Raw genomic sequence first — 63570 nt, 5'->3', positions numbered from 1 at the left:
TGTTGGAGCAATATTAGGAAATATGAAAATATTACAAGGATTTTAATGATAATAATCATAATGAAAATCACAACACAAATTGTATACAAAATTTAATATAAACAATAGAGAAAGTAAGAAATATTGAGAAACTTGGAGATTAAGGCTTGCATAAATGAAATGTTCTAAAGACATAATTTCGCCCCTACTCTTCTTTTTGTATTTCGGTAGGCTTCTGTCTCTTAGGATTCAACAATCTATAATCCGAAGTTGAAGCACTTCAATCTTCAGACTATGGCAACTTTATATATTTCGTATTCTCTAGATACAACTCGAAATTTGTCAAACGAAGAATGAGAGAAACAAAGTGGGAAACCCTATTTCTCAAGAGTAAGAATTTACTCTAATTTTCTACTTCTTTTTATTATTTATTAGACATGTGAGATGCTTGAGTTCCACCAAACAAATGTCATATGCAACTCATGAATTTGAATTCAACTGTAACATTTGACTCTTATTTTTCATTCATAAAAAAAATTAAATATTATAAATTAATATTATAATATATAATTTCCACAATCCCCACATGAATGGAAAATTAGAAGAATTTGAGAGTACAGACGGATAAGAGATGCATCGAAAGAGGTGTCTTTTGGACTTGAACCTACCCTAGTGAATACTTATGGGATTTACTTAGTGAGGCAGTGGATGTGGAAGATCATGAACTGTCCTAATATATTACGGTTCATATGGTTGTGTTCATTTTGGTCTTAAACAAATCTCATATTCATGAGAGCTTTAGTGAATTTAGCCATCTCATTCTCATAGAACCAACTCCACTTGAACTCTTACATAGGTGACCACTAATTAAGAATACTCTACAATATTCCTCTTATTTACAAGATATCACTGTCATTAAGTATAAATATACACCCTAAAACTTCTGTTGACAGCACACTTCTTCCTTTGTAAGAATGAGGTATATAGTGTGTAACTTCTTTGAATTATGCCCAACCAGTTTGCCTATTGAACTTAGACCATGGGATCTTCAATTAACTAAGTTACGTTTCCGCTCGGCTAATTCATTACTTATGTTGACTTTAGCCTTATTCATTTCGATGATCAACTTACTCTCTAGTCTAACCTTTAATAATTAGATCCACTACTAGGTTGACTATCTTTAATGGTGTGCACAATCCACCTTATGAAATTTTATTTCATATGAGAGTAGTTGTTTTCTAATGTTAAGTCCTTGAAATTAGGCCTAACACTTCTTGACATGACCCGATAACCCGACACGACACGACACGAAATTAATAGGTGTTCGGGTCGACACGATAACGAATCGGGTCATTATCGGGTTCCCTGATAAGCACCTATTAAGATAACAGGTTGGTTCGGGTATACACGTGGGTAACACGATACACGATAAGCAAAATATTAATTTAATAATTTTACAACCCTAAAAATATACTATAATAATTATATATATTAATTTAACAATTTTATACCCGTAAAAAACTATAATTATATATATATATTAAATTAAATATTAAAAATCGGTGACCATTGGATCGGCTTAAATATACATATCATTCAATTTCTTAAGTGACATATCCCTACCAAAATCAAGGCGTGTTGGCCGTCACATGAGGGTGACGTAGCCATGTGCGCAGTGCGGAAATGATATTGAGAAAAAGAAATGTGAGTAACTAAGAACCAAGCTAGCTAATTTACACTAAGCAAATATACGTGCAAATCTCGATATTTAAGTATGATACACCATAATCAGAGCATAGGTAGCCTCAGTGCAGTCCTGCAAGACAAGTACTAATTATACAATACCAGAGGTGGTCCTACATTAGTGATAATCTGTTAGAAACGTCGTCAATTCATCGTAAACCACCAACAAGCACTCCTACCTAAAACCTAAAGGGGCGCAAAACAGAAAATGTGAGTGGGCAAAAACAAAGTTTTTCAAAACCATTTCAATTATCAATGGTAGTAACCCTTCGCCGTAAAACCTGTATAATTTTTCAGAAATTAGAATATATATCTATATCACAGCCATACTCAGAATAGAAAAATTCATAGGTATACCATGCCAAAAATCTCAGTATAATGAATTAGGTAAACTAGGTGAAGTAAGTTAATGACAAGTAACATATCAGCCGGAGTTACCTAATATGACCTGTATGGCTGAGTCTATAGCTCATCCATCCAGTCGGAGTCACCTAATGTGACCTGTACGACTCAACCAATAGCTCAACAAGTATGCCTGCACACGAGTCGGAACCACCTAAAGTGGTCTGTACGACAGGACTGGGTGTAAATAAATACGCTCAAGTGCTACGATCACGTGAAGATTGTGCAAATGATCGCGGGTCACCTACGAGTCGGAACCACCTATAGTGGTCTGTACGATAGGACTGTGCACCTAACTTGGATCCAAGGTGAGCATGTGGTGTGGGAGGTGAACATCACGTGAAGGACTGTGCCCTGAGCACGGGCGGGAGCACTAACACCGGGGTTCAGGTTATGAGCTATAGATACATCTCAGCATAATTATGCAACTTGCATCCATAATCTATAAACTCACCTAGAACTTACCTGAGCGTCCGCAGCGTCAAACATAAATATGTGCAACTACTAAATGCATATTCTAAATATAAAACATTTGGCATGGCATTTTAAAACACAAGTCCATTTAAACACGTTTTCTTGGAAAATACCAAGCATATATATATATATATATATATATATATATATATATATATATATACACAATGAAAACCAAAAGCCCACGCACTGATATGTGGAAGGGTCGTAGCCCCCGAGTCTCGCTTGATTGCGCTCGTCCTCTGGAAAAGTCTCACCTATATGCGAAACAACTATTTTAATGTTATTTTTAAGCACATATACAAAACTAGGTAATAACTTCCCATACGTTGCTCAATGAGGGTGTTTAAATATACCAACATGATATGGTTAACCCCACGAACATCCCCATATTTCAGAAAAAAATTTCCGATGTCCCACGCGTCGGCCAAGGCACGGCCACAAGCAGGCATGTGCCTGGCACGCTGGACAGAATCCCTAACGGCGTTAGGGAATATTTCGTTAAATAATGGAATATACTGTTAAATATACCTGACGTCGTTAGCATATTCTGTTAACTTTGACAGAATATTCTCTTCCTTCTTCCTTGGTTCACCGGAGTCTGACGCCGGCCACCGGTTATAGATTCTGGGAAAATTTCAAACCTTAATATCTCATCCATTTCTCAACCAAAATTCATGAAATTTGTACCAAAATGCAGCTTAGGACCAAAAGAACACATCTTTACCACTTTTAGGACCTAAAACCAACGGAAATTTGTGAAAACCGGCCAAACCCTGCAACTCGATAAACCCAAGTGTTCCTACATCAAAACTATTCTAAAATTGATCCAAAGTGCTAGAAAAGCAAGAATAGAACTTCTTAAGTCTCAAAACTACTTGAAACCTTCGTGATCACGGCCGAGAAATTTTCACCCTTCACCAGAGATCGGAGAACTCAAGTTCTACAAGTCTTTACATCCAATCAAAACTATATCCTAACTTCTGAGCTTGCAAGGAGCATGAAAATGACTTCTACAACTTCGATCCATGAGTGATGAAGTTGGTCGAAAGGTTGTTCGTACAGTTGTACGGAAATGGAAGACAAATCCGAGAGGAGGAGAGAGAAAAAAAGGTCAACGGGTGTGTGTGTGGGGGGTCCAGGTTGGCAACCAAACAAAACAAACAAAAATCTTAACTTCCAATTGGGTCCAAATATTTAGGAAGGAAAAGAATTGGTCCCAAACCTTAAGCTCATTCACACAACACACTCAATGTTCAAGGGAATAAAAGTCATTTCCACGCTATCAAGGACAAAATATATTATAATTCGAGACGGGTTGTCACAGCCTACCCCCCTTAAGAAAATTTCGTCCCCGAAATTTCGTACTATAACATAACAATCCACTAATAATCATAAACAAGCGTGGATACAAATCCCTCATACAGTCCTCCGTCTCCCAAGTAGCTTCCTCCACCGAGTGATTTCTCCACAAAACTTTCACTAAGTGCACGGTTTTATTCCTTGAAACCTTGTCTTTCCAATCCAAAATCATCATTGGCTCCACGTCATAAGTCAAATCTAGATTAATTTCCAGTGGTTGAAAAGGTATCACATGTGATGGATTTGAGACATAATGACGAAGCATGGAAACATGAAAAACATCATGTACTTTAGATAACTCTGGAGGCAACCCAAGCCTGTAAGCAACTTCACCGACTCGCTCGGTGCTCTGATACCGTTTGATGTACCTAGGACTTAGCTTACCTTTTTCCCCGAATCGTACTACACCTTTCCATGGTGATAACTTCAAAAATACCCAATCACCAACTTTATACACCCGGTCAATGGCATGCTTATATGCTAGACTTTTTTGTCAATCCTGGGTCGTTTTCAGGTTAGACTTAATTACCTGAATATTCTGAGTAGTCTCATCTACAATCTCAGGGCCCACCAATACTCTTTCACCAACCTCCGACCAGCACAATGGCGTACGACAAGACTTACCATAAAGTGCCTCAAAATATGACATACCAATGCTTGAATTGTAGTTGTTATTGTAGACAAACTCCATCAAATATAACCGTTGATGCTAGGCGTCACCAAACTGTAATACGGAAGATCTTAACATATCCTCCAACGTCTGAATGGTCTTCTCAGATTGACCGTCTGTTTGAGGATGATATGCCGTACTGTAAAGTAACCTGAAACCCAGAGCCTACTGAAATGCCACCCAGAACTTAGAAGTGAACCTAGGATCCCAATTCGAAATGATACTAACCAGAACCCCATGGTATTTAACAATCTTCGATATAAACAATTCAGCTAATCGGCTGAAAGAATATTTCTCCTTTACTGGAATAAAATGCGTTGATTTAGTAAGCCGATCCATAATCACCCAAATACCACCATAACCATTTCATGTACGAGGAAGTTTATACACGAAATTCATGGTAATATTTTCCCATTTCCACTATGGAACGGGAAGTGGCTGCATCAATCCAAATGGCTTTTTCCTCTCAGCCTTGACTTGCTGGCAAATGGCACACTTACTCACATATTCATCAATTTGTCTTTTCATGCCAGGCCAGTAATAAAATGGTTGAATGGTATGATACATTTGAGTACCTCTAGGATGCATTGCTTATGCCAATAAATGAGCTTCATCAAGAATTTCTTTCTTTAATTTAACATTATTTGGCACGTACATTCGTCTCTCTTGCATAAGTATACCATCAGACTCCCGAACTCTAAGATCTTTCTTTTTCCCCTGTGAAATAGCTTGAATTAACTCCTGGGTTTCTTCATCATTCATCTGAGCCTCGAGCACACGATCAATTAAAATTGGTCTAACCTGGAAACTAGCAAGCAAAGCTTCATCCCGATCTTCCACCCCTAACTTTACTCCAGTGGATCTCAAATTTGCAAGAAGAGGGATACGACAAGTGTATAAAGCATTAATTCGGCCTTGTGACTTCCTATTAAGTACGTCTACCACCATATTTGCACGACTAGGGTGATACTCAATCGTGCAATCATAATCACTGAGCAACTCTATCCACCTTCGCTGTCGAAGATTTAGATCCCTCTGGGTGAACAGATATTGAAGACTTTTATGATACATAAAAATCTTACATTTTTCTCCATAAAGATAATGTCTCCAAATCTTCAAGGCAAAAATAATGGCTGCTAATTCAAGATCATGAGTAGGATAATTCATCTCATGAGGCTTCAACTGTCATGAAGCATAAGCAATCACCTTATCATGCTGCATCAACACACAACCCAAACCATTTAAGGAAGCATCACTGTAGATTTCGAAATTAACACTATTATCTAGGAGCGCCAAAACAGGTGCATGAGTGAGACAATACTTCAACTGTTCGAAACTCTACTCACAATTATCATCCCACTCATATTTAACATCTTTTCTTGTCAACCTTGTTAGTGGTAATGCAATAACTGAAAAATCTTTAACAAACCGTCGATACTAACCTACTAGACCAAGGAAACTCTGTACCTCCGTGACGGTTTGTGGCTGCTCTCAATTCTCAATGGCTGCTACCTTTTGAGGGTCCACTTGAATACCTTGGGCGGATATAACATGTCCCAAAAATGCCACTTGATTTAACCAAAATTGGCATTTGCTAAACTTAGCATACAATTGATGTTCCCTCAATTTCTTCAACACCAAAGTAAGATGTCGAACATGCTATGCTTTAAACTTAGAAGTACACTAGAATATCATCAATAAAGACAATGATAAACCTATCTAAATATGGCTGGAATACTCGATTCATCAAACCCATAAAAGTTGCAGGTGCATTAGTTAATCCGAATGGCATTACAAGAAACTCATAATGATCGTATCGAGTCCTAAAAGCTGTTTTAGGAACATCCTCACTTTTAATCTTTAATTGATAGTAACCAGACCTCAAATCAATCTTCGAAAACACACAGGCGCCCCGAAGCTGAAGAAATAAATCATCTATACGTGGCAATGGATAACGGTTTTTAATTGTTACCTTATTCAACTACCGATAATCAATACATAACCTCAAAGTCCCATCTTTCTTTCGCACAAATAAAACTGGAGCTCCCCAGGGTGAAATACTAGTCTGAATAAAACCCTTATAAACTAATTCTTGCAACTAAATTTTTAATTCCCTCAATTTAGCAGGAGCCATTCGATAAGGAGTTAAAGATATAGTATCTGCACCAGGAAGTAAATCAATAGTGAACTCCACGTCTCAATTTGGCGACAATCCAGGTAAATCATCAGGGAATACATCAGGAAAATGCTTGACTACTCGTACATCCTCCACACTGTTAGGAACATTATCATTCAGCACCACATGAGCCAAATATCCCTAACAACCTTTTGTTAACAACCTTTTAGCCCTTATGGTAGAAATAACACCATACCTCACCCCACCACGATCGCCCACAAACGTAACCTCAGGTAACCCAGGACGATGAAACGTGACTATCTTCCCATAACAATCTATATTGGCACGATTGTAATGTAACCAATATGTGCCCAAAATAACATCAAAATCAACAATATCTAACGGGATAAAGTCAGCTGGCATAACAACATCCTCTACTAACACGGGACATCCTGGATATACACAACTAACAAAACATCTTTCCCTTCTAGGCATTGCAAACTCTAAATCATACCCAAGAGGTGTAAGATGAGGTTGTGTCATCTGAGCAAATTTATGAGAAATAACAGAATACGTAGCACCACAATCAATTAATACTCTAGCAAAATGACCAAGAATATTCAACATACCTATGATCAAATCAGGATTATTCTGAGCATCCTGCAATGTAATGTGGTGAATACGTAGCACCACATCCTTACCACTTTTAGGATCTAAAACCAACGGAATCTCGTCGGAAAAATTCGTGAAAACCGACCAAACCCTGCAACTTGATAAACCCAAGTGTTCCTACATCAAAACTATTCTAAAATTGATCCAAAGTGCTAGAAAAGCAAGAATAGAACCTTCTTAAGTTTCAAAACTACCTGAAACCTTTGCGATCACGTCCGAGAAATTTTCGCCCTTCACCGGAGATCGGATAACTCGAGTTCTACAAGTCCTCAAGTCCAACCAAAACTACAGCTCGACTTCTAAGCTTGCGAGGAGCATGAAAACAACTTCCACAACTTCGATCCGTGAGTGATGAAGTTGGTTGAGAGGTTGTTTGTACAGTTGTACGGAAATGGAAGAAAAATCCGAGAGGAGGTGAGAGAGAAAAAGGGTCAACGGGTGTGTGTGTGTGTGTGTGGTCTGAGTTGGCAACCAAACAAAACAAACAAAAATCTTAACTTCCAATTGGGTCCAAATATTTAGGAAGGAAAGGAAGTGGTCCCAAACCCTAAGCTCATTCACATAACACACTCAACGTTCAAGGGCATAAAAGTCATTTCCACACTATCGAGGACAAAATATATTATAATTCGGGATGGGTTGTCACATTAAGTGTTATACGTACGAAATAAATAAATTTAAATCTACTTAATAACTATATATATATATATATGTACCATTGAACTTGATGGGATACGAATTCTACGAAACTAATTTCAACGATCTAACCATTAAACTTGTTTGTATATGTTTCAAGATCGCATCAACAAAAAATCGTAAAAAACAAATATTCAGAGATCAAGTAACGGGACAAAACTTTTCGACGGTTATCAACGAAAAATCACGATTTAACGGTTATTTTAACTCCGATTTTGATGATTTTTTTTTACAGCTACACTCTTTGACTCTATATGAATATGATGAATGAACTCGATCTTCAATTTAAAATATTTACGTTAGTGGATACCACAAAATCTTATGTTATACTTAATGAAAGTATGAATAAACTCTTAAGTGTTAGTGAATCTATCATTTTGATGGGATACGCATTCTATGAAACTAATTTCAACGATCAAACCGTCAAACTTGTTTGTATATGCTTCTAGGTTGCATACGCTAAAAATTGCAAAAAACAAACATTCAGAGATCAAGTAACGGGACAAAATTTTTCGATGGTTATCAATGAAAAATCACGATTTAATGGTTATTTTAACTCCGATTTTGATGATTTTATTACAGCTACACTCATTGACTCTATATGAATACAATAAATAAATTTGATCTTCAATTTAAAATATTTACACTAGTGGATACCACAAAGTCTTATGTCATGATGATCGATGAAAATTGAGGATTTTGTAAAAGGAATAACATGCCAGTTTTGAGCTACATTGGCAAGGTTTAAACTTTTGAGAAAGGCTTCACAACCTTGAAAACAAAAACTCTTTCATTTTGCATATCCTTGCACATTTAATATTTTGTAATAGACTAATAGTGTATGGATGTTTGTTTATTAGGCTCTTATTTTCGAGTGTAGATGTAGTACTTAAACGACAAATGTGTTTTAATGTTTTGAAGTAATATTTATGTGGCAATGTGTGATATGTGCAAATTTAAGAAAAAAATAAATATTTTTCTTAACGGGTCATAACAGGTGTGACACGACACGACCCGACCCGTTAAGATAACAGGTGTTACACGAACACGACAGACACGACCCGTTTGCCAGGCCTACTTGAAACATATGTTAAGACTTACACAATAATTTGCTAACACTAGGAAGTAGACTTCCCCCACATTTAAGGTATTTATAAGATGGTCTCTAACCTTGACATACCTTAAACAATTACTCATTATAAGAGATGACTTCTTGGTTATCTCATTCAAATAATAATTACTTTTCCATTCTTCTTAAGTAAAACTCATATATCAAAAGATAGATAAGCTATCCCTACATTTTTCCATAATTGTGGTTGTTTTTAACTTTATTGTTAAGTTGATCATGATTTATACTTTAGGAAGTAGGAAACAATAGAGATAGACTTTATCTATCATCTTAGGCCTTCCTGCCTCACTAGCCATTATGGGAAAAAAAAAAAAAAACACTTCTTGGCTTTCATCCTTTACTTACTATGACTTACATGCATGACCCAATGGCCATGCCCATTCATATGCTTATTTAATCAACACCATCGTGTCTAATTCAACTGTGTATGCCTATTCAATAAGCATCAATTCCAATGTCTCGATCCTCATTCCTTTTTATGAAAGACCCCCACAATTTCAGTGTATAATTTATCTCAAAGGAATTGGTTTTTGGTTTTATCCATGACTAACATGAACAAATAATGCAAGACTTTCACCATGACTAATACGAGTAGATGCAAGACTATTTTGAATTTCATAATACTACTTGGCTTCTTTTACTCGTATTTCTAGTCTCAAGATGTAGTCTGCATATTTTATATTAGTGCCACAAGTTCTGGTATGCAAATGTTCCTTCTAATGCCCTGCAACAACTTTTGGCGAAAGGAGCATAGACATTTAACATTTTGTGCTTTAATTTTAGCGACCGTCATCACCTTATTGTGATAGCTATTAACAAATATACACAATTACTACAATCATGCTATGTCCTGAAAATGTTTAAACACATTCTCATTACCAACTATATATTTGTTGGTGTCTTCACAGTCTGCACATGCTTTGGGACATGACCGAACTCAAAACGATATTTATGCAGTTATCTAGACCGAATACACCACCACCATAGTATCTTTCCCAATTAAATGGTGTGTAGCAGTTAATTTGATAACTAATTGCAATTTTACGTCAAAAAGGTGTGTGAAAGAAAAAAATGGCATCTAAGTCGCAGATTCAATGACTATTGCGAATACCAAATGAGATCCAAGTGTAATACACTGTTATCTTAAACAATTGCAAGAGATTCTAGAAAATACATACATCCCAAAAAATCACATAGACACACACACACTCACACACACACACACACACACACACATGTTGTAATATTGTGAAAACGAATATCCTATGTCGAATGAAACGAGAACACATGTACAAAGTAGATTTGTATTGATTTGAATTTATAGATTACAATCTCTATTTCAACTTTTCCTTTGATTCAGTCTTCAAATTTGATGTAGATGATTGATTGTTGATCTAAGGGTCGTGATGACTTGATCTTGGACGAACGATTGAACGATTGCTTCAAGTTTTGAGCTTAAAAACAATGCGTGGATGGTCTTCACCTCAAGGTGCGGCAAAGATGATGTTGAGGGGGGACTTTGTTGATTCAAGGGTCTTGTCGACTTGATCTTGAAATGAAAGTCGTTACAAGTTTTGAGCTTGCAACAAAGTCTTGAAGGAATCGGCACGAGTGCTTGTTGATTCTGCAAGGGAGTGCTTCGGCTTTGGTTGAAAGAAAGCTTCGGATTTGGTTGAATGTTCTTTGAAGAGAGCTTTGGCAGCGTATTAGTCTTCAAGGATTTGGCAGAGGTTGGCCCTTCAATGCATAAATTGTCGACCTTGAATGTAGAAATTGTCGACACTTCGACAATTAAGCTTGTTTGAAGACCTTGTATTTATAGACTTATCAAAGCTTGCATGTGGATAGATTTTGCTTGATTTGTGTCTTGATTGTCCATGGGAGAATTTAGGTATGTTTTGTGTCTTAATTTCAGCCATTTTCCTTTGCTTGGCCAAATTATAGAGCTTTGTTGCCTATTTTGTGAGCAATCTCTTGCTTGTTTCATGAATATACTTTAGTTTTCCTTCCGGTTTTGAGAGCAATTTGGTCCCCTTGCCGATTTTAAGGAGAGATCCCCCTCTTTGCCGAAATTTCGGGAAGTTTTATTCTTCATTTGCTTGATTTGTGCCACATATCATTGATGACTTGTCCATTTGTGATGAGTCATACACCACGTCAAACTTTGTAATGCATCATTTGTATGCAACAAAATTTACATGACTACAAATGCCCCTACTTCAAGGCGCGTTGTAGGCATGTGCTTGCAAGATGTAGGAAACGTGTTTTGAAGTCCTGCAATGTGAATGTTCTAACTCAAGGGTTGTTAAGACTTAATCTTGAATTAGTTTGCTTCTTCAAGGGTTGTGGAGGCGTATTTATTGAATTGAGATGATGAATTTCATCAAGGGCCATTGAGGCGTTTTCTTGAACGAAACATTTCTTCAACGACTGTTAAGGCTTGGTCTTGAATAAATGAAAACTTTCTTCAAGGGCCATAGAGGCTTGATCTTGAATGAAAAAATTTGAAAATAGATAAATCGACACATACTTATTGTGCGTATTGATTTTCCATAATTTTGACAAAATACGTTTGGTGTATTTTGAATTTTTTTCCTTGTGTTTGTAGGAAACAAATGTTTTTCCTTCTTTAGGTAGGAATCTCCTTCAATTTTGGTAATGAGGGTGACTTCCTTCAAAGTGTTAGAAAGCTTTAGTGATTTCCTTCAAGGTTTTGGAAAGATTTAATGCCTGTCCTTGGGTAAGTAGGATGTGCATTTTTATCTTTCCCTTTTCTTTTCCATGGCAACGAGGGAGTGTATTTTCCTTTTCCCTTTACTTTTCCATGCCAAGGAGGCAGTGTATTTTCCTTTCCCTTATTGATTTCCATGTCAAGGAGGGGTATTTTTCCCTTCCCCTTTTGATTTCCATGGCAAGGAAGGAACTTTCCCTTTGTTTTGGGAAACTTGAAGACTTTGTCTTTACCTTGGAGGGGTTTCCTTCTTTGAATTTTGGCAAAAGGGCTATTTCCTTTGATGTTTTGGAAATTTTGAAGCCCTTTCCTTTTTTTTTTTTTTTTTTTTTTTTGATTTCCTTTTTTTTTCTTTGCTGATTTTTGGTGCAAAAAACAGCATGCTTTTCTCCTTGTTGGCTGAAACTTACCTTGCCATTTTTGCTTGGAATTTGCTTCCTTCTTTTGGTTGGAATGTGCTTCCTTGTTTTGATTTTCCTTTTGCTATTTGGGTATGTATTTCACTTATAACATTCGGAAGCAATTGACCCTTATTTATAGGACAATTGGGTGTGTATTTTTTTCACAATTCACATCCTTGCCGTGCACAGCCATTGTGTTAGCTGTCGTGCCCTTTTTGCTGCTGCTGCCATGTGTGCTGCTTGCTTTAAGCTTGTTGCAGTGCGTCACTTTTTACCATGTGGTGTTGTGCAAAAGACTATAGCGGGGTTTCATTGTGTAGTGCCTTTTGGTCACCGTTTTCCTTTGGTGGTGACGTTGTCATGTAGTGCAAGAAACTACTTGCGTAATGCGATTGCGTAGCATTTTGGTTTTCTTTGCTACTGTAGCGTGCTTTGAAGGATCGTCTTGTAGCTGCCCTCTTTACCATGCTGCTCAAGCTTTTTGTGGCTAATTTCTTTTCGTTGTTGTGACTTTGTCATCGTCATCCTTCAACGCTCATGAGGTTTATCTCGCATGTCTTTTGCTTTATTGAAGCAAATTTTTTTTTTCTTGTTGCCCCACTCTTATGCTTATGTTGTCTTTTCTTCTTTTTTTTTTTTCATTGCAGCCATGGTATTTTTCAAGTGCTTTAAGAGCAGTACCATCATTATTCTTGTAAGGGAAGGCGATTCGCAAGATAGGGGAACAACGTTGAAACTTTGTGCACCATTGACTGGCCCTAAGGTGCTTGTTCTTCCAGCAAAAGATAACTCGATGCATATCAAGTCATGGCCTTCTGAAGTATCTTGGGAGGTGATAGATTTTGGTCAACTAAATATAAAGAAGAAAGCATGTACATCAAGAATTCTTATCTTGAACCCTTTGCACCATGTTCATGACAATTCCTTGGGCTTTGTTTAAGCTTCTCGGTGATCGTATCCGTAATGGAGCTGTGACTTGGAATAACACTTTGCCGACTACTGGAGAAGCTGTATTTGTTGAGTTTTATTGGGATTGGCTTAAAGATGTCTTGAGTAGATCTAAAGATGTGTTTACCAACATGGGCCTTTATCACGCTGTGTACGCATCTTTGTTTATTTATGATCTTAATCCTTCTGTCCTTCATGCCTTCTTTGAGCATTGGTGTTCAGTGACCAACACATTTCATACGTCACAAGGGGAGATGTCGATTTCACTTTGGGATCTCCACAAGATAGGAGGCTTGCAGATCTAGGGTAAGTTTTACGATGAGGTTGTTCCTAGCGTGGAGGAATTTTCTTATTGCAATAGCCGAGAATTGCCTGCTAGTTGCCGCTATTTATTTTAGAAGTATCCCAAGCCTTCCTAGGAAGCTCAGGGTAAGTCAGGTGTGAAGATTTCTTCATGGATCCGATTTTGGTATTGGGATGCCATGAAGTACAATAAGTCTTTGAAGAAAAGTGGCTACAACAAGACCATTAAGCCAAAGAGAGACTTAAACCCGTCAGGTGCCATTGGTTTAGCTAGGCGTCGTACCCCTGCCGAGTTGAAAGCGTTTGAGGATCTTGATGTAGCATTAGAGCACGTGGAAGAATCTTAACCATTTTCTTAGCTTGTTGGCTTTGTAAATTTGTTTTCCCCAAAAACGACGTCAACTTTATTTACCCTAGAGTCTTCAAAGTGGCTAGCAAGATGGCCGCATGTGAATGTTTCAGCCTTGCTATTCCGGTCTTAGCCAATATATATGATGGCTTGAGTGTTGTTTTAAACTCGACAAGCACCGAAGATCGTGCTGTGGTACTTCCCTACCACTATGTGTACTATTAGTTGGGTGAGTACTTTGGCACTCATTTTTCTTCATCGACTTTAGACAAGTTAGAGCATTTGATGACAAAGTACTCTGGTGTGCTTTCTACAAAGAGCCTTGATGATTTGCAGGCACAAGCATTGTTTAGAAGTTGTGACGGTTTGAAGATGGACCATCTGGCGAGAGTTGGCTCAGCGCGGCGATATCTATAGATGATTCACACCTTCGTTTCCCAGACTTGTCTTATCTTACAATTCTTCGCTCGGGTTATATTTCTTTGCAGCGATGAGGCCGATGTATTGTTTAGCCGTATAGTCCTTACTGTTTTAGTAGGCAGTTTGGTTTTGTCCAACATATGCCAGGCAAGTTGAAGGAAAACACATAGTCGGAATCCTTGCAAGCCATGTATATGTATTGAGAGTCTTGTACCAGTGCATGCACAAATGCTTCTATTACCCTGCCAGCTAAGGATGAGTTCAAGAGCAATCCAGTGACCCGTGCCTATGTAGGTTAGCGATCAAAGGTACACCATGAAGATTTGGGGACGGCAGGTGGCACAAATTCTTCTCGTTCATGCAATGATGCGCTGACAGAAGGTTGTTCTGCGGTTCCTACGCAGTTGGCACCTTTTAATTGTGCAAGTGCACCTCATTTACAAGATAGACCTGTGACTTTTGCTCTTCCACGCTCGTGTTTGTCTTTTCATCACTCGGATGCTTTTGAAAAGGCGGGTGATGAAGTTGACTCGCATGAAGATGAACTTGTTTTATGGCAACATCAACAAGTTTTGAAAAAATGATTGTTTAAAGGTGCTCTGGATGATAGCGACGTCAATTTTCATCATAAAAAGAAGAAAGTGTTTAGGCCTCCTTAGTTTGATGGTCGTGTGTCCTTTGAGAAAGATGTATGTATTTTCTTTTTTCTTTTTTAGTGATTTCTTATGATTTTGTTGGTTTAGGTTTTATTTCTAACATCTTTCTTTGTCATCTTTAGGCTGGGCCTTCTTGTTCTTTTAACTTGGCGAACATAGGCGTTCATTCCTTTATGAAGATGTTATTTGGAGACAATCTACCTACAAACGAGGAGATTGGAGATCCGCCCGATGTAGAGCTTGTTCCAAATCCGCCAAGTTTCCCAAGTTTACCATGTGCAGGTGAAGGTATGCAAGAGCCCGTCATGCGTTCAACACCTTTGCCAACTAGCTCTGAGATCTTTCTGAGAGGGGCGAACCTTAGTGTCACTAAGCAGCTTATCCATTGCATCAAACTTCGTGCGGCCATGGATATTAAGAGCCACATTAAGAACAAGATTTCAAAGTGCCCATTGGAAGACCTTGCGTTGCTCAAGAATGACTTGTCGAAGCTTGTTTCTATGATTGACAACCTTAACGTTGATTTCTTATTCTTAAGAGTTAAGATTGTAGAACTTTTGGCCGCCTCAACTAAGTATTGTTCCTTGCATGTTATTTGCTCAAAGAAGTTGAGCCTAGAGGTTAAAGCTCAATAACTTGCGGCAATAGACTTATCAATTGCCCAAGTTCGGTATTCTCAGCAAGTTATTTTAGAAAGTTATCAAGTCACATGGACTTCTTTAGCTTCCATCCAGATATGTCTAGAAGCGTTGGCACATGAGCGAGAGCATTTGGAAACTGAAGCATCATGACTTTAAGGTGTTATCTCAGAGCAGGAAGGTACACTTTCTCATCATCAAGAAGTGATTTCACACATAGAGCGAGAGAATGGCGCGGCCATAGAAGTGCCCACCTTGTTTCCCACCGATGTAGAGACTTTGAAGACTTTGGAAAGCTTGCTTGAAGATCGTCGCCGTAGTTTTAGGGACATAGCTTTCAAGTAGTGTCTTCCATTTTTGTACTTGAAGCCTTCTTTGTTTTTACTCATTTTGTAATAAGGCTTTGTCGCCAAATTCTTCCTTTAAAGAAATAAAGTATTCATATTCTTGAATTTTCTATTTATTCTTCAAAATGTTTGTGTGTTTGTTGATGATGTGACTGTACTTAAAGTTCTTTGAGGTTTCAAGTTGCCTACGTACCCTTGGTTGAGGAGGGATCATGACGTAGTTCAAAAGTGGCGGATTGGCGATTTTGATGGTGATTTTGTTTTTGTTTTGCCATACACAATTTATGCTCTTGCGAGCCATGAGCGTTGAATGTCGCCTTTTAAGATTGTGCGAACAAGAAATGTTAAGTGTCGCCTTTTAACTTGTGCAAATAAGCAGCAGTATGCTGTGTGCAATTTAGGCTCATGCGAGCGAGGAGCATTGAGTGTTACCTTTTAAGCTCGTGCGAACTAGGAACGTTGTGCCATGTGCAATTTAGGCTCGTGCAGGCGAAGAGCTTTGAGTGTCGCCTTTTCAGCTCATGCAAACAAGGAGCGTTGGGTGTCACATTTTAAGCTCATGCGAACAAGGAACATTGGGTGTTGTGTGCAATTTAGGCTCATGCATGTGAGGAGCATTGAGTGTCGCATTTTAAGCTCATGCAAATAAGGAGTGTGGTGTCCTGTGCAGTTTAGGCTTATGCATGCGATGAGCATTAAGTGTTGCCTTTTAAGCGTTTGGTTCTTTGTTTTAGGGGTAGCAGCGCTTGAAGAATCTGCCATTGATGGGGTCGATTTTCAAGCCATCTTCCGCCATGATTAAGCAGACGCTGTTGGTGTAGACCTCTTGTATTACGTAAGGTCCATCAATATGAACTTGCTTTTTGTTTTGTGAGTTATGAGGATGGGCCTTCGTAATGCCAAAACAAGATCTCCAGTGTGGAAAGACCTTGGGCGAACCTTCTTGTTAAATGCCTTGGATAGTCGTGCTTGGTAACATTCCAAGTGTTGTTGAGCTTCGAACCTCTTTTCGTCGAGTGTTTTCAACTCTTGAAGTCATAGCTTTGCATTTTCCTCTTCAGTCAAGCCTTCTTGTATAGCCATCCTTATTATTTCAATATAATATATCCGTTACATTTTCCATCCATTGATCCGTTAAGAGCTGACGTGGCTACCACATTTGTGCTGACGTAGCTGACACATTTGTACCACATAGCAAAAAAATAATATTTTATGCATTTAAAATATTATAATAGTTTACCCTATTTAAAAATAAAAAAGGTAAATTTCATTTTATCCTCTCAGGTTTTGGTGCAATTACAACCTCATACAACATCTTTAAAACATTTCAATCTCATACATTTAGTATTATTTTGTTTTCAATTTCATACAATCGTTAAAAAATATGTTAAATTAACCGTTAAGTGATGACGTGGCAAATATGAGGTTCGCATTTGTGATGACATGGCTGCCGCATTTGTGATGACATGGCTGCCACATTTGTGTCACGTGGCTAAACACTCAATAAAAAATTTAAAATATTAAAATAATTAACTAAAGAAAAGTTAAAAAATAAAAATAAAAATAAAAAAAACCCAAAAATCCCCTTCGTCTTCCCCACCCATCACCCACCCCTTTCTCCCATCCATTATCACCCACCCCCAAAAATCCCACCCGAGCCCACCACCTCTGTCTAAGCTCCTGCGTTTTCTGTGGGAGCAGAAACTGCTGGCGAGCGTTTCTACGAATTTATCGGCGATGGGAAGAGGAAAAAGAGATATGAGTGCATGAGATTAGGGTTAGGGTTTGAGGCTTCGCAAACAACTCATCTCCTAGAGAGAGAGAGAGAGAGAGAAATGAGAGAGAGAGAGAATAAGAAGAGCAGAGGAATAAGCTATCAGAAATGGTGAGTGAGGAGGGGATTGAGAAGGGGATTCTGGGGAGGGTGATGGGGGATGGGAGAAGGGGTTGGACTCAGGTGGGATTTTTTGGGGTGGGTGATGATGGATGGGAGAGAGGGGGTGATGGGTGGGGAAGATGATTTCTGGGTTTTTATTTATTTATTGTTTTTTTTTACTTTTCTTTAGAAATTATTTTAATATTTTAAAATTTTTATTCAGTGTTTAGCCACATGGCACAAATGTGGCAGCCACATCATCACAAATGGGGACCCCATATTTACCACGTCATTACTTAACAGTTAATTTAACAGATTTTTTAACGGATGTATTGATGCTAACTAAGTAAGCACACAAATTAAAACCCTCTTGTGACAATTGTAGTAAAGATGCAAGTAGGGATCGTTCTAGACCGGGGATTAGGAGGGATTACTAAATCACTTGGAAACTGACTCAAAAATGTAAAACAAACGTTAAAAACACTAAACTAGACTCAAAGAAAGTAAAACTAAACAATAAAATACTAAAACAAATCAAAAGACTCAAAGAATACAAAACACTTATAAACACAAACTAAGACACTTTCTAACTAAATTAGACACTAAGGTAAAGGGAGATTGGTTTTGGACGAGATTAAACTAAATACACAGATTGTAATTTAAAGGCAGAATATAAATATGAATGTGATGAAAATATGGATGAATGCTAGCTAGAAGGTTCTTCTCCACACATGTCACACTTGCATACAATTTGATTTTCAGTTGGTCTTTCGATAAATTATGAAACTCAACACCCCGGGTTAATTAGGTCCGCTTAAATTAACCGTCAAGTTTTCCTTAAGTTAATGAATTGGATGATTGCATGCGACAACCCAAAGCATTCCCCACAAGTTCCCTACATGAATTGCATAATAGAGATACAAGCAAGAATCATTAAGCATCATGAAAACTATAAGTGTTGACGAGGCATTCGTTACTATGATTGCATGAAACTTATGCCAAGAATTTATTTAACGCGATTGTTTATAAGCAACCTCCACTACTTGTGAATATAAGTTCATAACTATTAGGTGAAATTCACTTATATTCTAGCGTCATATTCATGCATGAAAATTAAGCGTGCACTCTCAATAAACATACACAAATAAGTTATCAATCAAGCAGTTAAACAAATTGAATCCACAATACATGAAATTCCAACCAAAAGTAATCAAATCATATTGCAAGCATAAACATGGTTTCGAATCACCCCCTAACTAAATAGGGATTTAGCCTCTCATGTTCACAACAAGAAAAATAAAATTTAATTTAAACATAATGAACAAAGGATTGATTACACCTAGAACGCCCAACGAATCCACTTGAATTTCTGCGCGTCGAAGCTCCTCTTTCCTCTTCTCCTTGCTGCGGCAGTGAGGTTTTTGGGAATTTCTGGATGTTGTTTTAGTTTGGGAATGGGTTTAGGGTGGTAAAGATGTGCGGCAAGATTGTGGAGTGATGGAGGAAGGCACGGCAAAGGTTTTGGGTGATGGTGGCTGCACGGTTTTGGGAGGAAAAATGGGAGAAAATCTGTGATGGTGGCTGCACGCTTTTTGGGAGGAAAAATGGGAGAAAATCTGTGATGCGGCTTGGTTGTAATTTAGGGTGAATGGCCTCCAAAAAGGGGTGACGGCTTGAATGATATTTTATGTTGAATTATCATGAAATGCACGGCAAAGGTGATTAATCATGTATGGTGGCTGCACGAATGGAAAAGAATGGGATATGGTGCTACGGCTGGAAATGGAGAAAAAGGGTTATATAGGCTACGGCTTAGGGTAGAATTAGGGTGATAATTAAATGGGGGGGGGGGGGGGGCACGGATAGAAAGGCAAAAAAATAGGTTTTGTGGCTGTTTTGTTTTATTAAATATTGTTGCTGAAAAATATGAAAAGAAAAATAATAAGAGGTCCCTAAGGTGCGGCTAAATGGTGGAAACCCTAGGGTTTTAGAAATTTAAACCCTAGTTTATTTTTATTAACTAAAATTCACCTAAAGGCTGCTAGAATTTAGGAAATAAAATCAGAAATTAAAAAGGGAATAATTAAAGGGTGCGGCTAGGGTTAGGTTAGGAGAGGGAAATAGGGTTTAATTTCACAACATTGGACAAAAGTGCCCCCCTTGCACGGCAAGGGAAGGGAATTAGGGTTAAGGCACGGCAAGGTTGTGTAATTGGGCTAGGGCCTTGGTTTTGTGTCCTAAAGCGCCTACAAAGACTTCAAAGTGGCTAGAAAATACGGACGTTTAAGATTAGGAAAGGTTACCAAAACGGGAAACTTAGGATTAACTTTCCTAAAATAGGAAACCTTGTTTGAGTAGGATTCCTCGTTTTGGTAAGAATTCATCATTGGAGTAGGAATTCGTCATTTCTTCAAGTCTTCAACTCATTCATTCCTCTTTCGCTCCAAAAGACTCCAATTTGCATCTTCTTGCACACTTTGGCTTTATAATCTGAAAATACACAAAAATGGCCTTAAACACTAAAATAGCTAAATAAACACAACATAAATGCAAGAGAACAAGCTAATTAAGTCGCATGAATATGCTCCTATCATGTATGAAATTGAAAACTAAATAATACTAAATGTATGAGATTGAAATGTTTTAAGGATGTTGTACGAGGTTGTAACTGCACCGAAACCTGAGGGGGTAAAATGTAATTTACCTTTTTTTTTTTAAATAGGGTAATATATTATAATATTTTAAATACACAAAAAAATTATTTTTTTGCCACATGGCACAAATGTGTTAGCCATGTCAGCACAAATGTGGGAGCCACCTCAGCTCTTAACGGACCAATGGATGGAAAATGTAACGAATGTATTATATTGAAATAAAATAGTACTTGAGGTATGAAAGTGAAATTTTTTGAAGATGTTGTATAAGGTTGCAATAGACCTCAAACCTGAGAAAGTAAAGTGTAATTTACCCAAAACAAAAAAAAAGGCTTCAATGTTAAAATGGTCCCTGTGTTTTAGTCATCGTGTCAATTTAGTCCACATGTTTTCAATTTGGTCAATTTGGTCCTTGTGTATATCTTCATTAGCCAATTAAGGACATTTCCATCTAATTTATATAAAAAAAATTATAAACTTATTTATAAAATTATTTATTTGATTTAAAATATTTGAAAATGAAATAAAATTAAAAATTAAAAGAAAATTATTCTCTTCTCAACTCCCCAACCTCCTCCCTAACATTTACCACCTCCCCTCTCTTTTCTATGCCACAACCTTAATCATTTTTCAGATTGGAAGTTTTATCTCTTATATGTGTTATTTATTATTGATTTTCATTTTTTTTTATAAAGAGAAAGGGTAATTATATCTCATATAATTTTTATTATGAATTTTTAAAAAGAGATTGAATGAAATGTCCTTAATTATCTAAAAGAGACAAACATGAGAACTAAATTACCAAATTAAAAACATGAAGACTAAATTGGCAAGATTACCATTTTGTCATTTAAAAAAAAAAAAATTAAGCGCCTTTTCCTTTTGCTGCTTTAATTTTTTTTTTTTTTTAATTCACACCTTTGCCTTTTGTTTGCCTTGCCCTCTACTTTAAGCACATTTGGCTAATTACTTACTGGTCATGCTAGGAATATTAAATTTAGAGATTAAATTTGCAAACAAAATAACATATCACCAATATGAATAAACACTTTTATCAACACTTAAATAATAAAGAATTGTTATTGGCACTTCAAAAATCTCATTTTACACTCTAAACTTTCTATATTTCAAAAAAAAAAAAAAAATACACTTGTGAGGAGTGTAAAATGAGTCTTTTAAAGTGTCAATAATACTTCCCAAATAATAAATCAATCATTAACTTTTATGTCATTTAGTTATGCACATTTTATCTCCAAATTTAATTTCTTTAGCATTACTCTATACTTGTTAACATGCTTCTCTGAGTAAATCAAGGGGCCCAATGATGCGTGTACAATAATGTCACATCTTACATTATTCATATGTGGTGAGTGCTTCTCAAAAACTATCTATGAAAAATTAGATGAATTTAGTAGATGTACAGGAAGAAGAAAGTCTTATACCCTGTCCCCTAAATTAATGGAAGTTCTTGTTTCTCAGTATTTTATTTGAAAATTGCTCCTCAATACAAACATGTGAGTGCAAACTAGATCCAAATTGGACTTGTAACGAAAAAACTATACTCGTTTAAAGTTTGATAAGAACTGATAAATTTTAACAGGCTTGTGTGAAGCTGTACAAGTGAAAATTATCGGTGGGTTACTATTTAAAAACAAAAAATATCTGACTTTGGTGTTGTCTTTTGTGGGTTTTATCCCTACTAATTAATAAAATTCTCCTTATCAACCAAAAGATGGTGAAATGACAAATTAATCTTTTATTACATAAAAAAATGATGGGTAATAATGTAATTTCACAGATCCAAATTTTACTGTTTTTTATTAAAACATCACCTACAAATAATGTTAAAATACCTTTAATAATAAAAATAATAAATAAATAAAACCCAAAAACAAAAACCTTCCACTCCGCACATTCTCTCTCCCTCTCTCCCTCTCTCCTTCTCATTTTCTAAAAAAATACGTACATACATACGCACAAAGGCAAATGCTAGTTTTCTTTAAATTAAGGTTTTCCCTTTGAGGAAAGCACTCGCTCACCAACGAAAACCACCCCTGCTTTCTCTCCCTTAACCCAAAACTTCCTCTCTTTATCCTCCCTCACGCACTCTCTTCCGCCTTCACTGTGCACATACTGTGCACGCACGGTGCACAACTTTTCCGGCCACCATCGCCCAAACCAAGGGCACCAACAGTTTCGTCTCTCCTCACAAGACCAGAACACGTAGCCTCCTCGTCTCGAACTTCCTTCCCGATCGCCGGGATCGAAGCTTGGTATGTCTGCGACTTTCTGGCCATTTTTCGAGAAAACCGCGGCATTTTAGCCTTCAAGAACGATACCATTCTTTACGTCTTGTTCCGAGGTATAATTTTTGTTTTTGAACGACTCGATTTTGTTGAGTATTAGGAAGTTACGAAGATTTGATAATTGTGCAGAAAACTGGCCATGGCCAAAAGCAATTCCAGCCAGTTTTTGGAACTCCGCGAAACGGCAGACAACCGAGGCTCGAGACCACCAACATTGACTCGCCTCGAGTTTGGGAGCAAAGCCCAACTTTTAAATAATATTTCTTCCTCTTGTATTCTTGATTAGTATGATTCTTATTTATGATTAATTTATTGGTCGAAATTTGCATCCATGTTTACAAGTTTTTAGTTGTTATCCTATTGGTTGGTAATATACTGAATTAAGTAGTATTGCCTACATCAGATAGAGAGATGGATCCAAGAATTCACAAGCATCCATTGACTTTCAAGGAAGAGGAGGAGAGTGATGGTCCACCGCGGTTCTGTAAGGGGTGCCTAGATCCAGTGCTTGGGCCTCACTACACTTGCGACATGTGTGATGTCAATATACACAAGTCATGTGCGGAGTTACCCCATGAGATCTACCACCCGCTCCACCCAAAACACCCTCTTATTCTCAGAAACCTAGTTGGGCCAAAGCACCGCGGCTCCAAATGTGGTGTGTGTAGCCAGTTATATCCACAAGAAGGGTTTCTAGCTTACTATTGTTTCCGATGCAACTTCTGGATAGACATCAAATGTGCTTTCAAGTGGCAAAACGACGGTCATGAGCACAACTTCACCATTATTAGGAGGCCCATTGAATTCACTTGCGATGTCTGTGGCCAAGAGGATGACAATCTTCAATACAACTCCTGCATCTGTATAATCTGCCAGCTCATTGTCCATCGCACATGCTCTTGGTTACCGCTCCAAGTCAAAATAGCACGGCACCAACACCGCCTCAAGCTTACGTGGTGGTTCCAAGATATGTACCCCAAATACCAAGATTTCTGTGACATTTGCCCAGAAAACATGGAGAAAAACCGTGCTATGTATTGTTGTCATGATCTTGAATGTCGTGGTTATGCAGCCCACTGTAAATGCTTAAGAAAAGAGAGGAAAATCATGAACATCCTTGTCGATGAACCATCCACATCCAGATGTCCCCCAGCCAATGAGACCACCGCTGATGATCATGAAGCCCTGCAGGTCGAGCACTTCAGTCATCAACACAAGTTAACCCTCATTGATGGCCTAGAGGTGGCAAGACAAGACGACCAAGATGAAGGAATTACTTGCAACGGTTGCACGCTACCCATCATGAGGGGTGAGTCTTATAGGTCATGCACAGAACAAGCAATAGAAAAGCCATGTAATTTCTCTCTCCACATAAATTGTGCTAAATTACCCCAAAAGAGGCTTCTCCCACTTCACGAACACGAGCTCAAACTCCTTCCAGAGGCATCTTTTGTTGGTGGCGTGTTTAAGTGTCACATGTGCGATTCCTTGAGCCAAGGTTTCTCATACAGTTGTGGAGATTGCGACTTCTACCTGGACCTTTATTGCAGTAGTCTTTATGAGGGTAAGACGCTCCCTTGTGATGCTCATGTTCACACCCTCCAGTTCAGCAGAAAGCTCGTGCACTGCAGCAGTTGTGGTACTAGTTATAAGAATTTCTGCTTCAGATGTAGCAGTAAGAAATGCAACTTCGATCTGTGTATTCCTTGTGTTAAATTACCTCTTACAGTCAGGTACAAATACAACGATCATCCTCTCAAACTCACTTATGCTAGTGTTAAAAATGACCTCGATGAGTACTATTGTGACATATGCGAAGGAAAACGAGATCCAAAACATTGGTTCTACTCCTGCCCGGATTGTGACTTTGATTGTCATCCTCATTGCATTCGAGGGAGGTATCCGCAAGTCAAGTTAGGGGGCTCTTACAAGCATGATGAGCACCAGCACCACATCACTCTTGTTGATAAGAGAAAAAGCGCGATTCCTAATGATAAGAGAGAGCGCTTAATTCCGTGTCCTCGCTGTTCTAAGATTTGCGAAGGATTGGTTTGTGAATGTTTGGAGTGTGGTATTAATATACACCGGGAGCACGAGCGGGAGGATCGCTGGTTTCGTGGGTTAATTGCTTCTGATGAGCGGGTGGATGACGTAGGAATTCGCTGGTTTCCAAAGCATGTTAGCCATTAAGAGTAGCAACTCTTCAAAGAGTGTTTCATTCTCAAATACTTTTTGCTCTGTATTACGCATTGGTTCAATTTGTTTGAGTGTTACTATAAATTTGTAAACTTATCCACCAAATTATTTGATGTTAATCTGCAAACAACTCTGTATCCAACAACTTTTCTTGTTTTCGAACCATGGTGTCCAACTAGGTACAAGAGAGAGCGATGCGTGCAAGTGCGCCCCTGATGGATGCTGCCAACATATAAACAGAGTGAGGGTTCGTTTGTGCTCGAACGAAATAGAAGAGAGATGAATAAGAACTAGTTTTAATGGTTCTATTGATAGAGAGAGAGAGAGAGCATACAAATCTTTGAAATAGAAAATGAATTACAGGATTCTAACAGAAGCGCTAGTAAATTCAAACAACTAGGCTTAAAATGAGAAGGAAATATGGGAGAAGGCAACATCAAGCCATCTCTGGTTCGATGAGAAGGAAATATGACCCAAGTAAACTGGACCTTTTGTCTTTGGCCAGCTCTGCGCCAGCACTGGAAATTTGTTCGCGATGACAGTTGTGCGGTCATACAAGGGCACGTCGCACGGAGCCTTGTCGACCGAAATGGACATTGGCGCCCTTCAATGAAGGGCACCAATATGCCTAGGACTTGGGTCTGAGTTCTTGGCCTTACTGTTTATTACCTAAATTTAACCCCAATTCACACGCTTAAAACGGAAATGAAATTGCTTCGGCCCTAAACAGGCCTAATTTTCATTTATGGTCCAAACAGTAAATCCCGACGCTGTGTCAAGGCCAAGGATGAAATAATGAAGAAAAGCATGGTCCATATCAAAAGAAATGAGATGCATTTGGTCAAGGAATGAATTGATATGAAAAAAAAGGGAAGTGATGCAACAGCGGCCACAATGTAGAAGTTGGGCAGAAGTCCGTGGGATGTCAAAAGTTGGGAACAAGTGACAGAATGCTTCTAAGTTTTAGATGTGAATCATGTGATAGTTCAAGTAAGAAGTAACTTTGTTCATATCAATCAGAGCCGCAAGTTCAGTTCGCTAACTTGGCTCGTTGACAGATGACTTAAGTTAAACATAACACAGTAAACAAACAATACTGAGTACACTACTCGTTGCCTAAGAATCAACAGTCTTCGACATATCATGTATACCTCCTCCTCTGTACACACAGAGTATAACATCATCTCCGTCCCCATTACTTCGAACATAATCTCCTAAAATATCAACCAGAAAGCAAACGCATATAAAATTTCTATTTTGAAAATCTTGCTTTTCATTGTTTGCCAGCATATCAGAATGTGTATAAGTGTGTGTGTGCAGGCATGTTTGTGAGTAAGAGCACACTTTATCAAGGATCATAAAGCATGGCGGAAGAAAACAAACAATTGTCTAAGCAACCTTCAATTTTTTGCTGAGATAAGTAAAAAGGACCATAACATATATTCACATAGAGATGACTGTTATCAAGTTCAAGGGAACGACATCCATGACTCCGCACAGGAACATATAATTACATAGACTTCAATAAAATTAAAATAAAATCTGTTAACCCTTAAACTCACCTGATTTTCCTTTGGGTATCCTCAGCTATCAATTGCGACAAAGTGTCAACATTAAACTTCTGCTAACATGTTCATAAGAAGTCAGAGTACGTCGTTATTCATTTGCTGTTAGAGAGACAGAGAGAGAGTTCAGACGATACCATGGAAAACCATTACAAAGGCCACATTTCTAGTTCACATGTTCAACGAATGTGCAACAAAATCCATTCAAGGCCTATAATACATCATCACAAGGGACATATCTTTATTCAGACATCGGGTTGCCAGGTCTATCTCCAGCTACAAGTTTTCAGTTTTCATTCTTTTGAGCATCAAAGCACTAGTTTAAACTGGATTTTGATAACTTGAACGCTTACATACTCCTTCCCTAGCCTATTATTTCGTTAACTAGTAGTCAAATCCAAGCATACGTTCACATTCATCACATGTGTATGCCCATATTTATTTTCCTTTTCGGGCAAAAAGGAATAGACGCAAAAAAATGAAGGCATTTCATCTAATATCAAAAAATGAAGTTGGTCAGAGATATTCTTTTTTACAGCTAACAGAAAGCATGTCTCTGGCTAGCAACAGAAGCAAAGAGTACGGAACAAGCAAACATTGTTATCGGAACCTCACAGTCAAAATCATCCGCTAGCTAAGAAGGAACTCAGAAATTATAGAAATGCAAAACACATAACAAGGACAGTATAAGGAATGATAGGTGAACCAACAAGGAGGTGAGCAAAGAAGGTGTGTAACCATCACAACAGCAGAACTGAACTCATTTGCACTCAACACCAGCTTCGGCAGCTCGGTGAGGCTTATTTTTCCGCCTACTCCCATTTTGTCGGAATCCAACAGCCTTTTTCGGGTCATCAAGACTTGATTTTGTTTCAATCATTTTATCCTCTTTGACTGATTTTATAGTTTCTTTAACCTGAGCTGACCTCTTCCTTTTCCTTCCGTTCTCTATGGCAGATTGGTCTTTCATGTCTTTACTCAAAACACGACCTTTTGCATCATCGACATCTTCTGTCTTTAAAGCCACTTCTCCTTCCCCAATATCATCCTTCAATGTCTTTAGTGGCCTTCCTCTTCTCCTGCTTGGTAGAATCCTTTCCTCTTCACCACTTCCAGTATCCTCACGAGCAGCAATAACATTTTGTTTCTTTGCTTTTCCTCTACCTCTACCCATAGTAGAAAAAACGTCGTGAAGAAATTTCCCAACTAAAGGAATTTTAACACACGCAAACCAATGATTTCCAAAAACTACACTGTGTAGCTGAATGAAACCCAGCTATCAACCTGCAAACTTTGTATGACAGAAAACAAATAAGCTATCCACAAGCAGAAGACGACTGAATCAAATCCATATCAGCCGTCAATATAAAGTTAATTCCTATCACTCTCTTTTGTTTCTCTTGAATTCAATTAAGAAGAAAGAAATTTCAGGTCCAAACCCTTGATCTCAAAAATTCAAATATCCAAAACCAAAAGCGCATCTTAATACTGCCGAGATATTCAAATATCAAACGATTGTACCGACTCAGTTTAATCACGTTAGTATAGAGAAGTCGAAGGGGAAATAAACGGAAACACTTGGAAACGGTAACTAAGTATCACGAAACAGCATAAGTGGTTCCGTTTATTTCCCTTTCGACTTCTCTATAACTTATTGTACTAGTAACTGCAGATCAACAAGAAAGACCGATCCTTTTTGGATCAAAAACCAATGGCAAGGCAAACCAATCTGGCTTCACTTTTATATATCCAAATCCTAATCCCAACTTTGGCTGCAGAAAAAAAATATGCAAGATAGAATTCAGAGATTTGAACCTGAAGACTTACGCTTTCAGTTTCAGATTATGATGAACAAACTCCACCGACTTTCAAAATTCTCAGGTTCCAAACAATTAGAAATCCACGATGACAAAAGCAAATTATTTTCTTTTCTCTTCCATTTATTTTCACATAACAAAACAAAAGCATTCATATGAAAAAATCAATACACACACACACATGGAGAAGAGAGAAGAAGGAGGGCTGACCTGAAAGCAAATATCCACTTTCTGCATCTTATTCACAAAACCCATTTCTCAGATTATGAATAGACCAATCAAGAAACCAACAAAAACCCATCAACCAGAATAGCCTTGTTTTTTCTATCACCGGTGAGGAAGTTAGCAGAATCCAAATGAAATTGAAAACTATGATCTGAAATAAACAAGCAATGAAGACCGAGATCAGAAAATGATGTGACTAGAGAGAAAGGTTAGCAGAAATAATGGAGGGGTGAAGAGATTAACCACAAGCAATAAGATTCTGAGAGCTTGTAAAGGGAGGAAGAAGGCAAAGGGAAGAGGGGAAACTGGTGAGAAAGTAATGAGAGATTGGTTGTGTCGTGCTCTTCCTAGTTCCTAGTCCAAGTGTCTTTACATAATGAACAGTGTGCTTAGGTCACAATCGAATCCAGTTGGGTATCACTTTGCACTTTTTCCCCTTTTTTTTATTGTAAATATATATTTTTTTTCCCATCTTTGTTTAGGACCCACACAAACGAAGATGGGGTCGAATGACCCAAATCAATTCTCACATCCATGCGCCCACCTGCGATGCAACAAAGTCCGCCACATTGTTTGCCAATCTTGGGATTCAAGACCAGACATATGCGTGGAAGGCACCGTCCAACAAGGGTCGGCCCTGAGAATTTGGGAGCCTTAAGTGAGCTTTCGAAATGAAGTCCAAAAATTCTTTAATCTCCGATTCTTTGTATAAAAAAAATTCGTTAAATACATAAAAAGTTCTATTTTCACATCAAATATCATTAAAAATTAATATCAAAAGAAGATAAATATTCAAACATTATTTAAACATTACACGATTCACGTTTTTAAATACAAATGTACTAAATATTTGCAGTCAAGAGTCTAAGATTAAAAATGAAGAACAATAAAACTTGATGATCAAGAGATTAAATAACAATAAAACTTGATTGACGAGTATAATAAATTTAACACCAATTGTTTCTTTTGTGTTTTTTTTTTCTTCTAAAATCAACATCACACTAACGAATTGAATATTAAAATAATCCATTGAATAAAAAGTTATTGAAAAGAAAAATATAAATTCAAAGTTTTGATTACCTTAAGTACAATCTTTAAAACCATATGATAGTTGGTTTAAACATTCAATAGAAATTGAGAGAATGAGAAGTTGGTTTAAACATTCGATAGAAATTGAGAGAGAGAAGTTGAAAGAAAAAAAGATTGCAAAGAGACTTGAGTTTTATAACTTTATATACATTTGGACAGATGGATTGGGAGTTAGACAGATGGATTGGAAGTGAATTTGAAAAACAAGAAAATTCTAGTAACTGAAGGGCAGGTTCGTGTTTCAAACTCAACATCCCAAAGAAAAATGAAGCCAACATTTCCACTGAACTAACAAATGAATTATGATATTTCTTTTTTTTTTTTTTTTTTTTTGTATTTTTTTTTGAGAGTCTTTCCGAAGTGGGGGCCCTAGGCGGGCGCCTGCCCGGGTCAGCCCTGCCTCCAGCCACTGTATCTTGTACACCGTAGGGAACGCCTCCCAAATACATTTCTCAAAACATCCATTTTGCAAGATATAAAATTTTTATCGGATGCCCACCAGCTTGCATCCACATTAACCTTAACGGAATCACACGGAGGAGGGTACCAAGAAGCATTAGGAGAAAAGCCAACCTACCCCCAGCCGATTCCCCCCGATCTCACAACACGAGCATTGAAGAACGATGTGGTGGCAGCAGAAATTGTGAGCAAAGTTTGGTGGGGAGATGGCAATTTGTGGTTAAAAATAGCATTGCACCGGGACTTCCAAATGTTCCAGCAAGTGAACGCAATCAAAGCCATGGAGTGCATCCGAACCTCCCTACTCTCGGAGACCATTTCGTACAGTGTACCAGCCAAACATGGAAGGAGGTTACAATATCCCGAGTGACACAATGACCCAAAGGGCCCCGAAACCAGACCCGTTCAACCCACGAACATAATAATAAGGCATGTTCAATCGATTCCTCATGGAGATTACAAAAAGGGCAAAGAGGAGATGCGCCACATCGCCTGCGAAAGACCTCAAGCTTTGCGGCAGGTGCCCTATTTAGAACCCGCCAGAGGAAGTGTTTTATCTTTGTGGGGACATCAACATCCCAGATAGCTTTCCACACCAAGGGGTTGATAAGCATAGATGATGACGGTTGATAAGCATAGCTAATGTATTTACTTAGTACTGCATTAATTGACACTAGCACCATTTAACTATTCAAAGGCACATACTCAAAATTCCAAAATTCAGGATCACGGCAACGTTCAATTTGCAACAATTTCATAGAGCTTCAAGGTGTGTAAAGCTTGGGATCTAAATCAGAGTTAGCCGCCCACCCGATGCTGGCGTTAATTGCTCTTAATCGTTGAACAAGATATCTCTGATTTTTCGAACGGATACAGTGGATATGTTTATGAATGCTTTAAAATGTTTTAAGGCATGAACAAAATCTGTTGAGCAGTAACCGAGCCACCAGCACGTCAGTTTTGAAATCCTGTACACCATCAAGAGTGCGATATATACTTCCAAACTTCAACAAAATTAGAAGAAACAGGTGAATGTGTAACTCTTCATATGCTTTCACCAGAGACTCCCACCAATCCAATAATTATGCCCTGGTAAGTTTCAGCAAGCATAAGCCCCATATGCAGGTTATCATTTACCCTTCATCCGTTTTCAGAAACGCATACCCAAGAATTTCAAATTTGATTAGAACAGTACAACCTCGGTTAAAGAAGATACAACTTAAGGTTTGATAATGAAGTCAAACTGAGAAGTTTTCAGGATCACGACGATAAGCCATTTTAAACTGAACTACCATGAACTTGGAAGTGCAATTGGTTGTGTATAGTGGAGATGCACTCATTAACTCATAATCAACAAGATAAAGATAAACTTTTCACATTAAAAGAGAGAGGGAATAAACAGAAAAAGCATTACATTATATAGAAAATTATTATATCACTTTGATATAAAAATAAACTGATCTAGCATCTACGCAGAACATGAACAATTAATACGTCCAGAAGTACCCACACTTACACTAATCCGGTGCTAAAAACTTTTTGCTGTATTTAACTTGTATGTGCCTTCTTGTTTTGTAACGCTAATAAAATCTCCGCAAGTGAAAGAAACAGGAAGAAGTATGTTAGTATCAACTATCAACTTAAGAATAATGAACAATGCAGAAAGAACCATAACAGAAAAGGCAATGAATAGCTTAATTCTTGGAATGAATTTCATTCTTCAAATCCTCCAACACTTGAGGACCACTAGGATGACGATTTACATAAGAAATCATAAAACTTTTATCTGAGCAAGAAACAATAGTGCTCAAGCAAAGCTGAGGATCAACTGTTCCATGATCTTTGAGCCAATTGTACATCAGTATTCTAAGCTGGAACCTTTCGATCTTATGGGAAAGATATCTTGGGAAGGTCACCAAAGTCGATATGGGGTAACCCAACTGATTTACAAGAAAATCGATCTTCTCTTCAATGATATCCTTTGTCTGGTTAAGAATTTGAGGGCTTATTTTAATCATTGTACAGACATCCTCTAGACTCAAACCAGCTTTAACAATACAATCAAATCCTTCCTGAAGCTCCACTCCCTTGCCTCGAAATGCTTTCAGTGCTTCTTTGATATTGTCTGAGTTGTCTACAAATCCGACATCAAACAAAAACTTAATCTTTTGTGTCTTTGATCTAAGGTCATCTCCCGAGTCTGGAAATGGCTGAACTCTTTTACCCAAAACCCAATTCTTCAGTTCTTGTGGGTTCTCCTGGATGTATATACATAATCTTTTCTTCCCGGTGCTCAAGTTAGTGAGTAAGCTGACGGTTTTTTTCAAAGAACAAGAACCAAGAAGCAGGGTGTGGGTATGGACAAACTTCCCAATATCTGCAACCTTCATGTCAATTTCATTCAGGAACAAAATGCATTGTCTCAAATTTGAAACAAATTTCACAACTGGAATCTGTGGAAATTGCAGAAATATTGAGCATAGGTGGCTTTTTGTGGATCCAAATTTCAGAAAGAACCCAATTAGTGAAAGCGTCCTTTCACCCGAACCATCAAACAAAATATCTGGGTGCTGGCCAATCAATTGACCCAACTGTTCGTTGCTGCAACCCATCTCACTAAACAAACTTAGAACTTCAAGCATCCGGCGAAAATTATGAGAATTATCAGTAGACAGATTCCCCTCAATCCAATTGGTTTCAAATCCAAAACTCTGTAATTTTTCCAATACCTTAACAAATTCAACATTTACATCCCCAATTACAAGACAAGGAGTAGCAACTATAAACTTAACAAAACTAGATTGGCTAAGACCTAGTTCTTCATAAGCTTTAAGTTTCGATGTTAAAACCTCAAAATCATATCGAAAGACTTCTGTCGATTCCTTGTAAATCTTTCCTATCTTACTGCGCGCAATCCCATAATGACATAGTACAGTATAATTGTGCACCAATAACTTATCATCGGTCAAAAACGTCAAACTGCGTGGAAGAAGCGGAGAATACTCAGAAGGCTTCAAACCCAAGCTCTCAAAGAAAGGCTCAAATTCGTTAATAGGGTGGTAACGCAAGAACCGCGCAATTGCTCGCCCAATTTCTTTCTGATTATTCTTTGTGGCAGGAATTTCTTTTTCAATGTCAACCTGTTTCAGCAGCTTGTCCAGAAACAGAGGCGAGTTCTTACTCATATTCTCTGCATCAGTGAACTGCAACCCTCTAGTACCGTGCAAATAATCCAACAATGCATCTTCAGCTTCTTTGCGAATGGAACAAGAAATTCGTCCAGCATTTTTTCCCTTACCACTCGAAGCTTTATACGAATTTTCAGAATCCTCAATTTCAGAAGCCCCATTGGTTCGGTACATTCTAAAGATTGGGGCATTGCAGACATACCCAATCGGATGAAATGGGATTGGTGATGATCCAACACGGTTTTTGAACAAATTCGAAGAAACCCAGTTGAGAAGAGATGTTAATCTGAGTTTCTGCAAATGGGTCATGGCAAATTTGAAGAGATTCCAACCCTAGTGATTGCTAGAGAGCCTAAAACGCCCAGATTTCCAGGTAAACACATATAAATATGGAGTCTTTGGATGAAGTATTACCTTAGGATTTGAAGAACAGTCAGGCATGGGCTCAATACTCGGCAAGATTTTGGCCGGAGCTTCGGTAGCGATGCCGATGAGCTGCTATCTGACCCGAAGGGTTTTAGCACTTTTTTGTTGCTGGGTCAGGGATCAGAGTAGGGTTTTAGGCAAGTTGAGTCCAATAGTGGGGGCACTGTTGTCTTTAAAGCTAGGAGCTCAATTACTAATTAAGCCTATTCAAAAAATTGTTACGAGTACTTCAAAATTTTCATTCTATACTCTAAACTTTCTATATTTAAAAAGAAAAATACAATTATGAGGGGTGTAAAATAAGATTTTTAAAGTGCTAATAACACTTCCCCATTCAAAAGGTGGGTCAATTTCTTTTGAGTAGGGTCACCATTTTAAGCATAAAGGGGCAATGGACATTGAGTGGGTTGGTCAGGTTGGAGTTCAACAGCCAATCTAATAGGCGTGGATTGATATTACTGAAACTCATTTTCACGCAAGAAAATGGGCAAACTCACCCACCCAAACAAACCAACCCAATGAATTTCGATTGGTTGATCAAACTGGTCAGTAAACCCAATAAAGTGCTCACCCCTAGCCGAAACTTTATATTTTTTCAGTTTGCTTTTACACTCGTATTTCTTTATAAAGTTGGTGTTAGCGAAACCACATTGTGTAGATCAATCGAAACCATCTCTTTAATAGAAATGTAGTTCCCAATATAAATAGGTCTCGTTTAGATGTGACATACAAAATGTGATCTTCATAACATCTTCATTACAATAAAAACCGTAATATTATCATCGTTCTAAGAGTGCATCACCCGTTAGTAACTTAATGATGATCGGAAAATTTTAATTTCTATATGTATAAAAAAAACATGGCGGAGGCCAGGAGGCTGGGATTACCGTAATTTGAAAAATCCTTCTGCAACCAGCCCTAACGGGTGGACTGCTACTATTGATTCTGAGTAGTACAATAAATTTCATATTCCAGAACTACAAGTTTACAATCACCATCCCAGTTATGATCCACATCTTCCAAACCAATGCACCAAGTTTAAAAACAAATTTTATGGTTAAACTTTTTTTCTCGAGTAAAAATCTCGAATGGTTTTGTTCTTTCTAATTCCTCGAACGCTCCTGATATGTATTTTCTGTCACAAAACCAGAGACGAGATGATAGGCAACATACCATGAATTGATCTTTTTTTTTTTTTTTTTCTGGAGATTTTGCTTTGTTACAAACTTACACGAACGTTGTCACGTTGTACAAGGGCTTCGAGCTATGGCAGCAATAAAAACAACTCCATCAACTTCACACAGAACTACTAGGGTGTCAATCCATCGATTCAAACCATGAAAGCCTGCACCTGTATTCATATGAACTTCACTAGCCTACGAAGCTAATATCCGTAAACTTAATAAACAATAATCAATCCCAAACACAACACTAGTGTATCGGTTTCTTGGTTTTATGCAGACACCATCACAAATCAAACCATTCTATCCTGGCAAGTTATATCAAGCATGACACAAGCCGCTTGTGCAAGTTCTTGTTTCACCTTGTCATCAGTTTGATGAGGGCAGTTGAAGGCCACGAGTTTCGATGATAAAATAATAGCTGTTATAGTATTCTGATAACGGCTGAAAGTCATTCAAACTTACATGTTACTTCTAAAGTTAACCTCATGCAGGAAAACCTAACTAAGATGATTCTGGTAATATAACTGCGAAATGAGGAGATACGTTTTCAGGGTTATGAGGACAGTTTCCCTTCCACAATGAATGTAAAAGTAAAAATTTACTATGCTGAAGTGGAGATGCAATCATGACTAATTAATTTCTTAGTATCTGTTCGTATTTGTCATCTCACCGCAAACTGTAATCCTACTGAAAACCTCAGCATGTTAAAGAAAAACTAACATAGCATCAACATGGTGATAATCAACAGTGGAGAACCATTTTTAAGAGAGCAGTGAAAATTTTATTGATCCAAATGAATTTTATTTTTCAAATCCTCCCACACTTGAAGACCATTAGGATGGTGATTTACATACTTCCTTATAAAACATGCATCTGAACAAGAAACAACAGTGCTCAAAGCATACCTAGGATCTGCCGTTCCTTGATCCTTGAGCCAATTGTACATAAACACCCTATGCTTGACCCTTTTAATTCCATATGTAAGAAATCTTGGGAAGGTCAGCACAGTTGATAACGGATAACGCAAATGATTTACAAGAAAATCAAGCTTCATTTCAATAACAGCCCTTGACTGGCTAAGAATTAGAGGGTATGCTTTAATCATTTTGCAGACAGCCTCGCGATCCAAACCAGCTTCCACAATACAATCAAATCTTTCCTGAAACTCCCATGCATTGCCTTGAAATGCCTTTTGAGCTACTTTCATTTTGTTTGAGTTCTCTACAAATCCTATGTCTAACAAGAACATAGTCTTCTCTGTCATTGATCTACGGTTCTCTAATGGCCTAAGTCTTTTACCTAAAACCCAATTCTTCAATTCTTGAGGGTTCTCCTGTATGTATCTACACAGGCTCTTCTTTCCAACTTTCAAGTGAAGAAGTAAGGTGTTAGTTTTCTTCAAAGCACATGAACCCAGTAGCAAGGGGTGGGAACGAATCAACTTTCCAATCTCCACAATCTTCATGTCAATCTCATTCAGGAACAAAATGCATTGTCTCAAATTTGAAACAAATTTCACAACTGGAATCCGTGGAAATTGCAGAAATATTGAGCATAGCTGGCTTTTTGTGGATCCAAATTTCAGTAAGAACCCAATAACTGAAAACATCTTTTCCCCAGAGCCCTCGAATAAAATATGTGGGTGTTGGCCAATTAATTCACCCAACTGTTTGTCGCTGCAAACCATCTTACTCAGAAAACTTAGAGCTTCAAGCAACCGGCTCCAATTATAAGAATTTTCTTCGGATAAGTTCCCTATAATCCAACTGGTTTCGAATCCAACAGACTTCAGTTTTTCCAACACCTTAAACAACGTAGCATTGATGACCCCACTTAAAAGATTAGGACTAGCAACAGCAAGCTTAATCAAATCAGACTGGCTGAGACCTAGTTCTTCATAAGCTTGAAGCTTTGATCGTAACACCCCAACATGGTATTGAAAGATTTCAGTAGCTTCCTTATAAATCTTTCCTATCTTATTACGAGCAACCCCATAATTACACAAAACAGCATAATTATGAAGCAACAAGCCATCGTCGATCAAGAACATCAAATTGCGAGGAAGAAGAGGACCATACTCGGAAGGTTTCAACCCTAAGCTCTCAAAGAAAGGTTCGAATTCATTAATAGGGTGGTAACGCAAGAAACGAGCAATTGAACCCCCAAATCCCTTTTCATTACCAGCACATTTTACAAGCTTCCTGAGAAAATGTGGGGAGTTTTTACTCATATTCTCTGCATCCGCAAACTGTAAGTATCTAGTAAAATACAAATAATCGAATAATGCAGTTTCCGCTTCTTTTCTAATGGCACGAGAAATTTGAGCATCACTTTTACCATTAGCAATGGCAGTCGAAGTTGTATCCCATTTTTCACAACTTTGAGTCACAGAATCCCCTTTAGTTGTGTAAAACCTAGGGTTTTGGACAATGGGGAAATACCCAATTGGGTGAATTGGGGTTCTTGTCGATCTAAGGTGGTTCTTATCAAAATTTGAAGAAACCAATTTGAGAATAGATGCCGTTCTGAGTTTGTGCAAATGGGTCATGACCAATTTGATGAGATTCCTAGCCTAGTAATTTCTACAGAAGCTCAAATGCCAAGATTCTGCTGAATAAAATGGAAACATCAAGTCTTTCGGGACGAAAGGGTTACCTTGGAAGGGGGGGATTTAAGCTCGCTAATCGGCGAGATTTAGCGCTCCGGCTGCAGAGTTTGTCAAGCTGCTGCTGCTGATTGAGTGGCACATCGCCACCAGAAATGGTTATTTTAGTGCCATCCAAATGCAGAAACGATACGACAAGGTGGGGTGAGCTTGAGAGACTGTCTGAGTGGATATGTGACACTCATCAAATTCATTCATAGAATCTAGTGTGAATCACCATACGAGACGGTTTAAGAATCGTAATGTACTGATATTCATCTTTATTTGTAAGTGAAAAATCTTAAATTCGATTTTAATCAAAAAGTGAAATTGAACCCCTAGAGGAAACATTTGCTAATTTTGTTCAAGAATCGTGGTTAGTAAATTTAACTTAGAAGGACAAAATGTAACAAGAAAACTATTGTGATGATAGTAGAAATCATATCAAACTACCTGGACTATATGAGCATCTTCAATTGAGGGTGAATGAGATGAAAAAGTCGCATTTACATCTCGTTATACATTCTTAAAAAATAAAAACATGACTTTTAAAGACGTAAACTTATATTTTATCTACAATTTCTGGCTTGATAACATCTTAAATCTTGTACATTGGGGAGTTTTTCAGCCAATAAGAAATATAAAACGCCCAAAGAAAGAAGCTTCAAGTACAATGTGGCCTAATTTATTTACCAAAATACATGTGTAACCGTAGAATTGCAAGTGATGAACAAACGCGAAAATGAGTATTAGAGTGCTTAAGAATTCGCAGCTCAATAATTATTATTAATTACTCAGTTTTACAAATTGTTGTATTTTTGTTTCTTTGTGCATTGTTTAGACCTTGTGAAACCTTTTTTTTGCATAAAAATAATCTAATTTGTGTGGAAGGAAATTTGATTGAAAATGATTAAAAAGGTGGCAACATGTGTGCACAAGGTAGTAAGTGTCAATTTTACGAAAGTTGTTGATCTACTTATTGAAGACTAGTTTGAAAATGCTTTTAAAATACTGAAATTATTAAATGAAACTACAAGAACAAAAAATGAATCAACTTAGTCGACAGATTAAGCTAAATTGAAAGAATAATGAAACTACAGGGACATGAAAATATAATAAGAAAACGACTAGGACGGAAGTGAAAATTGCAGTAAACTACAAGGACGCTGTAAGTGTAAAGTGGCTTAATCCATTTCCCAAAGTACACGTGTAACCTTGGAATTGCCAGTTATGACGATGGAAAAACGAGAACTTCACTAGAAAACATTACAAATTGTTGAAACTTTTGTTTCTTGGAATTGCTATGCGAAAAGGAAAAGTATGGATTGCAAATTTATTGAGAGCTCGTTTACTAATCCGTAATTAAAACGAGAGGAATTAAATTGATGATGAATTGGATTGAAGAGGAATTGAAATAGAATGGAATCAAAATCAAATTCCTGTTAAAATTGTTTATTAAAATTTTTTGGAATCGAAATAGGAATCATATTTATTTATATAAGTTGTTTACTTAAATGCATGAACTGGAATGAAAACTATGTAGTTACTAAATTGCCCATACCCAAGTCTATAGTTTTTATATTTTTGATAATTTTTTTTTTCAAAAGACTGTATGAAAAAGCTTTAAAAAAAATTTGTACGGTTTATCAAATTTTTTTCTCCAGATCCTTATCCCTAAATTATTTTCTTTCTCCTGAAGCCCAAACTACACCCCATCGCCTAATTCTTTTCAGCCATCCCCCAACTCTTTTCAGCCTCCCCATCTTTTGATTCTTCCCTTCTTCTTCTTGCTCCCGTCTGATTCTTCTTCTTGTTTTCTTCATATTCTTCTTCCTCATCCAATTGTTTTTTTCTTTCTCGTGAAGACCGCACCGCACCCCATTCCCCAATTCTTTTCAGCTTTCCCATCTCTTTTCTCCATCTTCTTCTTCTTCCCTTCTGATTTTTTCTTCTTCTTTGGTATTGGTCACTGCCCGCAGAGACACAGAGAAGCAGAGAGAGGTGGAAGGGAGACGTGATAAGGGTATTTTGCGTAGGAAAAAAGGGATTCCGGATAGAGGCTTTCTCCCGGAATTCAAATCCCATCTATTGTTCGGGAGACTGGTTCCGGATATATTAGGAGTCTGATTCCCAATATTAGACGGCTCCCACGTACATTTCATTCCCTCAAGTGTTGGTAAACACTTGAATAACCAGGGAGGAGTGCAATTCCCATTCCTCTTGTCCCACTCCCCTCACGTAAACGCATGAAAGTAATGGAAGCAAGATTAATAAAATAGCCTACAAGATTTATTTATTTTTTTTAAATTTTTTATTACTAAGAGGAGGTAAAGAATAACGAAACTTAAATAAATAAATAAATAAATATTCTTATTGAGTCTTTTATCGCACCAAAAATTTTGACGTTGTGTTCAACTATAGTCCTAATCGATTCCGCACAGGAAAAATATTCACAGTACAAATTTTCTATGATTACATGGAAGCATGAGAACTTGATGGTAACTATAAGCCGTCGCTACAAACTATATGAAACAAGAAACAAGAGTCATTTTATAGGAACATATCCTTTAAATGGAATATGATCAGTGTATGAGTACCGGTTAATTGATTGTAGTCTTATTGATTCTGCCAAGGGACTCGACCTTTTTAGGACTTAGAAACCGTATGAGTTCCGTTGTAGTGTGGAAGAATGACAGACTAATTATCTTTTCAGTGCTAATTTATCTTGGAGGGAAAACCGGTATTCCCAGAACCTTCAGGAGTTGAAACCTGATCAGTATCGTCCTTACTATTTGATGGGGCAGCTTCTTGGCATGTGACATCGCCGTTCTGAGTCTTCAACAGGTTACTACTTGTCTGTTGTTGCAGATCAAACATCTTCTTGAGCTTCTTCCCTTGTTGTTGAATTCGTAACTGTAACTTTTGTTGAATCACCATATAGGAATAGTTGAATGAATTTGTTATGAAATTGGAGTATTAAGAATGATTTACTAATGCTACTAAAAAAATTTCGAAGTAATATATATCATTGAATTGGATCTTGTTTGGAATATGTGGCCAAGTGGCCAACTCACATCCACTTTCGGCTAATAAAATAATAAGGTGGACAAAATCATTGTTGCTTTCCTTGTTTTGAGGAGAAAAGGAAAAGGCTAGCAAGTAGCCTTATTATTTTATTTGTATTTGGTTGTTTTTAAAGGGAATGAAGGGTGCAGCCGAGAGATGAGAAAAAGAAGGAAGGGCACCATTTGTTTTTGAGCATTCCTTTTCTGAGAGCATCCAAAAGAGATGGTGAGAGCATTTGGCTCTACCATGGGCATGGGTGAGAGAAATCAAGAGAGTTAGAGTGAAAGATCTCTTGTGAAAGAACTCTTGGGGTAGAGTGAGGTTCTTGGGAAAATTCTGTGAGTGGGTGTACAAGGGATATGGGATTGGGTTATGTCGATTTAACTCATGTGTAACTTGTACTGTTTTTCTCATAGTGAAGAGCAATATCTCTCCGAGGACGTAGGCAGGTTTTTGCCGAACCTCGTAAATTCCTCAGTGTCTTTATTTCTTGTATTTTAAACTATTCAACTATGGGTTTGTATGTTGGTTAAGATAATCAGCCAAGGCACAACAATTGGTATCAGAGCTTTGTTGGAAGCTTTGGTTCATTGAAGGTTCAGATTTATTATTCACCATGATGACTACAAACATGTCGTTTTCAGTTGAAAAGTTTAATGGGAATGGCAGTTTTACTCTCTGGCAGATGAGAGTAAAGGATGTCTTGGCTCAACAAGGCTTAGTTAGAGCTTTGAAGGGAAAAGATGGGAAGCTTAAAGAAATGACAGATGACCAGTGGGAGGAGCTGGAGTCGCGTTGTGTTAGCACGATTCGACACTGCATAGCTGATAACATTATCAACAATGTTATGGATGAAGATTCTGCGCCTGCACTGTGGGAGAAGTTGGAAAAACTCTATATTGCTAAGAGTTTGACCAACAAGTTACATCTGAAAAGGAAGCTGTACAAGCTGAAGATGGATGAAGGCGGGAATCTCATGGACCACATGAATGTGTTCAATGGATACTTAGATCAATTGAGGAAAGTTGATGTTAAGGTTGAGGAAGAAGATAAAGCCCTCTTACTTCTTACCTCACTTCCAGATTCGTATGAGAATCTTGTGACAACCTTATTGCATGGAAAAGATACAGTAAGTTTGAAGCAGGTGCAGGCTTCTTTGGTGTCTTATGATACACAAAAGAGGAAGACCATTGTTGATGGTGGGCACGAGACTGCTTTAGCTGTTCAAGGTTGGAATCATGGAAGAAAATTGGGAGGAGGATTTGAGAGAGACAGCAGGTTCAAATCAAGCTCCAAAGGCAAGGGACCACAATGCTATGACTGCAAAGAATTCGGGCATAAAAGGATAAATTGTCCTTTGAGAAAAAGAAAGGATGATCTTGGTCCAGGTAGCAGCAATTTTGTGGCGGAAGACTTCGAGTATGCCCTCTAGGTACTCGAAGCAACACATCTCCCGGTGATGTATAGTCTCAAGTGTTGCAGAGGTTTTGCAGCAGGTGAAGCTATGGGATTCACAGGTGATGAGATGGTCCTGAAGAATGAGAAGTGTGAGGAATGTTTGTCTGGCTCGACGGGTGTTGCTGGAAATGGGTGCACTGACCAAGTTTCCAAGTTGCAGACAATGAAGAGAAGGAAAACCTGCTGGAGGAGACGAGGATGTGTCGAGATCCTGTCTGAAGCTAAATGTTTTTTTTGCTTGCAGCAGCTGCACATGCATTGGCAGTGATTGAATCGGAACAGGACCAACGAGGTTGATTCAGAGTGTGCATGCTGGTACGTAAGGCCAATGGATTTTGGAACTTGGCCAAGATGGAGATTGTTGGAATATGTGGCCAAGTGGCCAACTCACATCCACTTTCGGCTAATAAAATAATAAGGTGGACAAAATCATTGTTGCTTTCCTTGTTTTGAGGAGAAAAGGAAAAGGCTAGCAAGTAGCCTTATTATTTTATTTGTATTTGGTTGTTTTTAAAGGGAATGAAGGGTGCAGCCGAGAGATGAGAAAAAGAAGGAAGGGCACCATTTGTTTTTTAGCATTCCTTTTCTGAGAGCATCCAAAAGAGATGGTGAGAGCATTTAGCTCTACCATGGGCATGGGTGAGAGAAATCAAGAGAGTTAGAGTGAAAGATCTCTTGTGAAAGAACTTTTGGGGTAGAGTGAGGTTCTTGGGAAAATTCTGTGAGTGGGTGTACAAGGGATATGGGATTGGGTTATGTCGATTTAACTCATGTGTAACTTGTACTGTTTTTCTCATAGTGAAGAGCAATATCTCTCCGAGGACGTAGGCAGGTTTTTGCCGAACCTCGTAAATTTCTCGATGTCTTTATTTCTTGTATTTTAAACTATTCAACTGTGGGTTTGTATGTTGGTGAAGATAATCAGCCAAGGCACAACAGATCTCATGAATGTATACCTCTAACTGTTCGTGAAGACGCCGCTGAACATCGAATTGCGAAGTGCCTCTTTGAGTTGCAAGCCACTGCCAGAAAAGTTCACATCATAGGTTTGTAAGAAGCTAGTGGATATAAAAGGAAAATGTCAAAACGAATGCCAATACTAAAACGAAAGCGTGTTCATTTCGCAATTGTAGACTGAAAAACCAGAACCAGAATAACAGTCAGGGTAATACAACAGGTTACGTTTTCAGATCGAGCTGGGGTTTAAGATTCAAAGTAGTTCTTTTCTCAGATTTTCCTGCAACACAAGAAAAGTACTCAGATAAAAACTAATGATAAAACAAGCCACGCCAATGGATCATTAAACTTTATAGAAGTAAAAGTCTTATTCACTAGGAACGGATGTATGATTTAAACAATTCGATATTTACCTTCTGCAGGGTCTAGTAGATATTCCGCAATTCGATATTCCGACAAGAAGAGTAAAAAGGAGAAAGGAAAATAAATCACACTTTAGAAAAGGAAAAATGAAAGAATTTTTTAATGGATTCCTTTAAACCTGCAAATGACTTTTAACATGAAACATGGTTAATCCATCATCTTCAGTATTGCCTTCGGTGTTGCTTCTACAATGAATCAACTGATAAAGAAACATATCATTATTTGATCATAGTGAACTGCACCAATTTTTACCAAGTTAGTTACTTTCAGCACCCCCAAGACGATTTATACACTCCACAAACTTCTCGTGAAGATCCTGAGTCGTGTTAGTGTGAATTGAAAAATAGCTCAGTAAATTGATATTTTTGGAAGAAAAGAATGTTAGTTATACCCTTAAGCTATATATTAGGACTGACTCAATATCAACCTAACCACTAACCTGTGGAAGACATCATCTCAGGAACTAGGGTGAGGAACTTAAGTTCTTCAGCAACTCTGCACTAACCGAAAGCAAGCTCACTCAATGGGGCTAGAGTATTTCTGAAAACTTGCGTGTTTAATGAGAGTGCAGGGACTTCAGTTATATAGCATATGCGATGGTCTTTGATTAGGAGTCCTCCCATCAAGAAAACCTTATCAAAGATAAACCTTATCACCGAAAATCACTTATGCATAAATCAGCTAGATGAGTTCTAGTTTATCTAAGAACATTTCTGACTTGAATACCAAAGTAATACAACTCCTGAAAAGTCTACCACATGTGCTAATCCTAATTTCCTTGTCATCCCAAAAGACTTTGTACAAATCACAAAGTGTTTGCTCTCAAATGGAACTTACATTCTCCCACTAGAACAAATACTTTGTAAAGTTGTATAATCATACTTGAGTTGGGAAGAATCTGTATTGGCCATGAGACTAGCATTCGACACTCCTTAGTTTTCCAGTCTTTGTCATTGTTAAGCTTTTATGTGAATTATAGGGCAACACTGAGTTTCACCAAAGAGTATTGTCCCCATAATTACTTACAGTAAAGCTTATCAACACATAAGACTCCAACAAGATATATGACATGTAAGACACAGCAGAACATGTATTAAATATGTCAAACATTTGGTCCGTTTCAGAATCGAAAACAATTCATGTGCTTCTATATGAAGCCCTCGGGTTGTCTAACACTTTATAATGAGTAAAAACATAAAACATCATGCAAAACATACTCATGCATTATCATAGCTAGCAGCTGAACACTTTAAGGGAACTTGAACAACCTTTCAGCATTGTTCTTTATTAGCTAAGAAAACTTCATCCTTGATACTCAAAACTTATGCTCCATAAAGTAACTGAAACTGAAAATAACATAAAAAATTAAACCTGTTGCATGTCTTCCACTAATTCGCTGCATCAAAATCAGCCAAGACTCCCATTCTTGTGACATGCTTCTTGAAAACAATGGTGGGAATTGCTTTATTTAACGAATCATCAATCATGGATCTAGTCTCAATCAATTTTAACCAAACCAGCCATCACCTTATCTCGAGCAATGAGATACTTTATATCCAAGTTCTTTGTTGCATTAGACCTCTTATTATTCTTAGTAAAGGATATAGCTGCATTATTATCACAGAATATCTGTATAGGTCTCGATATAGAATCCATGACATGAAGTCCAAGTATAGAGTTCTTCAACCAAATAGCTTGATTCATTGTTTCACAAACTGATAAATACTCTACAACCATTGTTGATGGTGCCACGGTTCCTTGTTTCACACTTTTCCAGGAAACCACACCACATACCATTAAGAAAACATAACCTATAGTTGATTTCATATCATCTGGACATCTTGCAAAATCTGAATCACTATATCTAGACCTGGCAATTTATGACACGACTCGATAACCCGACACGACACGACACGAAATTAACAGGTGTTTGGGTCGACACGATAACGAATCGGGTCTTATCGGGTAACCCGATAAGCACCTGTTAAGATAACGGGTTGGGTCGGGTATACACGTGGGTAAACACGATACACGATAAGCAGAATATTATTTTTATAATTTTATAACCCTCAAAAAATACTGTAATAATTATATACATTAATTTTACAATTTTATACCCCTAAAAATTATAATAAATATATATATATATTAAATTAACTATAAAATTTATAATAATTATAATAATTATATATACTATAATAATTATACCCCAAAAATATTAAGTCTATCTATACTAATTATATATATATATATTAAATTTTATAAAAACTATAATAATTATTAATTAATAATTTAATATGCATGATCATGCATTGCATATTTGCATGATTTTGCATCCATTGAAATTTGATGCGTCAGGACTCATATGTGATTTGTTTCCATTCTCAAATTTCAATAATCAATTTCTTGCCATTGCCATTTGCCAACTTGCCGCCCTTTTTGAAAAAAAAAATGGAGGGAAAATGAAAATGTTAAGAAAAGTTGAAAATAAAACAAAAAAGTGAGGGAATTCAATTAGGGAAAGATGTTGGAGGGAAAAGTGAAAATGATAAGAAAAAGTTGAAAAGGAAACAAAAAAGAGAGGGAAAAATGAAAATTAATAGAAGTGGTGAATCTAAGTATAAATAAACTCTAAGTGTTAGTCAATTTATCGTTTTACGAATTCTCCAAAACTAATTTCAACGATCCAAACCGTCAAAATTGTTTGTATATGCTTGGAGATCACATCAGCAAAAAATCACAAAAAAAAAACATTCAGAGATCAAGTAACGGGACAAAGCTTTTCAACGGTTATAAACGAAAAATCACGATTTAACGGTTATTTTAACTCCGATTTTGATGATTTTTTATAACTACACTCCTTGACCCTATATGAATACAATGAATAAATTCGATCTTCAATTTAAAATATTTACACAAGTGGATACCACAAAATCTTATGTTATACTTAATAAAAGTATAAATAAACTCTAAGCGTTAGTCAATCTATCGTTTTACGAATTCTCCAAAACTAATTTCAACGATCCAAACCGTCAAAATTGTTTGTATATGCTTGGAGATCACATCAGCAAAAAATCACAAAAAAAAAACATTCAGAGATCAAGTAACGGGACAAAGCTTTTCAACGGTTATAAACGAAAAATCACGATTTAACGGTTATTTTAACTCCGATTTTGATGATTTTTTATAACTACACTCCTTGACCCTATATGAATACAATGAATGAATTTGATCTTCAATTTAAAATATTTACACAAGTGGATACCACGAAATCTTATGTTATACTTAATAAAAGTATAAATAAACTCTAAGCGTTAGTCAATCTATCGTTTTACGAATTCTCCAAAACTAATTTCAACGATCCAAACCGTCAAAATTGTTTGTATATGCTTGGAGATCACATCAGCAAAAAATCACAAAAAAAAAACATTCAGAGATCAAGTAACGGGACAAAGCTTTTCAACGGTTATAAACGAAAAATCACGATTTAACGGTTATTTTAACTCCGATTTTGATGATTTTTTATAACTACACTCCTTGACCCTATATGAATACAATGAATTAATTCGATCTTCAATTTAAAATATTTACACAAGTGGATACCACAAAATCTTATGTTATACTTAATAAAAGTATAAATAAACTCTAAGCGTTAGTCAATCTATCGTTTTACGAATTCTCCAAAACTAATTTCAACGATCCAAACCGTCAAAATTGTTTGTATATGCTTGGAGATCACATCAGCAAAAAATCACAAAAAAAAAAACATTCAGAGATCAAGTAACGGGACAAAGCTTTTCAACGGTTATAAACGAAAAATCACGATTTAACGGTTATTTTAACTCTGATTTTGATGATTTTTTATAACTACACTCCTTGACCCTATATGAATACAATGAATGAATTCGATCTTCAATTTAAAATATTTACACAAGTGGATACCACAAAATCTTATGTTATACTTAATAAAAGTATAAATAAACTCTAAGTGTTAGTCAATCTATCGTTTTACGAATTCTCCAAAACTAATTTCAACGATCCAAACCGTCAAAATTGTTTGTATATGCTTGGAGATCACATCAGCAAAAAATCACAAAAAAAAACATTCAGAGATCAAGTAACGGGACAAAGCTTTTCAACGGTTATAAACGAAAAATCACGATTTAACGGTTATTTTAACTCCGATTTTGATGATTTTTTATAACTACACTCCTTGACCCTATATGAATACAATGAATAAATTCGATCTTCAATTTAAAATATTTACACAAGTGGATACCACAAAATCTTATGTTATACTTAATAAAAGTATAAATAAACTCTAAGCGTTAGTCAATCTATCGTTTTACGAATTCTCCAAAACTAATTTCAACGATCCAAACCGTCAAAATTGTTTGTATATGCTTGGAGATCACATCAGCAAAAAATCACAAAAAAAAAACATTCAGAGATCAAGTAACGGGACAAAGCTTTTCAACGGTTATAAACGAAAAATCACGATTTAACGGTTATTTTAACTCCGATTTTGATGATTTTTTATAACTACACTCCTTGACCCTATATGAATACAATGAATGAATTTGATCTTCAATTTAAAATATTTACACAAGTGGATACCACGAAATCTTATGTTATACTTAATAAAAGTATAAATAAACTCTAAGCGTTAGTCAATCTATCGTTTTACGAATTCTCCAAAACTAATTTCAACGATCCAAACCGTCAAAATTGTTTGTATATGCTTGGAGATCACATCAGCAAAAAATCACAAAAAAAAAACATTCAGAGATCAAGTAACGGGACAAAGCTTTTCAACGGTTATAAACGAAAAATCACGATTTAACGGTTATTTTAACTCCGATTTTGATGATTTTTTATAACTACACTCCTTGACCCTATATGAATACAATGAATTAATTCGATCTTCAATTTAAAATATTTACACAAGTGGATACCACAAAATCTTATGTTATACTTAATAAAAGTATAAATAAACTCTAAGCGTTAGTCAATCTATCGTTTTACGAATTCTCCAAAACTAATTTCAACGATCCAAACCGTCAAAATTGTTTGTATATGCTTGGAGATCACATCAGCAAAAAATCACAAAAAAAAAAACATTCAGAGATCAAGTAACGGGACAAAGCTTTTCAACGGTTATAAACGAAAAATCACGATTTAACGGTTATTTTAACTCTGATTTTGATGATTTTTTATAACTACACTCCTTGACCCTATATGAATACAATGAATGAATTCGATCTTCAATTTAAAATATTTACACAAGTGGATACCACAAAATCTTATGTTATACTTAATAAAAGTATAAATAAACTCTAAGTGTTAGTCAATCTATCGTTTTACGAATTCTCCAAAACTAATTTCAACGATCCAAACCGTCAAAATTGTTTGTATATGCTTGGAGATCACATCAGCAAAAAATCACAAAAAAAAACATTCAGAGATCAAGTAACGGGACAAAGCTTTTCAACGGTTATAAACGAAAAATCACGATTTAACGGTTATTTTAACTCCGATTTTGATGATTTTTTATAACTACACTCCTTGACCCTATATGAATACAATGAATGAATTCGATCTTCAATTTAAAATATTTACACAAGTGGATACCACAAAATCTTATGTTATACTTAATAAAAGTATAAATAAACTCTAAGTGTTAGTCAATCTTAAAAACAAAAACTCTTTATCCTTGCACATTTAATATTTGTAATAGATTAGTAGTGTATGTATTATTTTTTTTATTAGGCTTTCATTTTCGAGTGTAGATATAGTACTTGAACGAGAAATGTTTTAATGTTTTCAAGTAATATTTATGTCGCAATGTGTGGTATGTGCAAATTTTTTAAAAAATATATTTTTTTCTTAACGGGTCATAACGGGTCGGGTCACTTTACCCGTTGGGTAAAGTGACACGACCTGTTAAGGACCCGTTAAGATAACGGGTGTGACACGACACGACCCGTTAAGATAACAGGTGTTACACGAAAACGACACGAACACGACAGACACGACTCGTTTGCCAGGTCTAACTATATCCTTCCAAAACCAAACTCTCAGTTCTTCTATACACCAACATATGATCCTTGGTTCTCTGGAGGTATCTCAAAACCCTTTTGGCATCATTTTAGTGAGCTTCTCCAGCATTGGATTGAAACCTCCCTAAGTACATAAATGGTGAAGGCCAAGTCAGGCCTTGTGCACACATGTGCATACATTAAACTTCCCACCAAGGATGCATATGGTTTGTCCTCCATAACCTTCCTCTCTAAGTCTATTTATGGGCACCACAGTTTACTTAATTTATCACTCTTCGATATAGGCATTTCAATAGTTGCACACGATGATATGTTAAACCTTTTTTTAACACTTTCTCTATATATTCTCTCTGTGACAATCTCAGTAAGCCTCTCCTTCTATCCCTTTTGATTAGGGGTGGAAAAAAATCCCGAAAATCCCGAACCAAACCGAAAAAATCCCGATCCCAAACCGAAATTCTCGAAATTTTCGGGATGCTATCCCGAACCGATCCCAAAATTTCGGTATGGGATTCGGGATTGGCTTCTCGATATTTTGGGAATCCCATACCGAACCGAAAATATATAATATTAATTATTATATATATATTTATACATATATATATATTATTCTTTTATAATTGATGCTAGTAGTTTCTAATTTATGCTCTGCAACCTGGAATGCCCTACACCTTGTATATTTTTCATGTTCTATTTGATATTCATGTGGATTTTATTATTGCTGCTGCCATGGCTGATGATTTCAGAAGGCTTGATTCTTTTGTCTCTCAACAAATTACAAAAAGGGTTTAATTAATTTTTATTTTGACTATGATAAAAACAGTCAGACATGCCAGTGTTCAATTAAATGATAGTGTGAATGAAATGAAATTCCTAGTTCATGAATGTGTTCTTAAATTATATATTTGAAGAACAATTCATAATTTCATATTTCAATTTGGGATTCCCGATTTGTCCCAAAATCCTGAAAATATTTCGGGATTCCTGAAATTTGGGATTCCCGAAAATTTGGTTTGGGATTGGTTTTCAAATTCCCGTCCCGAAAAATTTCAGTTTGGGATTCGGGATAGTAGTTTCGGTATAGTATCCCATACCGAACCCCCCCTACTTTTGATCTCAATGCCCAAAACATAAGTTGTGTTTCCCAGGTCCTTCATTTCAAAATGCTTTTGCAAAAATATTTTTGTGTCATCCAACAAATTGTGACTATTCGTGGCAAGCAATATATCATCCACATAGAGAACTAGGATGATAAAGTTGCTCCCACTGAACCTTAGATAGATGCAATTGTCTGATGGGTTCTTAGTGAAGCCATGGCTCTCGGTGAAGCCATGTTCTTTCACGATTCAATGAATTACAAGTACCATTGTCGTGATGCTTGCTTCAAACCATATATGGACTTGTTGAGTTTGCACACTAGGTTTCTTCCTTCTCCCTCCTTGAAACCTTGTGGTTGTCGCATGTAAATACACTCTTCCAAGTCCCTATTCAAGAACGTCGTTTTTACGTCCATTTGATGTAAAATTAAATCAAAATGAGCCACCATAGACATGATAACCCTAAAGGCATCATTTGTTGATACATGACTGAATGTTTCTTTGTAGTTTACACCCTCCTTCTACGTGAAACCTTTTGCAACGAGCCTGGCTTTGTGCCTCTCTATGTTTCCATTTGAATCCCTTTTCGTTTTAAAGACCCATTTGCATTATATGGGTTTTGTGCCTTCTGTGTGTTCCACTAATTCCCATACTTGGTTATTCGCCATTGAATTTAGGGGTGGACAAAAAAACCGTCAAACTGGAAAACCGAATTGAACTATGACCAAAAAAAAAACTGTAAAAAACTGCGTTGACCAAAAAAGTCAAAACCGGAACAAAAACCGAACCAAACCATTTCAAACGGTTCCGATTTTGGTTTGGAAATATTAGGAACCGAAAGAACTAGACCGAACCGCTTTTAATATAAATTATTGTTTTATTATTATTTTTATATAAATTAGACATTTTTCCAAGAACACCATGTGCATAAGCCCAATATTTTTCTTCACTTCTCTCCCACTCCTTTGTTGTTTTATCACTTTTCTCCCCTTACATTATTTTTCTCTATTCTTTTCTAGTATATTATGCATTATGTACATTTTAGTTTTAGTTTAAGATCTACACCTTTCTATCTTTTTATTTATATTTATATGCACACTTTCTATCTTCCAATCACAAATCTTGTAGATCTAGTAGTGGAAACTCAAATTTACTTGAATTTTTAGTTGAAATATGTGTTTGGTATTAGAAGTAGAAAATTGGAAAAAACATATATATAATTTTGGTTAGAATTGTAAACTGGCATGAACCGAACCGAAACCGTCATGAACCGAACCGTACGATTGTAGTAATAAATTTAATTGAAATCGCACTGAACTGAATTGTTGAAAATTTTCGCTTTCGGTTCCATTTTGAGGGTGGAACTAGGCCGAACCGACCATGCCCACCCCTAATCGAACTCAATTCACTCTTTATCGCCTTTATCCATTTGTCAGCATTTGGTTTTGCAACTGCTTCTTTGTAACTCAATGGATCATCAAACTCTGAAAGTTTAGTGTTAGCCTTTGTCAAATATACAAAATCACTTAGGGTTGTAGGTTTTCAAACCCTAGTTGACCTTCTTACATTTGCTGCACTTGCAACCATCGAACTGTCTTCTTGTGCATGTTATGGTAGATGATTTTCTTTTGCAGTATCCTCAATAACATCTTGGACAACTACATTATTAGGTAGTTTAGTGTCCCATGCAGCCTCAGGTTCATTATATGGTTCAACAGAATTGTTGCTTCCCAAATTCTTGGTTACTATAGTTATCGGTGCCATCATCTATGTGTTACGATCAACTTCCCCAACTACAGCTTCTTTGCCATTAGTTTCTGCTTCAAAAACAAAATCATCAACCCTTGTCCTAGAATCAATGCTTGCATCAGACTCCATGAAAACTGCTTTTCCAGTTTCGACGATCTTAGTAGTTTGATTAGGACAATAGAATCTACAACCCTTCAATCTTTTAGCACATCCAATAAAATAACAACTGACAGTCTTGGGATCGAGTTTCTTGTAGCCTGGATTATAGATCTTTGCCTTTGCCTTACAACCCCCATACATTTATGTGGTTCAAACTCGGTTTTCTACCTGTCCACAGTTCGAAAAGTGTCCATTCGACAGATTTTGAAGGTACCATATATAATTTATAATTTTCAATCTTCACTGCTTCACCCCATAAACAACTAGGCAAGTTAGTTCTACAAATCATGCTCCTCACCATGTCCATAAGAGTTCTATTCCTCCTCTCGGCCACTCCGTTTTGCTTTGGAGTATTTGGTGTGGTATATATGGCTGCTATTCCACATTCTTGCAGGAATAATGCAAAGGGTCCAAGATTTCTACCAATTTCAGCATATCTACCATAGTACTCCCCTTTCATATCATACCTTACAACCTTAATACTTCTTTCCAATTGATTTTTGACTTCACTTTTATAAATTTTAAAGGTTTCAAGTACTTTATATTTTTCTGAAATCAAATAAATGAGGCAAAATCTCAAGAAATCATCAATATAAGTTATGAAGTATTTGTTTCCTTCCAAGGTTTGTGTGAGAAAATGACCACAAATGTCCGTGTGAATGATCTCTAGAGGCTGCTTACTCCTAGTTGAGCCTTCTTTTCTCTTGTTTGTCAATTTTCCTTTAATGCAATCCACACAAAAATCAAGATCATTGAAGTTAATGGAGGCAAATTTTCGTTTTTAATAAGCAGCTCCATTCTTTGTTTGGAAATATGACCGAGTCTCTTGTGCCATAATATTGAAGATTGTTGAGTTTTGGCTTTATCATTTTGTACATTGAAAATACATTCAGTTTGATTCAATTTAAGTTGAAACATGCCATCACTCATGAAAGCATTGCCTACTTGAGAAGACTCATAAAAAACATTGAAGCCCTTTTTATTGATAGTAAAATAAAAACACAACAACACTAGCTTTGAAATAGAAATAAACTTCATTTTCATGGAAGGAACATAAACAACGTTGTCTAGCTCTAAATAAAAACCAAATTCTAACTTTAGCCTAACACTTTCTAATGCTTTGACTTCAACTGTTCTTCCATTGCCAACTGAAACCTTGACTTCATCCTTATTTGGTGTTCCCTTTGTTGTGAAGTCCTGCAATGAATTTATAACATGTATAGAAGAGCCCAAGTCAAGCCACCATTTAGTGCTAGGTATATTGATTAAATTGGATTCAAAACAAGAAAAAACATTTTTACCTTTCTTTGCTTCTTGTTTGGCAAGCCAAGCCTTATATTTGGGACAGTTTTTCTTCATGCGGCCTGCCTTTTTGCAAAAATAGCACTTGAAAACTGAAGATTTATTAAGTTTGAAGTTTCTTTTAGGAGAGGGAGCATGCTTGGTAGAGTCATTTTTGGCAGCATCGGGGACATGAGGTTTAGCAGCCCTAGTGGCATTTTGGACAAAGTTCACAGACTCATATCTCTCTTTCTCAAACTTTTCTTTCTTCATTATTTCTTCTTCACTCACACAAGTAGCTATCAATTCATTCATATCCCATTTCTCATGCAGACCGTTATAATAGACTTTGAGTTGTGTATAGTTCTCAGGCAAAGAATTCATAATGACATGTACTAGAAAAGTATCAGAAATTAGTACCTCGAGTGCATTGGGTTTTCCAGCCACATCCACCATTTTCAATATGTATTCATGCACATTTTGAACCTTACCATATCTCATGGTAGTGAGAGCATTCATGGGATTACCTGTTCAGTTTTTGGTGACTCCCTATACTTTGCCTCAATGGACTTCAGAAAGTCTTTTTCATTTGTTGCATCAGGAAAGCCACCTCTCACCACATCTGTCATGCTCCTTTTGATGATCAACAGGGCCATTTTGTTGGATTTGCGCCATTTTTCATACTTGGATTTCTAACTAGATGTGCTATCATAAGTAGGTGCTAGAGGCTCCTCAGTTCTCAGTGCCAGATCCCAGTCCATGACTCCCAAAACAATTTTGAGATCTTGTTTCCACTTTTTGTAATTGACACCAGTAAGAGGCTCAATTGTGTTGAGGTTTAGCGAGCTGGGATTCACTGTGGAAGACATTTCATAATGTAAAGAGTATTAATCTTTAACCCCAAACTATAAATCTCATTGTCAACATCTTTAGACTAAAGAACATGTGAAACCTTTCTTTATTCACATCACTTTTATAGTCAATATTCGAATTTCTGCAATTAACTACAAGCCTTTGTGGTTTGATAATAATAATTTGATTCAAATATTTATATAAAATGACATGTTGCTTAAATTCGAAACATGAAAGAAAGATCATCTTTAGATGGTTAGTGATCATATCTTGAATTTTGAGCACCATCACTGGTACATATATCAATTCAAAAATATATAATCCTTATGATCAAGGACAACTTTAGTCATCCTTGAACATGTTTTATACATTTTTTTTCTTGATAATATAGTTCTAATTCCATAACCTACGAGACAAAACAAAATTTCTTGATGCCTCTCACATAAGGTCAGATGATATGTGAAGGCTCTGATACCAAATGTTAGTTATACCCTTAAGCTATATATTAGGACTGACCCAATATCAACCTAACCACTAACCTGTGGAAGACATCGTCTCAGGAACTAGAGCAGGGAACTGAAGTTTTTCTGCAACTCTGCACTAACTGAAAGCAAGGCTCGCTCAATGAGGCTAAAGTATTTCTGTAAACTTGCCTATTTAATGAGAGTGTAGGGACCTTAGTTATATACTGTATACGATGGTCTTTGATTAGGAGTCCTCCAATCAAGAAAACCTTATCAAAGATAAATCTTATCACTGAAAATCACTTATGCATAAATCAGCTAGAAGAGTTCTAATTTATCTAAGAACATTTCTGACTTGAATACCAAAGTAATACAACTCTTGAAAAGTCTACCACATGTGCTAATCCTAATCTCCTTGTCGTCCCAAACAGACTTCGTACAAATCACAAAGTGTTTGTTTTCAAATAGAACTTACAAAGAATTGAAGGAAGATGAATGCACAAGGGAGAGGATATTGTTGCTTCTTTCTCTTTCCAAATCACAAAGAAAGTATTCTTCTCTTTCATTGCTTCTCTCACTCTCACACAAGTCATGTAAAACAGAATAAAAATGTTAGGAGCTCTTAGCTGGATTACCATATCTCTAAAAGCTGATATCTGCCACTCATCTAGCTAACAACTAAGATCATTACACATGGCATTCATGACCTTACATATTTGAGCCTTATACTTGGCAATCTTAAGTAGAAGTGAATACACAATTAAACACAAAACTTATTCACTAATACTAATAAGCTCATAGCTTATAATTCAACACTCCCATTTAAGCTTTGAGTTTATTTGACTCCAAGAAAATCTCTGAGGTAGTTGAATCGATCCTTGATCAAGGCCTTGGTGAAGATATCTGCCAAATCTTCATTTATGGGACAGTACACCAGATCAATTATGTCATCCTGCAATGCATCCTTGATGAAGCGATAACTTTTATCAATAGGCTTTATTTTTTCGTGAAACACTGGGTTCTTAGTGATGACAATTGCAGATGTGTTGTCACACTATAGTTGTGTTGCTTCAGTTTGAAGTTCTCCAAAATCCTCCAGTACAAATCTTAACCTAATTGCCTAAGTTATAGTTTTTGATGTACTGATGTATTCTACCTTTTCAGTTGAAAGTGCAACACAATTTTGTTTGACAAATGCCCATGAAAACACTCCACTTCCAAAAGAAAAGGCATACCCTAAGGTACTCTTACTGTCTTCAATTGATACTCCCCAGTCACTATTACAAAATCCAATTAAGACTGCATTCTTTCCTTTCACATACTCCAAACCATAATCCAGTATTCCCTTTATGTACCTAAGTACTCTTTTAGCAATTCTATAATGCTTGTTGGTGGGACAATGCATGAACCTAGCAAGTAGACTGTCTGCATACATGATATCAGGTCTAGTAACAATGAGATACAACAAACTTCCCACAATGCTTCTATATTGTTCTTCATTTACAGATCCACTTCCATCATCCTTAATTTTTAAGTTGCTACAAATGTAGTCACTGATTTGCATTCATTAAAACCAAAATTATTCAACAGAGAAGAGGCATACTTCTTTCGATGAATAAAAATGCTGTAATTAGTTTGAATGACTCCCATTCTTAGAAAATGGTAAAGAAGACCCAAGTCTGTCATCTCATATTTCATCATCATGTCTTCTTTGAATTCTTTCAACATCTCTATGCTACTACCTGTATAGACAATGTCATCTACGTAGATAGAAACAATTATGATATTTTTTCTCCCCTTGACTTGATATACAATGTTGGTTTACTTAGACTCTTTTCAAAACCACACTGTGAGAAATATGCATCAATTTCTCCATACCAGGCTTTAGGTGCCTGTTTCAGTCCATAAAGAGCTTTATGAAGCCTATAACTTTATCTTCTTTGTCTCTCACTATAAATCCTTTTGGTTGATCCACATACACTTTCTCCTGTAATACTCCATTCAAAAAAGCAGATTTAACATCAAGCTGATACAACCTTCAATCCTTCTAAGCAGCTAAGGCAATGAGGGTCCTGATAATATCCAATCGAGCAACTGGAGCATAAGTCTCATTGTAGTCCAACCCAAGTTTCTGAACATAGCCTTTGGCAACTAACCTTGCTTTGAACTGAACCATCAAGGTTTAATTTGGTTTTGTAAACTTACTTAACCTCAATAATAGGCTACATTGTTGGTCTATCAACTAATCCCCATATGTCATTCTTTTCAATTATTGACAACTCATCCTGCATTGCTTTTATCCAGGATTCATCTTGAGTTTATTCTGTATATTTTTCTAGCTTCATAATGCAGAGGTTGCATTGAGCAAGGATATCATCAAGTTTTCTCCATTTTAGAGGTGTATGATCATAAACTTGGGTGTTCCATTCATCTGTGCTTATACTATTTGAAGAGTCATCTAAAAATGATTGAGTGATGATGCAGCCAGAATCAATTGAGCATATGTTTCCTTCATGTAGAGATAGAGACATAGGTATTGATATAGTAGTCTCACTTCCACCAACTTCAATTCTGGGACAGACATTAAACTACTTCTCATCATTAAGTATAGTCACAAATTGTTCAAGGTTTTCTTTCCAATTCCATGACGCCTCTTCATGGAAGACAATGTCCCTTAATAAAATGAGTTTCTTGAAGACTGTATCAAGAACCTTATACCCCTTTTCACAGGTTGCATAGCCAACAAACACACCATTGGTACTTTTTGCATCTAGCTTTTGTCTCAGTTCAGCAGGTACATGTACATAACATAGAACCAAAGATCTTGACATGTGATATGCCTGGTTTTTTTGCCACTATAAGTTTCAAAAGGAGTTATATCTTCAAGTGCCCTTGTAGGACGTCTATTCAAAATATATACAACTATGTGAATAGCTTCAGCCCACAAGTAGTATGACATACTCCTGTCATGAAGCATTGCTTTAGCCATTTCAATCACAATTCTATTCTTCCTTGCTACTACTCCATTATATTGAGGAGTATAGGCCATTATGAGTTGCCTTTGAATCCCTTTAGCCTCATAGAACTTAGAAAACTTAGTTGATAAGAATTATCCGCCTCTGTCACTTTTTAGACTTTTAATTTTGAAACCATATTGTAGTTCCACCATTGACTTGAATTTTCTAAAACAATTGAATGCATTAGACTTACATCTGTGAAAGTATACCCAAATCATCCTTGTACAATCATCAATAAGCAACATGAAATATTTGTTTCCAGCAATAGATTCATTTTACATATAACCACATAAGTCTACATGAATAAGTTCCAAGGGATAATTTGCTCTTGAGGCCTGTTCTTTTGGAAACGAGTTTCTGTATTGTTTTCCAAGTTGACACCCTTAGCACACTTCTTTTGTTTATTCTAGATATGGAAGACCATGCATCATATCTTTCTCTCTAAGCTGCTTAAGCCTTCTAAAATGTAAATGACCTAGCCTTCTGTGCCAAGTCCAAGTAGAGTAATCTATGCTAGCTTTTAAAACAAGTTGATTGCTCTTCAACAAAGATAGAGGATAACATTTATTTTCTTTCATTTTAACCTTGATAACAAGATTGTCAAGTGAGGGTCCATCAAACACACTACACATTCCTCCTCCAAACAGTAGATAATACTCATGTTCATCCATTTGTCCAACAATCAACAAGTTTTCCTTCAAGCCTAGCAAATACATGACTTCTCTAATGTATTTCTTGCCTTTGTTGGTGTCAATTCCCAATGAACCCATTCTAGCAATATTTACCAATACTCTAGTAGGAATTTGCACCTTTCCTGCAATATTTGTTCTTATATCAACAAGAATATCAAAATTCCATGTCATGTGGTTGCTACAACCACTGTTAATTTACCAATTACCATTGACATTTGTCTCAAAAATAGCACAATTTGCATAGAAAAAAATTTCCTATCACTTCTACCTGATTTGCAGAGTTTGTTTTACCCACAGTGCATTCTCTGGCCCAATGACCAAATTTTTCACAATTGTAGAATTTTGGTTTCCCCTTATGTCTACACTCTCCAAAATGAAACTTAGAGCACACTTTGCATTGAGGTTTTGCACCTGCTTAACCCATAGGTTGTGATGAGTTCAAATTCTGTGTAGGTGTGCCAAATGGTTTTTGTTGAAACCTTGGCTTTGAATCTCATTTTTTACCCTTTGAATTCAAACTCTTCTGTGCCCTGTAATTACCAGACTGAGTATTGCTTTTATTCTGTCCATTGTTACTCACAGATAAAGCGGCAAAAGCTTTCTTAGTTGCATCAGAGGAATGCAAATCAAAACGTTGTTCTTGGCTTTTCAAAATTGCAACCACTTCTTGTAGCTCAACAATTTCAAGACATTTAGTATTTTCAATCACAAGACATATATGATCATAAGCTTTACTGAGACTAATCAACATTTTCTATACTAATCTCTCATTCAAAAGTGTCTCTCCAAATGTTTTCATTTGATTAATCATATCATTTAAACTAGTAAGATAGCTAGATAAATATTCACCATCTCACATTCTAGCATATTCAAACTCATGTATGAGATTTTGAAGTTTTACCGATCATACCTGATAAGCACCATGGTATTCTCCATACAACAGATCCCAAGCCATTTTAGATGAATCTGTGTTGGCGATTCAAGGGAAAATTTGATTGGAAACTGCATTTGAATAATCCTGAGAGCTTTAGCATCCTTCATGAACATCGAAGCAGTTTGTTCATCATCATCATCCACTGCTTCAACTTCATCAACCTTCTTTTTCTTCTTCATGTCATCAAGGAGTGTAATCCCTTTCTCTACCAATTTCCACAATCCATGAGACTTGAAAATTGTCATCATCTTGATCTTTTAGAACTCATAGTTCTCACTAGAAAAGATCAGAATCCTTACTTCTAAACTTCCAGATCTGACCATCATGAGCTCCGATGTATCGAAAACATGTAGTTTTAGATCACACAGGGAACTCCGGCGAGCTTCACCAAACTAGGATAAGCTCAGTTGAAGCTCGATTTCCCAGTTCCGGCAACGTCCCAAATTACACAGTTTACGCCCATCTACAAATGATCCAACCTGGCTCTAAGGCCATGTTAATGTGAATTGAAAAATAGCTCAGTAAATTGATATTTTTAGAAGAAAAGAATTGAAGGAAGATGAATGCACAAGGGAAAGGATATGGTTGCTTCTTTCTCTCTGCAAATCACAAAGGAAGTATTCTTTTCATTGATTGCTTCTCTCACACTCACACAAGTCAGGTAAAAGGGAATAAAACTGTTAGGAGCTCTTAGCTGGATCACTCTCTCTCTCTAGAAACTGATCTCAACCACTCATCTAGCTAACAACTAGGATCATTACACATGGCACTCATAGCCTTACATATTTGAGCTTTACTCTTGGCAATCTTAAGCACAAGTGAATACAAAATTAAACACATGACTTATTCATTAATACTAATCAGCTCACCAGCTTATACATTAATTAACTCATGGCTTTGTTGAATTCTTTCTTGGTAATCAATCTTTTGTTCATTCATTTTCAAAGGAAATAAGCTGAACTCACAATATTCAAAACACCTTAATTAGAATAAGAAGTAGAAATATAAGTAGTTGTAGTTAATGTTCTTTCTCAATGGCAGAAATCCTTGGGTTTGCCTCTAGTGAGATTCTCTAAGAACCCATCAGGCTTTGATTGCCGGAGACGATCACCATCACAGGACAATGACGAGTCGTCATTGTGACTGGTCATCGCAACCTATGGCTATGGAAGCGTCTTGACTTCCAGTGAAGGAGGTGGGTTGGCGGTGTTGACTAAAGGTCAAAGCTGACATCGGTTTTGGTGACCCAACTCGCGGGTCGGTGGCTCGAACTCAAGCGCGGCTCAAAGCCGCGACTTTTGTGATTTAGGATTTTGGAATCCTTTGTTTTCTTTTTCTTTTTCAACGTACCCTCACATATTTATCAACGTATAACATGTATATTACGCAAAACAGTAATCACAGTATTTATGGCATATATTAAATTAAAACCAAATAAATTAGGGGTTAGGATTACTTGGATGTTGATGAAGATGGTGAAAGTAGTGGTAGCAAGATTAATAAATTAGCGTTTAACATTTACTTTTTTTTTAAAAAAATTGGATAAAAAATTATGAAATTTTTTAGGGAAATAGAAAAAAAAAAAAAAAAAAAAGGAGGACCCATTTTGTTAATCTTGGTACAGAAATAGAACAAACAGGCCATGCACAAACCATGCACATCATGCATAAAACCAAAATGATTAAAATACCCACATATGTACTAAAACTCTCAGCTCATTGCATCACTTTACATCATTTTTCAGATTTGGAATCGAGGAAGTCAAGAGAGAGTGTGAGCTCTAGGTTTCTGGGTTGAGCTCATATCTGTGAGCATACCATTTGCATATTATATGCATGTCGTGTACATATCGTGTACATACAGTGTATAAGTGAGCTTAATACGAAGAGTGAGAATGAGTTCACGAAACGATTTTGTCCATATCTTCTCTCTTCTTTCCGCTCTGATTTATCTTTTTTCCCTCAAATTTCTTTCTTCTCCAAAAGCCAACTGAACTTTAATAAGTTTTGTTTAATTGCAACCAAATCCAAACCTTATTTTAGTACTTGTAAATTTGGATCGAGAGAGGAAACAGATGGAGGAAGAAGACAGAAGAAATAAAAATCCACACATAAAATTGAAGTGAAATTAATTTTATCTCAGATCTGTAAGCATATTATGTGCATGTCATGTGTATACAGTATATGTAATTTTTTTGGAAAATTGAAGGATCTCGGTCTCCTCTAAGAAACACCAAACCAATCACTTCAACTCTAAAAGTCCACCTTTTTCGTCTCAAACACAACTATGTTGAATTCAGTATGAGGGCAAAAAACAAAGAGACCCAAAAACATAAGTTTAGCCTTCAAAATTTCCCCCCCAAAAAAAAAAAAAAAAAACAAGAAGAAAAGAAAATGAAAAAGGGAATTCCACATTTCGGCATGAACATAAATTGGAGGAGGTGTGCGGGGGCAGGGTTGCCTCTACCTGATAGGATGATTTGAACAAGGAAAAATTAGTATACGATCTCTAGTTACTAATATTTATTGGCTGAAACGTTATTAGTATTGAGATTTTGATCTAAGTTCCTAGCATTAATATAATAATGAATTTACATGTCAGTTACATAATTTTATAAAGTAAAAATTAATAATTGATTTATAATTTTAATACTCACACCTTTATCAAACTCCTAACTAATTTTCAATTCAAAATATTTCCAAAATTAATAAAAAATTAGAATAAGTTTGCACCCATTAGCTTTTCTAAAAAATGTTTTCAATTTTTTAATCTTATATGTACCCATACATATAATTTTTTTTTTCAAATTTTTAATATTAAAATTTATCATTATTAAATATACCAATTTATTATATGTAAAATGTAACTTTTTTTTTTTATATATAAAATCTATTCAATTTTTTTTCTAATCTATTTTTAAACTTATTGAGCATATATCCATATCAAGTTTAATCGAAGAAATTTACTAATGTTATTAAGCCTAATATTTTATTATTTATTTATTTATTATATATATATATATATATTTTTTTTTTTTTTTTGTGATTTTGAAGAATGTACTCATGTTTTGGTATAATAATTTTTTGGTTAATTTTGATGAATGTACCCATGTTTACACACACACACACACACACACACACTAGCATATTTATATTTTAATATTTTTAATCTCACAAATTATGGGTTTTTATTTAAAATCTCATTAATATATAAACAACTATAATTTTTAATTTTTAATTTAAAAAATATAGTAACATACTTAGAAATAAATTATCACATTAATTTCAGGGATTTCGATCAAAAATTGAAAACTAACAAGGTTTCAGTCAAAGAATATTCATAACTAGGGACCGCATTCAAAGTCTCCCGATCTTTGGATTTTGGCTCTAAGGAGATAACAGATCTAGAGAGAAAATGAACCGAGAAGACGAGAGAGCAAGTAGCGAGAGAAGTCAGAAAATGTGGGAGGAATTAACACATTTATATATAAGGGCAATTAGGTCATTTCAACATGTAGGAAAAATCATAGTTCTGCCCTATTATCGTGCATGGCGTGTGCATATTTGAAAAATCCTATTTCTGTCCCAAGATTAAGAAAATATGTCATTTTTGTTATTTCCTAAAATATTATCACACTGAGTAATCGCGCCAAAATGCTCAACGTTATGTCCAAATATAGTCCTAATCGATTTCGCAC

The 63570-nt window shown here is 36.5% G+C and overlaps 4 protein-coding genes and 1 long non-coding RNA gene across 6 annotated transcripts; 1 reads left to right on the top strand and 4 right to left on the bottom strand.

Annotated features, from left to right (window-relative positions):
• Positions 1-6827: 6827 nt before the first annotated feature.
• On the bottom strand, positions 6828-12392 carry LOC137712118 (uncharacterized). Its single transcript, XM_068451262.1, has 3 exons — positions 12385-12392; positions 7003-7509; positions 6828-6903 (listed from the first exon to the last, which is right to left on the bottom strand). Exons 1-3 carry the CDS (start codon positions 12390-12392, stop codon positions 6828-6830), a joined length of 591 nt encoding a protein of 196 aa, XP_068307363.1.
• A 10891-nt stretch (positions 12393-23283) lies between these two features.
• LOC137712117 (uncharacterized) lies at positions 23284-25283 on the top strand. Its single transcript, XM_068451261.1, has one exon. It carries the CDS (start codon positions 23284-23286, stop codon positions 25060-25062), a length of 1779 nt encoding a protein of 592 aa, XP_068307362.1. The 3' UTR covers positions 25063-25283.
• A 1862-nt stretch (positions 25284-27145) lies between these two features.
• Positions 27146-29006, bottom strand: LOC137713490 (uncharacterized). 2 transcript variants are annotated; one of them, XR_011065312.1, is made up of 3 exons: positions 28919-29006; positions 28661-28826; positions 27146-27924 (listed from the first exon to the last, which is right to left on the bottom strand). It is a non-coding gene; the product is annotated as an uncharacterized lncRNA (long non-coding RNA). The 2 variants fall into 2 exon arrangements; XR_011065313.1 differs by having other exon boundaries at positions 27146-27917.
• Positions 29007-31913: 2907 nt separating this feature from the next.
• LOC137713981 (transcription termination factor MTEF18, mitochondrial-like) lies at positions 31914-33935 on the bottom strand. Its single transcript, XM_068453341.1, has one exon. The coding sequence runs from the start codon at positions 33718-33720 to the stop codon at positions 31918-31920; it is 1803 nt and encodes a 600-aa protein (XP_068309442.1). The 5' UTR covers positions 33721-33935; the 3' UTR covers positions 31914-31917.
• Positions 33936-35776: 1841 nt separating this feature from the next.
• On the bottom strand, positions 35777-37864 carry LOC137713914 (transcription termination factor MTEF18, mitochondrial-like). The gene has a single exon (XM_068453269.1). The coding sequence runs from the start codon at positions 37567-37569 to the stop codon at positions 35803-35805; it is 1767 nt and encodes a 588-aa protein (XP_068309370.1). The 5' UTR covers positions 37570-37864; the 3' UTR covers positions 35777-35802.
• Positions 37865-63570: the final 25706 nt, after the last annotated feature.

The sequence above is a fragment of the Pyrus communis genome, chromosome 13 (assembly GCF_963583255.1).
Source record: "Pyrus communis chromosome 13, drPyrComm1.1, whole genome shotgun sequence".
NCBI lineage: Eukaryota > Viridiplantae > Streptophyta > Magnoliopsida > Rosales > Rosaceae > Pyrus > Pyrus communis.
This window is presented reverse-complemented; position numbering and strand designations above follow the sequence as displayed.

Excerpts from the sequence above, each read along its gene's own strand:
- LOC137712118 (XM_068451262.1), bottom strand. Across the intron at positions 6,904-7,002 it reads GGCGATCGTGGTGGGGTGAG|TGTGGAGGATGTACGAGTAG; the intron begins GTATGGTGTTAT and ends TGTTCCTAACAG.
- LOC137712117 (XM_068451261.1), top strand. The coding sequence starts at position 23,284 with ATGGATCCAAGAATTCACAAGCATCCATTGACTTTCAAGGAAGAGGAG.
- LOC137713981 (XM_068453341.1), bottom strand. The coding sequence starts at position 33,720 with ATGACCCATTTGCAGAAACTCAGATTAACATCTCTTCTCAACTGGGTT.
- LOC137713914 (XM_068453269.1), bottom strand. The coding sequence starts at position 37,569 with ATGACCCATTTGCACAAACTCAGAACGGCATCTATTCTCAAATTGGTT.